Source organism: Aethalodelphis obliquidens, unplaced genomic scaffold (genome assembly GCF_003676395.1).
Source record: "Aethalodelphis obliquidens isolate GAN/ISIS:26980383/991018 unplaced genomic scaffold, ASM367639v1 scaffold11, whole genome shotgun sequence".
Taxonomy (NCBI): Eukaryota; Metazoa; Chordata; class Mammalia; order Artiodactyla; family Delphinidae; genus Aethalodelphis; species Aethalodelphis obliquidens.
Window position 1 is genome coordinate 18024340 of NW_020837955.1, and position 69939 is coordinate 18094278.

Sequence of the window (69939 nt, forward strand, 5' to 3'; positions counted from 1 at the left end):
ACATACACTTATTTGTGTGTGTGTATGTATATATGTATGTATGTGTATAGCTCGATGCAATTTTGCCACATGTATAGCTTTGCAAAACCATACCACAATCATAACCGCAAGACTGTCTGGTGTTATCACTTTATAGTGGTATCCATCCCCTATCCCTAACCCCTGGTAACCATTAATCTAGTCTTTAGCTCCATAATTACATATTTAACCACTGCTACATAAATGAAATCATGCAGTATGTATCCTTTTGAGATTGGCTTTGATCATTCAGTTTAATTTCCTTGAGGTTCATCCAAGTGTTTGTGTGTATCAACAGTTCATACCTTTTTGTTGCTGAGTAGCACTCCATGGTATGGATGTACCACAGTTTTTTTAACCAGTCACCCTTTGAAGGACATCTGGGTAGTTTCCAATTTTTGGTTATTCTGAATAAAGTTGCTATGAGCATCTGAATACAAGTTCCTGAGTAAAAATAAGTCTTCATTTCTCTGGGATAAATGCCCAACAGTGGAACTGCTAAGTAGTGTGGCAAGTCCATTTTTAGTTTTCAAAGGAACAGCCAAACTATTTTCCAGAGTCAGATTATTTATTCTTCGAATTTAATTATGACTCAATCCCTAGAAAGTTATTCCACTGTTTACCTCTTTCTGATTAGAGAACTATCCTTCTCAGAGTCCTGTGGAGTCAGATGGACCTGGATTCAGATCTTGCTTCAATCACTAATTAACTGGGTGAGCTTGAACAATATATTTAACTTTTTTCAGTCTCAGATTCCCTATTTGAAAACTAGGGATAACAATGCCCAAGATAGTAAGGATTTAACAACATCAACATGTAAAATACTGAGAGCAGAGTGTCTGGTAGACAGTAGCAAGTTAATGCTAGCTTTCTTCCCACTCTGGCAAAATAACGATCAAACATTACTCCCAACATTTTTGGTATTTGAAATTTTAAAAATCCAAGCAAAGCATAATACTAGCTCCTTTTGTACATGTTCTTTTTTTTTTTTTAAACTAAATTAAGTAGATTCCTCATGCAAAATTTTTCCTTGGAAAAACCATTTTCCCTTTCTTCCTCTCAGTTACAGACTTGCTCTATTGTGCTTCACAGATCTTGTATTTTTTACAAATTGAAGGTTTATGACAACCCTGGATTGAGCAAATCTATTGGTGCCGTTTTTCCAACTGCAGTTGCTCACTTAGTGTTTCTGTGTCACATTTTGGTAATTCTTGCAATATTTCAAACTTTTTCATTACTTTTATATTTGTCATGGTGATCTTTGATGTGGGAATTCCCTAGCGGTCCAGGGACTAGGACTCATTGCTTTCAATGCCATGGGCCTGGGTTCAATCCCTGGTCGGGGACCTAAGATCCTGCAAGCTGTGCAGCGTGGCCAAAAAAATAAAAATTGATGTTACTATTGTAATTATTTGGGGGCACCACAAACGATGCCCATATAAGATGGCAAACTTAATAAATGTGTGGGTTCTGACTGCTCCACCCACCAGCCATTCCCATCTCTCTCCCTCTCCTTGGGCCTCCCTATTCTCTGAGACACAACAATATTGGAATTAGGCCAATTAATAACTCCACCATGATCTCTAAGTGTTCAAATGAAAACAAGAGTCACTTACTTTCAATCAAAAGCAAGAAATTATTAAGCTTAGTGAGGAAAGCATGTCAAAAGCCAAGACAGGCCGGAAGCTAGCCCTCTTCCCCAAACAGTTAGCTGCATTGTGAATGCAAAGGAAAAGTTCTTGAAGGAAATTTAAAGTGCTACTCCAGCGAACACAAGAATGATAAGTGAAACAGTCTTATTGCTGATACGGAGAAAGTTTTAGTGGTCTGGATAGAAAATCAAACCAACCACAACGTTCCCTTAAGCCAAAGCCTAACCCAGAGCAAGGCCCTAACTCTCTGTAATTCTATGAAGCCTGAGAGAGGTGAGAAAGCTGCAGAAAAGTTTGAAGCTAGCAGAGGTTGGTTCATGAGGCTTAAGGAAAGAAGCCATCTCCATAACATAAAAATGCAAGGGGAAACAGCAAATGCTGATATAAAAGCTGCAGCAAGTTATCCAGATTCCAGATCTAGCCAAGATAATTAATGAAGGAGGCAAAACTAAACAACAGATTTTCAATGTAGATGAAACAGCCTTCTACTGGAAGAAGATGCCATCTTAGACTTTCATACCTAGAGAGGAGAAGTCAATGCCTGGCTTCAAAGCTTCAAAGGACAGGCTGACTCTCTTTTAGGGACTAAGTCAGCTAGTGACTTTAGATTGGAGCAAATGTTCATTTACCATTTTGAAAATCCTAGGGCCCTTAAGAATTATGCTAAATCTCCTCTGCCTGTGCTCTATAAATGGAATAACAAAGCCCGTATGACAGCACATCTGTTTACAACGTGGTTTACTGAATATTTTAAGCCCACTGTTGAGACCTACTGCTCAGGGAAAGAAAAAGATTCCTTTCAAAATATGACTGCTCATTGACAATGCACCTGGTTACCTGAGAGCTCTGATGGAGATGTTCAGTGAGATTAATGTTGTTTTCATGTCTGCTAACACAACATCCATTCTGCAGCCCATAAATCAAGGAGTAATTTTCACTTTCAAGTCTTATTATTTAAGAAATACATCTTATAAGGCTATAGTTGCCATAGATAGATTCCTCTGATGGATCTGTGCAAAGTTAATTGAGAACCTTCCGAAAAGGACTCACCATTCTAGATTATTAAGAACATTCATGATTCATGGGAAGAGGTCAAAAGATCAACATTAACAGTGGTTTGGAAGAACTTGATTCCAATCTTCATGGCTGACTTTGTAGAGTTCAAGACTTCAGCGGAGGAAGTAACTGCAGATGTGGTGGAAAGAGCAAGAGAACTAGCATTAGAAGTGGAGGCTGAAGATGTGACTGAATTGCTGCAATCTCATGATAAAACTTGAATGGATGAGAAGTTGCTTCTTATGGATGAGCAAAGAAAGTGGTTTCTTGAGATGAAATCTACCCATAGTAAAGAGGCTGTAAGTATTGTTGATATGACAACAAAGGACTTAGACTATTACATAAATTAGTTGATAAAGCAGTGGCACTGTTTGAGAGGATCGGCTCCAGTTTTGAAGGAAGTTCTACTGTGGGCAAAATGCTATCAAACAGCACTGCCTACTACAGAGGAATCATTCATGAAAGGAAGAGCCAATCAATTCAGCAAAATTTACTCTTAGTTTAAGAAATCGCCACAGCCACCCCAACCTTCAGCAACCACCTCCCTGGTCAGTCAGCAGCATAACATCGATGCAAAACCCTCTGTCAGCAAAGAGATTACGACTCGCTGAAGGCTCAGGTGCCGATTAACACTTTTAATAATAAAGTATTTTTTAATTAAGGCACTTACATTTTATTTTTTTAGACATGATGCTATTGCATACTTAACAGACTACAGTATAGTGTAAACATAACTTTTATATGCACTGGGAAACCAAAACATTCACGTGACTGGCTTCATTGTGATATTCCCTTTACTGCAGTGGTCTGAAACCAAACCAGTAATATCTCTGAGGTGTGCCTGCATATTTGCTGAAGTAATTCTCACAACTCTTGGCAGCAGCAATGAATTGGTGTATCTCTATTATGTTCTGTGGTTTTTCTCTCTTCCAGGTCAGTGAACAATTTCCTGATGACTGGTCCAAAGGTAAGAAAAAAAATTCCTTTGATTTATTTGGATTTCACTCATCTTCTTGACTGAAGACTACACATATCAATATCTTTTATTATATCTTTTATTATGCTGTATATATTATAGGCAGAAAAACTGTAGCACAGAAATGGTTACGGACACACCCCAAACCGCACAGCAAACTAGTGTCAGAGCCAGGACAAGAACTCAGGATTACTGACTCTGAATTTATGGCCAGAATTTCCAGAGCCAGAGTTGTTTTCTTTCGCAGTGTCAGGCTACAGTCACCCATCCTCCTCAGCGCAGGGTGGGAGGCTGTCTTCCATCTTTCAAGTGCTGGCATTGTACTACATGATCTCTAAGGACATTTCCAGCTTACAAAATGTTCTCTTCTAAGCTAGTAGTAGGATGAAAATGGCTGAATATTCATGAATTATGTAATTGAGGCTCATTTTGGAGTGACAGAATAGTATAATGAATAGAGGCAGTGAGGTCTAGAGTCTAATGAAACTGATTTTCATTCCTACTTCAGACATTTGCTAGTGGTGGGACCTTGGGCACACTGTTTTACATCACCTCTCTGAGGCTTAGGTTTCTACCTAAGTTTATTTGTGATGTTATTTGTGATGTTAAAAGCATATTTGAAGTGCTTACTCTGTCGTGATTTTGGAGGGATGGGAGTGCACAGGAAAAGAGGTGCTTGGCCACTTTAGGGCAAATGCCTCCCAAGTTCAGTTGCTGTGAGTCTGAAGTTTGACCCCTGTGTCCCTGCAGGCTTACTTGATCTACTCCAGCAGCGTGGCAGCTGGTGCCCAGAGTGGTATTGAAGAATGCAAATACCAGTTTGCCTGGGACCGCTGGAACTGCCCTGAGAGAGCCCTGCAGCTGTCCAGCCATGGCGGCCTTCGCAGTGGTAAGGAAAGCCTCGGCCACAGCTCCCTGGACCCCCTGGCCACAGGTTAGAGCCCCACTCTCCAGGGATGGCCCCCTGCCTCCTCTACACCCTTGTTCCTCAGCTGGTCTCTGCTCTCAGGTCATCTCCCTCTCCAGCATCTTCTCTGTTCCTTCTCCAGCTCCTCTTTCCTACCTATAGAGCTTTTTTCCTTCTTCCCCAATACCCTCACTGCTCAACAAATGGACCTTGCCTCACCCCCAATCCTATACCACCCTCAGTCTCCCGGCTGGCTAAAGGTTTCCTCAAAATATAAATAAGGTAGGTAGGGGTCGTAAATCTTCATGCCTCTTAGCCCCTTCCTTCAGCAGGCTTAGCAGAGAGGTACAGGGCAAGTGGGAACTGACTTGGAGCCCAGATTCCCATGGAGAAGATAAAAAGCGGCCATGCAAGAAAGTGAAAGAGCTGCCAATCAGTGGTTCTTTCCGGGACTAGCACCTGCCTCTCAGACTTCAATGTTCCAGGAGGAAGTAGGGATGGGTTCTTTACAACCTGACATTCAGATTCTCCCCCATTTCTTTCTTGGGCTCTTTCCCACCTAAATCTCACCCATATCAAATAATCTAGCCACTCAGTCATAAAATGTGTGACCTGAAAAGATGGGAAGGAAGAAGAGCAGGGCTGAGACCAGGGCTAGAGCAGACCCTGGAAGAGAGTAAGGTACATTATAAAGGTGGGGAAATAGAACGGAACAGGGAGAGGCGGGTATAACGATGGTATTAAAGGTATGTCTTTGGGCTGTAACTCCTCCCTCTAACTCACTCAATTTTTGGTTCCTGTCAGCTAATCGGGAGACAGCATTTGTACATGCTATCAGTTCTGCCGGGGTTATGTACACTCTGACTAGAAACTGCAGCCTTGGGGATTTTGACAACTGTGGCTGTGATGACTCCCGCAATGGGCAACTGGGTGAGTAGTGATCTTGAGGGTGGGTAGGGCAGCCCAATGAAGTTCACTTAAGTAGTGAAAAGCTTGGTGGGTACTTGGTGGGGTGAACAAGAGTTGTATTCTTCTAAATCTGAGGAAAATCAGGGCAAACCAGTTTGAGCCCAAACCCTACAGTGACAAACCAGGCTAAACGTAGCTAGGGACCCTTCTCTGACTGGGTGGTTTCCTTAATTTAAACACAATAATGATAAAGGAAGAACCCTGCCTTCAGAATCATTCCTATTACTGTCTCAAACATAGGGGGAATGCCCTTCCATGCTGCTTATCCCTGTCTCCTTTCCACTGTTTACCTCCACTATCCTTTCCAACCCTCTGCCCTGCAGCTCAACTGCCAACTGCTGTTCCGTATTATCTCAATTGCCCTTCTCTCTCCCCCTCGATGCTGTGCTTTCCTCACCTTTTTTGCACCATCATGTCCCTTCCAGACGTCAGTTGCTGGCGGAGGTCTGCATACTCTGCCCAAAGGCCAGAAGCATAGTAACGGGGTGAGCAGGCACCTGCCTCACTTGGCAGCTACTTACGTCCTGGGACACGGGATTGGCTGAAGCTGGAAGTAGGAGCACAAAGGTGGCAAAAACAAATCTAGGGTGAAACTAATTTGGAGACAGGGCACTCGCCCCACCTGAACCCTTCCCCACCTCAGATCCCCCAAACCCACCTAGAACCAGCAGCCCAGGAGGCTCCAGGCCGTCCTTTCTTCCCACTGCCTTTTTTCCAGGGGGCCAAGGCTGGCTGTGGGGAGGCTGCAGCGACAACGTGGGCTTCGGAGAGGCAATATCCAAGCAGTTCGTCGATGCCCTGGAGACAGGACAGGATGCTCGGGCAGCCATGAACCTGCACAACAACGAGGCTGGCCGCAAGGTGAGTCCTGCAGCTCCGGGGGTCAGGCAGCTGGCTCCATCCACTACCAGCCCTAGGTGCGGACGGCTCTTCAATTCATCCATCAGATTGGGAAAATGCGGCATCGAGGCGGCTGGCACGTAGACTAGCTAGAATCCTCGCAATCCGCCAGAGGGTGACACTCCCCAGGCGCTTAATCCCTGGCCCGCTCACTCCTAGCTCTCTTCCCAGGCGGTGAAGGGCACCATGAAACGCACGTGTAAGTGCCACGGCGTGTCTGGCAGCTGCACCACGCAGACCTGCTGGCTGCAGCTGCCTGAGTTCCGAGAGGTGGGCGCGCACCTGAAAGAGAAGTACCACGCAGCTCTCAAGGTGGACCTGCTGCAGGGTGCTGGCAACAGCGCGGCGGGCCGCGGCGCCATCGCAGACACCTTTCGCTCCATCTCCACGAGGGAGCTGGTGCACCTGGAGGACTCCCCAGACTACTGCCTGGAGAACAAAACGCTAGGACTGCTGGGCACCGAAGGCAGAGAGTGCCTGCGGCGCGGCCGGGCCCTGGGCCGCTGGGAGCGCCGAAGCTGCCGTCGGCTCTGCGGGGACTGTGGGCTAGCGGTGGAGGAGCGCCGCGCCGAGACCGTGTCCAGCTGCAACTGCAAGTTCCACTGGTGCTGCGCGGTCCGCTGCGAGCAGTGCCGCCGCCGGGTCACCAAGTACTTCTGCAGTCGCGCGGACCGGCCGCGGGGGGGCGCGGCACACAAACCCGGGAGAAAACCCTAAGGGTCCCCTTCCCCACTCTCCTTTCCCAATTTGTCCTTGGCTTCTTTTAGAGACCCCAGCAGTAGAGGAATCTAGGGAATAGGGACCCCACACTACCAAGGCCAGGGATCCCGAGAGGGAGAGAGACGCTGCAATCTCTCCTGTGCTTGCCACTTCCCAACCTGTTTCCACAATTCCTCTGCTCTCTCCTCGCGCTGTCTGCATCGTCTGCTCACCACTTAGGTCTGAGAAACCTCTGTTCTGAGATTCTGAGCTATTGATCTTCCTTGGAAGAGAATAGGCGTTCCTCCTCCCGGTCCCAGCTGCCCTAATGCCTGGCCTAGCCTGTGGAGAGCTTAGGAACTGGAAGAGCCCTTCCGAGATAGGCAGGGCCCAGGGAAAACACGGCTTTTTTCTTTCACCCGTCTTCCCCCCTCCCCCTATCCCCACCCCCTCCCCCTCAATTTTCTGCTGCCAGCTCTCTGCCATAGCCACATCTTCCTTCTGCAGAGGCCCTCCTGTGCTTCTGATTCCCTAACTGCTGGCATAGACTCCCCAGGAATCTCTGCTTTCTCTCCCCCCTTTCCTTCCTTCCTTCCCTGAAGGGATACTGAGGAAACTGACCCAGGAAAAAGCATGTCTTTGGAGGTTGGTTCCTAGCGGCAGGGGTTGAAGATGGAGGAAATGGGAACCCTAGAATGCTGACTTGCTGAAAACCAAGGGTGCCACTCATCCTTGTGATACCATGTCTCTAATGGACTTTGCCAGTGGGGCAATGACCTTCCTAGACAATCACCCAAGGTGCTCCAGACACATATCCACGACATCTAGGAATGATGTAAGGGCAGACTGCCAGTCATTTCCTACCCTTTAAAGTAACCTCCTCCCTGCTCCTAACCTATAGCCTTCTAGCAATCAACTTTACCTCTTCTCTTTCCCCAAAGGATCTTATTCCCCTGAGCCAAGACTGAGATAAATAAAGCTAATTTCCCATTCAGACCCTGGTTTGCACCTCTGAAGACAGGTCATGAGGAAGGAGAAGCTGGGACCCTTCCTTTTCACTAACCTAGTTCTCAAACAGGCAGGATTCAGGCATTGGATACTTTCCTTCAATACATAAACTTCCTGTAATGAAACTGTTAATAGGAAGTTCAGCACCTTGAACCTTAATTTATTGCAGTCACTGTGACATGTGCCTTTTTTTCAGGTATTGAACTTATTCTTGGGGATATGGGGAAGAGCGTGTATAAGATATAACCTCTAGGTCCTCTCCTCCCTCCCACCTTGCCAGGATACTATCCTCCTGTGAGCCTCACTTCCCTGATGGCCTAAGTAGTTACCCTGACCTGACAGAGGTTAATCTGCCAAGGATTAGTAAATCAGCCCCATAAATCTTCCACTAATACATTCCCTCAGTAGCTAAGACCTTGCTGCTGGTTGTGCTTGAGTCTTCTGGTTCTCTTCTCAGAAAGCAGTAGTATAAGAGGGACTTGGTGAAACAGGGCTCTGGGAAGGGAAGAACTAATCCCTGACAGACCCTCTGCAGCCCAAGGAGCTTGCCAGTCATCCCCTAGGCTGGTCCTGGGTCATAGGCACCAGGTAGCCCTGCAGCCCTTCCGGAGCAGAACTGGTCAAATGCTAGACAACTTCATCTCACCTCTTGTAGAGCAGGAGAAAGCACAGAGGAGGCGTGGCTCCAAGTGGGTAAAATGGGTGGAGGCTCTAAAGGCTGACCAGTGACAGTGGAAAGGCTCCCATATTCCAAATTGACACAATGGCCAGGTCAGACCTCAAATCCCTGGCCTCATCCCTACACATCTTCTGGTCCCACTAACACTTACTGAGGAGAGAGGTTCCCCTTCCCTCCTTACAGGGGACATGCTTCCCTTCAGGGTCTCCTAGTGCTTCATTTCCAGTTCCATCAGCAAAAGGCCTTTTGCTCCTTCCCTCAGCTTTGATCTGGGCCTCTTGAATCTCCCAACTCACCCTTCGTCCCTAATGAAGCAGCAGCATGTACTAACTTGGCTGTCTCACTTGGCAGAATTACTTGATAGTGTACAGTAAGAAAATCTGGCAAGGCAGCTAGAAAATATAAAAGTACAATGTTGTAAAGGAAAGCGACATTCTCCAGGAGGTCTCTCAGCATACAAGTAGAACTATTGTGCTCCACATTTGATAACTCCAGGTCAGTACTTGAAACATGTCATGCTGCCAGAAAGTTCCTTCATACGTTGTTTTGTATTCCCAAATGGATATGATTGATACCACATTCATTTGCATCTATAAAGAAAACAATACTGAGCTACCTTAGATCTGGATTGCTTTTTTCCCCCCTCTTGCGTTATCTATTCATTCATTTATTCATTCAATGAACACCAGAGTGGAAATACAGTGGTGAACAACACACTGACCTTCTGCATTCATGGAGTGTAGGTTCTCTCTTACAACCAATCACCAGTGCTGTGTTCCCCTTTATAAATGTGGACAACCAGACCGGTTGCTTGGGAAGACGCCTTCGAGGTCAGCTAGTGAAACCTTCTGTTCTACAGATTTAAACTGATGCTGAGAAAGATGTGTGGCTTGTTCCACCAACTAGTAAGGTACCGTGGGGTGAGTCCTGGAACCCAGGCCCCTTCCCTCCTCTTGTGTGCTCTTTAGGAGTCCATCTGTCTCAGCCAGGGGACAGAAGCAGAGGGAGGTCCTGAGAAGTGACAAGGACGCTGGGTGGAGGGGACAAAACACTGTCTCCTTCCTGTCCCTAGCCTGTGAGCCTACACACAGGCAGGGCTTTCTTTTCTTGAAAAGAATCGCAGCCTCAACTGGCCTTAGCAGCAGGTTAGGGCAAAGACAGAGACAGGGTCGTGCTCAGCGCTGGCGTTGCTGGTGGTGGTGGGAGGGAAGGGCAGGCCAGGGCACTCGCCTATTGTGGGTCTGGATTGGATGCTTCCACTCATTCATTTCCTTTTAATTAACCCGCATTCCTGGAGGAGAAATATTTATGTTGGCTCCCATAGAGGCAATCCGCAGACTGGAAAGAAGGGGGAAGAAAGCCTGCCTTAGCAAAACAATATCTCTAAAGAGCTCAAGAAGAGAAAATAAGAGAACAAAATGCCATTAAAATAGCCTTCTACCCCCACGGAGTCAATGAAAACTTCATTTCACATGCTAATCCCCCACTCCGCCCCCTTCTCTTCTCATAACACCTTTCCCGAAAAGTGTTTGGGAAAAGTCTTCGCAGTCAGTACACAGCTCCCCGCAGCTCAGACTTCTCCTTGTGTTAGTTCAGGGCCCCAAGTGAGGCTCTCGCTCCAGCAGCGGCTTTTTTCTCCCCACCTTTAATTTAAACAAAGACTTCAGAGTTCATCAACCTCCCACTGAAATTCACAGCTGCTGAACAAACTAATCCCCTCTCCCGGCCTTTCTTCCCTTCAATGGGCTCTTGGCTTCAAAGACACTTTGGGAAAGGACTTTGCTGGGGCTCACACTGCTTCATCAATAGAAGTTAGTGCAAGTATTATCTGAAGAGCAAGTGGCTTTACAAACAAATACTGCCTAACAATCCTTTCCTCCCAAACACACACATCTAGCCCGCAGACATGATGCGATCTACAACAGGATTAGAGATCGTACCCCTGGCTTCACACCCAGCCCCTTTTGTGTAGCTGAGCTCAGCCCTGAAGTGGTGTGGGGAAAACCCTGGAGCTGAATGTCAGGCACGGATGGAGACACACACACACACACACAGCAGAGTGACCATAAATGCTGCAAGGAGAGCCTAATTCAGTGCCACCTCCTTTCTTCAACTCTCCTGACTTCCTATCTGTCCCCAAGCCTCTCCCCTGCCTTATTAGGGTATAGGGAACAAGAACAAAAAGGACTGGGAAGACAGATAAGAGCAAAATAGGACCTAGAGGAGATAATAATTGGGAGATGACAGAGGAAACCAAACTAAAGCAGCTTTATTGCACATAAAGTACATCAGTGCTTCAAATGCAGAGTCCAACGATGAAAGCGCAGCCAGAGAAGGCAGCCCTGAGAAGTGTGGGGCTGGGGGAAGAGGGCCTCCAAGCCTTGAAGAACAGTGCTAGAAGACTCTTTCATTAATATGGCTTCTAATCACAGAATGAGTGGTCTAGGCCTTGGGCCAGGGATCAGGCAGGCTGAGTCAGGGGCCACTCCACACAGGTAGTGGTCCCTCTGCTCCTATCCCATAGCCTAAGACAGCTCTCAGCAAAAGGTATCCCATCCACCCTCCACCTCACCTAGCCCACCCTTAACAATGCTGGCAGTTGAGAGGTCCCTTCTTAAAAGGGTCTGAGTTCCTTCTCTTCGTTGTGCTCAGCACCCATCCCTCATGTGTATGACTTGTTCAAAGGGTGAACAGCAGTCAACTCTACCCCAGCCTCTGTGGCTCAGAGAAGTATGAACCTGGATATATGAAGTCAGAGGCAAGGAAAAGGTAAAGTCAGGCTCATAACCCACAGAAGGGGAAAGACAAAAGACCCACAGGATGGGTACAGTCGAGGTAGACTTGGAAGTAACGATCCTGCTCACCCTCTCAGAAGCCACTTAGAATATCCCCGGGGGAGAAGACACACTGCACCAGGCCCTGTTGGAGTACAGTTTTAGGGAAGGTGAAGAAGAACAGGCTGAGAGAGCCCTGAGCAGATCCCAGAGGGCCACGCATAAAGGGGTGGAGAGCAGGCACTCTGCCTGTTTGGAGCCAAGCCTACAGCATCATATACCTGGCAGCAAGGGAAGAGGGCTAGGAAAAACAAACGGAATCTGTTCCGAAATTCCCCTTTCCTGCAGGAAGGAGTTAAGTAAAGTAGAAGTGGCCTCCTGGCAAGAGGAGCTGCCTGGTCTAGATGTGTAGCTTATAAGCGATGGTGAGGACGGACTTCAGGACAGGCATGAAGCTGGAGACCTCGCTGAAGCTGCTGCAGCTCACCACCTGAGCATGCACAGCGAGGCCCCGCTCAAAGCGTCCTGCGTCCACACATTGGGCAACCTCGTGGAGCCCAGCCACGACAGGAGGCGAGAGCTGTGGAAGGATTAGCCCGCAGTCAGTAAGCCCAACCCCACCCCTACCCTGGAGGCATGGAAGGGAGAAGCGAGGACTTAAGTTCTAGAGCCCAGTCCAGGCAAGATGTCTATACTCTGTAAGGAACCCAGGGTCGGTGAGGCCCATAGGAAGGGACACTGGGCACCCTTTGGCCATGGGTGAAGGTGGAAGAGTGGGAGGCAGAGGAGCACCACTGCCTGTACTTACTGTCTCTTCACAGAGCTTCTCATATAGACATTCTAGACGTTGGGCTGCTTCATCCAGCTTCCGTTTTGTCTTCTGCAGGGAGGGAAATGGATTCTGATTCCAGCTACTATGCCTAACACTACACAGAACCATAAAGAATCACGGTACCTTAGAGCTAGAATGGCTTAATGCTCTTTCATTTCACGGAGGACAAAAAGGAGACCTGAAGAGGCCAAGTGACTCGCTCAAGCTGACGCAGCCAGGAATGAATGGCAGGTCTCCTCACTCCTGGTCTCACCCTCCTTGCAGTACTCCCTGCGGCCTTTCCAAGCGCTAAGTCTCAGTGCTGTTTAGTCTTGCTGCCAAGGAGATAACCTCCAGACCAGACAAGTCCTCCCCAACTCCACATGGACATCAAACAAGTATAAGATACAGGCAGCATGTCCAGGGACAGTAAGAAGAGTCACACAAGGAACTGGTCTACAGCTAAGGGGTCCTGGGACCAGCTAGGGTAGGAGGGGAGCATCATGGGGAAGGTTCAGACTCACTATGTCAGTGGCAGACAGGGAGCAGCGCTGCAGAAGCACCTCAAAGCTGATATTCAAGGACTGATGTTCAGGGGGCAGCTCCTTCCTGTCCATCTTCGTAGGTGGCCGCTGAAGTTGCTGAGGAGGGAGCAGGGACACAGGAGGGAGAGGCAAGCTGTCCTGCTCATGGCTCCCCTCAGGACTAGTCCTCAGTGACTTGGGGGTCACACTGCTCCCACTAGAGCAGAGCAGAGCTGAGGAGGGGCATCCTCCCTTGTCTGCAGTAGAGACACTTGGTATCTGCCCCCCACCCCATCTCCTTCAGCCCAGAGTCTGCCTCCAACTTGAGGAATGAAGCCATCTACCGTGCTCCCTGCTTTTCTATACCCAAGAAAAGAAGGTTTCCAAGAGGAGGGAAACACATCATTCCTGTCACCTACAGGCTAAGTTCTCCTGGGGCTCCAGGGGGAGCATGACTCACACTGGGGACAGCAGGCTGTGAGGAAAGGACCCCTCGTGGCTCAGGGGTGAGGCACATAACTGGAGCACTAATTGGTGCTGGGGGCATGAATGTCTCTGGCAACTAAAGAGAGAGAAAAGAAAGGCACATGAGTCTAAGCTGAAAGACTCCTTCGGCCCTACTTTGAGGGAGTGGCAGAAATTATGAATGAACGAGGACACAGAATAGTGCGTGGGGAACCTGGAAGTGAGAAGATGGTGAATGTGTATAAGAAGGAAAGAGGAGGGAGCTGAGGGGAGAAGAGTGAGTGGGGAAAGCAGAACAGGAAGGACCAGGCTGCTTTCTGTACGGAACTAGAGTGTGGGTCATTGGTGAATGTATAAGGGGTTGAGTGGGGGGGAGATGTGTTGACCTCTTTCCTCTGGAGGTTTCCCCTGGGCACTGGAGCATTTTCCAAGGAATCTTGAGGTCCCGAATAGTATAAATATAGAGGTATTTTAGGGGCATGATCAAAAACACTGTAATTTTTGGTCTGAAGACCAGGAAAATTATTTTAGTTGGAGTCTGCCACACCTCCCTCCACAGACCAGCCACACTCTAAGTTGACATTCTCCAACCCCAGTTCATTGGCTTGAGGAAAGAGACTCCCAAGGTGGTAGTGGGGAGGGGAGGAGAGGGAGGCCATGGGAGAAGACTCACCCGGCTGAGGAGTCAAGATGCCAGTGGTTGGGAAGGTATCGGCGCATGGAGCACCTGGCCCTCCTGGAGGGTGTGCTGCAGAGAAGGTGACAGGAGGGGCTGGCGGCTGGGAGCTCATAGGGTTGAAGCCTGGTGCTCTCACAGGAAGCAGAGGGAGCCGTCGAGGAGTCTCAGGCAGGGAGGCAGAACCAGCCTGCATAATGTCTGGGGGTGCTGTGGGTGCACCAGGAAGAGGCCATGTTCCAGGGAATCCCACGGGGTTAGGAGATTGCACCCTTTGCCCTCCTGACAGCCGCGGCTGAGATAAAGCTGAAATGGGATAGAAACAGGTCATTTGCCACCAAATTTCAATTTGGGAGAGACTCAGAGCACATCAGAGAGGAATAAAGCAGCAATTAAAAAACTATAATAATAATAAATAACTAATATATGTGTGTGGAGATCTACCATTTACAAAGTACTTTTAACTATATTCCTTATTTGACCCTCAGAACAATCCTGTGGGGTTGAAATGACCAACATAACAACCACTCTCAATTTTCAAAAGAAACAAAGTGGCTAGGTATATTGCCCACAGGTACAAAGCCAGTAACTGACAGTACTGAGAATTCAGACTTCAAACTCTAAGCTCCTCTCATTAGATAGACATACTGCCTCCCAAATCCATTCTGGCCGTGCCAGATGTTTTCCTCTGTGCTCTGCCTAGACAGGTCTCCAACAAATCAACAAAACTGATAAACCTTTATAAAGACTGACAAAGATAAAGAGAGAAGACACAATTCATCAAGATCAAGGATGAAGCAGGGAACATTACAACAGACCCTGCAGCCATTAAAGAGATAATAAGGAATACTACAAATAACTTTACATTCATAAACTTGACAACTTAGAAAAAACGGACAAATTCCTCAAGAACCAAAACTCAGCCAAAATTAAATAGAAAACCTGAATATTTCTATAACTAATAAAGGAATTAAATTTGTAATTAAAAAGCTCCCCCCCACCACCAAAAAAAGTCTCGAGGCCTAGATAGTTTCACTGGAGAATTTTACCAAACATTCAGAGAATTAACACAAAGTTTACATAATCTCTTCCAGAATATAGAAGAAGGAACATTTCCTAACTCACTTTATGAGGTCAGTACTACCCTGATACCAACACTACAAAATAAAACTACAGACCAATATTTCTCATAAACTTAAGACACAAAAATCCTCAGCAAAATTTTAGCAAATCAAATCCAACAATGTATATAAAAATAATATACCACAACCAAATGAGATTTACCCCAGGTCATGCAATGTATATCATGATATATTTAAAAATCAATCAACGTAATCCACTATATCAACAGATTAAAGAAGGAAAATCATTTGATCATATAAAATGATGCAGAAAAAAACATCTGACAAAGTTCAACACTGATTCATGATTCAGTACCCCAGGAACAGATGGAAAAACTTCCGTAGCCTCATAAAGAGCATCTACAAAAAACCTAGAGCTACCATCATATTTAGTGGTGAAAGACTGAATGTTTTCCCTCTAAGACTGGAAACAAGGTTAGGGTGTTCACACTCACCATTCTTATTTTAGTACTACAATAACGCAAGAGAAATTAAAGGCATACAATTTGGAAAAAAAGAAATAAAACTGTCTCTATTCACAGATGACATAACTATCTACATAGAAATTCCCAAGGAATCCACAAAACACTCCTAAAGCAAATAAATGAGTTCAGGAATCTCATTTATGAGCATTGAAAAGTCACGTGATACAAGATTAACACATAAAAACCAATTACTTTTCTATACACTGACAATAAACAAGTGGAAACCAAAATTAAAAATGCAATACCATTTGATTTCAAATTGCTCAAGAGAAAATTAAATACTTATGTTTGAAATGAACAAAACATGTCAGGAGCTGTATGATGAAAATTATAAAGTGCTGATGGAGACAGTATTGGAGAGACATACCATGTTCATGTACGGGAAGACTCAATATAGTAAAGATGTCAACTATCCCTACATTAATCTATAGTTTCAATGCAATTCCTGTCCATTTCTGCAAGTTTCTTTTTAGATATAGGCAAACTTACTCTAAAATTTATTTGAAAAGAACACGGTCTTAGAATATCCAAAGATATTTAAACAGAAAACAGATATTTAAACAGAAACAGATATTTAATTAATATTTAATATTTAAACAGATATTAAACAGATATTAAATATTTAATATTTAAACAGATATTAAACAGATATTTAAACAGAAAAATAAAGTAGGAGGAATTACTATTCCCCATGTCAAGACTTACTGATATAGAGGTAGTAATCAAGACAGAGTGGTACTGGCAGAAGGACAGACACACAGATCAGTGGAACAGAACACGGAACTGAGAAATAAGTCCATACGAATATGTCTGACTAATTTTTGACAAAGGAGCAAAATCAATTCAATGGAAGAGGAACAGCCTTTTCAATAAATGATTCTGGACATCCATTGGCAAAAAAAAAAGGAAACCTGACCCAAACTTCACACTTGCACAAAAATTAACTCAAAGTGGAACATGGACTTAAATGTAAAACATAAAACTATGAAACTTCTAGAAAAAACACAGTAGTAAATTTGGGGGACCTTGGACTAGGCTAAGAGCTCTTAGACTTGACATGAAAAGCATGATCCAAAGAAGGAAAACGTCATAAACTGGCCCTTATAAAATTAAATTTTTTTGCTCTGTGAAGGACTCTGTTAAAAAGATGAAAAGTAAAATTCATACATGGTTACCCACACCACACACACAAATGAACACATGTAAAACCAGTGAAATCTGAATCTGTGAATTATACTAATGTCAATATCTCAGCCTTGATATTGTATTGTGGTTGTGTGGGACACTGGCATGGGATGTGGTGGGCTTGGGATGTATGAGACTTCCCAATACATTTTATTGTATTTTCCTGTGAATCTGTAATTATAGAAAAGAGAGAGTGAGAGGAAAGGGAGAGGGAAGGGAGGGGGAGGGAGGGAGAGAGAGCCAGCAAGTAGGGAAGGAGGAGGAGGAGGAGGGAGGGGGAAGGTGAGGGAGGAAAAAAAATTAGGGTGGGAATTAAAGGTGGGACAGGATGAATCATCAGAACTTTTCTACCTGATACCTTTATCTACAATCTCCCTGGATTTTATTCCCCTCTAGTAGGCTCCTGGTCTCATAAATCAACAGCATCCTATCCATCTGGGCACTGTGGTCAGTCCCCCCATTTAGCACACTCCTCTTAACCATCACCAGTTTCTGTCAATTCTACCTACTAAATATCTCAAATCCAACCTCACTCTAGTTTCAGGTCTTTCATTCCCTCACTATCTCTTGCTATAGCTTCCTAACCACCTCTAGCCTTGCCGTTCCTAGACACATAGCTAGTCCTTCCCCTGCATAAGACCATTCAATAGCTCCTGCCTGCCTTCAGGGTCAAGTCTAAACTCTTTCTTTAATTAATTAATTAATTAATGGCTGTGTCAGGTCTTCGTTACTCCGCTGCCAGCTTTCTCTAGTTGCGGAGAGCCCGGGGGCTACTCTTCATTGCAGTCCATGGGCTTCTCACTGCAGTGGCTTCTCTTGTTGCGGAGCACGCGCTCTAGGTGCGTGGGCTTCAGCAGTTGTGGCACGTGGGCTCAGTAGTTGTGGCGCACGGGCTTAGTTGCTCTGTGGCATGTAGGATCTTCTCAGACCAGGGCTTGAACCCGTGTCACCTGCATTGGCAGGAGGATTCTTAACCACTGCGCCACCAGGGAAGTCCCTCAAGTCTAAACTCTTGAACACAGAATGCCAGGTCTCTCCTGATCTAACTACCACTTGTTACCCCAGCTTCATCTAACTCAGTCCACTGCCACAAACACCTGTTTTGTAGCCCCATTAAAATGTTAGTCATTCCTCAAATGGACTCTGCTTACTTTCCCTTCACTGCCTTTGTAGATGCCATTCCCTCTGCCTGAAATAGCCTTCCTTACCTCTTCCTTTGCCTAAATAACTTTTAACCTTCAAGACTCAGATCAAACATCATACTCGTTCTGAAACATTCCCTGAACTTCCCCCACCCCCAGTAAATTGCTTTCTTCTGTGTGATCTCATGGCTCTTTAATCTTTAATCATATTACAATCATGGTATTTATGAATTTTACTGTAGTAAATTTTTACCTATCTTTCCTAGACTAGACTATGAGCTAATTAAGGGCAAGGATCATGGTTTGTGTACCTTTCTGTTCTAAGTGCCTAGTAGTTGTTCAATAAATAGTTGTTAGAAAAATAACTGAATCTACACTTTATGAAGACAGGAATTTTCATCATTTTTTTCACTAATATATTATAAATATATTATATTATAAATATATTATAAAATCATGCCTGGCACTTGGTAGACACTTAACAGGTATTTTTGAATGAATGAACAAGCAAGATCTTACCTGGTGAGAAGACTGGAATCCCAGTCTGGGAGATGATGTCTCTTGAGAGTGGGGAGCAGCTCCCACAATAACCCGGGGAAAGGGGAAAGGGGGAGACTGCTGGCCCAAGACACCAGAACCCTGGGCATGAAAAAGCCAATCTCTCAGCTGCTGAATTGGTGGCTATAAAAGTTATAATCATGAAGAACTGTGTTAAGTAAAGTTAAAACAAGCAAACAACCCCTCTTACAAGCCTGGCCCCACACAGCATTCAAACTTCAGCCGACCCTCTACATTTCAGCCACCTTAGAGGACTCAAAAGGTCTCTAATTCCTGCCAAGCCTTCCTTCTCGCTGTTCTTTCTGCCTAGAATGCCTGACATCTTCTGGTAAGCTATTTCTCTTTGAAGGTCCAGCTCAAATGTTTTAACCACTGGGAAGCCTTCTTTGACTTCTCCAGACAAAGCCAGCCCCTTGCCTGTGAAGTCCCACAGTGCTTAGTATAAGCTTCTGTTATAGCAGGATAAATTATTGACATCTGATTTTCCCCCAAGAGACTGTGAACCTCCTGAGGGACTAGATCTTATTTATCCTGGGAGCTTCAGCATTTAGCATAGTGCCTGGAACATCGAAGTGCTCAGCGAGTGTTAGATGACTGATTGAAATGGTATGCTCTCTCCACATGCCCCCACTCACCTGAGCACTGTCACTGGGTAGGTAGCTCATGGCAGTGACCAGGCTGCCCTGGGCTGCCAGGAGGTTGGCATACTGAGCGATTCTGTAGGTTGTGGCAGGGCCTGGGCTCACCCCATCAGCACCCCACAGTAGCTTCAAGCTCCTGTTAGGGACCATCACCTTCTCCATCAGGTCCTATAGGGACAAGGATAAGGGCAGTCAGCCCTCTTCAAAGCACATCCTGCTCTCCAAGCCCAGGCAGCTCAACCAAGGACTTCCCTGCTATGGGTATGAGGGCACCTGGCCATAGGCAGGTGCAGGTAGCGGATGATGATATAAGATATATAAGAGATATGACAGTCAGAGAAGGGCCACTTGGCTTCACTTCCCAAGCCGTTTGAGTCTTACACTCTTATACATTTCCGCCTCTTCTTTTTGGATTTTTTATCTTTTATGCTAATACATCATCAACTTCAGATTCTGTTATACTCTTATTTCATGTGTGACTTTGTCTCCGCATGAGTCTGCGACCCCCACCTTCTCTGGGTACCCACAGAGTATCTGGTACAATTTAGATACAGGACTTTTCACAGAAGCTAATAGAAGGCCCAAGCTCACAATTACTCAAATATCATGTAAACTTATACACCCAAACCTGAAGTGGGAAAAAATTACGACGGTTAATATCTAAGCAGCTGCTGCTCAGTCTCCCTTGACTGAGAAAGAAGGAAGATGATAGCTTACCCATGGAAAAGGTCCCAGACTTTAGGGGCCCTAATCTCTTCCCTAATACCCTGATTCCAGCCTGGTTACTCAAAAGACTCACCTCTGATGTCCCTGCAATCTCCACTGCTAGCCCCTCCTAAAGGCCTGATGTGGGGGACCAGGGCCCTGCAGAGAAGGGGTACCTGTAGAGCCATGGGAGATGAAGCCCAGGGGCATTTTGCCCAGCACTCCACCAGCCGCTCCACACTTCCTGAGCACACGTAACAGAGCCTGGCTTCAGAAGTTAGTGCCCTGCCACCCTCCTGATCCATGTGAGTTCCCAGCATGTCTGTAGAGAGACAGAAACTTCTTAAACGGCACAGATTCCCTGTGCTCCTCCTCCTCCTGTTTGAAAAGAGGTGGGGGACCATGAGCTATGGAACAAGTAGCCTCAGTGGCTTTAAGACAACAGTGAGGTTAATCCTGCTCTGCAGTGAAGGGCAAAGCTCTTGCACTGAGATGTGACAAGAAAAAGTAAAAGAGGACCATAAATGCCCTCTACTAAACGTAGAGGGATGCACTCTAGTCCCTGACAACATGGCTTGACCTCCCAGAGTTCAGGCCGCTCCTCTGTCTCCTCCCTCAGTGTGGGAGTAGTCCCCGCTCGCTGCAACTAGAGAAAGCCCGTGCGCCGCAACAAAGACCCAACACAGCCACAAATAAATAAATAAAATAAATAAATTTATTTTAAGAAAAAGTCTACAAATAACAAATGCTGGAGAGGGTGTGGAGAAAGGGAACCCTCCTACACTGTTGGTGGGAATGTAAGCTGGTGCAGCCACTGTGGAAAACAGTATGGAGGTTCCTTAAAAAACTAAAAATAGAGTTGCCATATGATCCAGCAATTCCACTCCTGGGCATATATCCAGACAAAGCTATAATTCAAAAAGATGCATGCACCCCTACGTTCCCAGCAGCACTACTCACAATAGCCAAGACGTGGAAACAACCTAAATGTCCACCCACAGATGAATGGATAAAGAAGATGTGGTACAGATATACAGTGAAATACTACTCAACCATAAAAAATGAAATAATGCCATTTGCAGTAACATGGATGGACCTAGAAATGATCATACTAAGTGAAGTCAGAAAGAGAAAGACAAATACCATATGATATCACTTATATGTGGAATCTAAAATATGACACAAATGAACTTATCTATCAATACAAAACAGAAACAGAGTCACAGACATAGAGAACAGACTTGTGGTTGCCAAGAAGGAGGGGGTGGGGGAGGGATGGAGTGGGAGTTTGGGATTAGCTGATGCAAACTAGTACATATAGAATGGATAAACAACAAGGTCCGACTGTATAGCACGGGGAACTATATTCAGTATCCTGTAATAAACCATACTGGGGAAGAATATAAAAAAGAATGTATGTATATATGAATCACTTTGCTATACAGCAGAAATTAACACAACATTGTAAATCAACTATATTTCAATTAAAAAAATAAAAGAGTTGGCCCTCAATGGGTAAAGCTAAAAGAATAACCAGGTATGGTTTGGGAAGTGCTCTACTTCATGGTTAAAACACAACTCTACCCCTAGCCTAAAAGCTTAGGTCTCTGTGTCTCACTCTGGTTTTAAATGAATGAGGAGTTTGAAGACTTCCACAGAAGCTGAGCACTTACTGAGAGCAAAGCTTAGGGCTAGGAAGGGGAAGATACCCTAAAGGCAGATCTTCTATGCTACCCTAGGTTAGGCTGGCTGTGCTCCTACCGCACCTGGATGCAAAAGGCCTGTTGTCTGTTACTGTTGAGGTCAACTCCCTTGGGCTGAGGGCTCTCACCCAGCCCCAAATCACTCTTCAACCATGTGGCCACCTGGAGGGAGAGACTTATGAGTACCACTCTTCCCAGCATGAGGTCAAATAAGCATTATGCTTTCTTCCCACCTCCCTACCCCACCAACTGGACTCGCTAAGATCCTTGAGGTATTTTCCTGGGAAAGAGACTACCTTCAGAAGGTAAAATGCTCGTATGTGTATTAATGGAAGAGGTATTCTGAGACGGTTTCCACTGGCAGGATTCTCTTTTCTGCATCAAGCACGTTTCTGATGTGAAAGCAGCTTACCTTCTTCTGAAGTTCATCTTTATTGTATCCTAATAGTTTTAGGAATTTCATTCTAGAGTCCTTCTCTAAGGTCACCTAAGGAGCCACAGAACATAGAAGTCTCCATTAAATGAATGTGAAAGATGCTCTCCTGCACCAGCTGGACATCTGTGCCAGTGTACCCTCAAATGTAGTTCTTTGTACTACTGTACTACCAGTGCTCACTGAGGCCAACACCATCTCTCCCTATTTCTCCCCAGACTTGATTCCTGTTGGGGTGTGGGCAGATGTGTTAACAAACCCTTTCCCCCTTCTGCAATGAGAACTGGACCTTCAGTTGACTTCCTAGATCTATTGCCCTGGTAACCTGATAAGAGTAAAATGTCAGCTATGTTTCTAGGCAACACAGCTTGTGACTGGTAAATTGCATCTGGACCAGAACTATGTAAACTATAAATAATTGATGTGGACACCATGCTATGGGCTTCCCTGATAGCAAGGACTCCTGTGCTAAACAGATCCCTTGCAGGGACCCTAGAAGCTATGCTTTTGGAGTTTGTACAAGAGATATTAGCTCTTGTGGGCCTGGAGCTTCCAAGCCAGGGCAGCTAGCACAGCAGCCTGATGTATATCTCATCTTCTTGCACCTGGGGAGCTGAAGGAGAGAACTCTAAGCTGCCTCATGGACTGTAACAAGGACTCCCACAGAAGAGAACCACCTGATGCTCCCTGATGCTGCCCTGCTGACAAGCTGTGGTTCCTGTCCCCTATCCTTCTGAGGAGACTGATGCCAAGTGAGCCTTCAGTAGCCTTATGAGTCTAAACGGCTAGGTGAGAAGACTCCTAAGTGGAAGTTGCATGGATATAGTAAACGAAGTCAGCTTACCCACTCAGTGTTCCAGATACTAAGGGCCAAGGCTTCCTGAAGCCCTACCCTAATGGGTTAGCTGGCCTGGGCCCTTCATTTATCCCACACTGAACCATGAATTCTTACTATGATCTTTCTCATAGTCTCTCAGGGCCCCCTTCTTCTTCTATCTTCTCCTCCTGGAAATGTTCATCCATACTCAGCTTCAGGACCATCATCATGGAGAGCTCTTGCGTAGCTTTGAATCAGACTCTTCTGATTCTATCTTCTTCTCCTGGAAATGTTCATCCATACCCAGCTTCAGGACCATCATCATGAACAGCTCTTGCGTAGCTTTTAAATCAGACTCTCCCCTCTGTCCTATGGGCACCAATGCCTCCTTTGTTCAGCAGAGTAAAGGCTGAACTCCCAATTATTCCCTCTACTCTTTCCCACCCCACCATTCCTGGAGCTACTACCTGTATCCTGCTTATAACAATAGCATTATTTCTTACTATTTTCTTCCCACATCTCTTTCTAGCTTCATTCTACGGTTGATGATCTTCCTCAGATCCTTTTCTCCTCAGATTTCTGGTATCGACCTTCATAAAGTTCTAGTATAGGGCTTCCCTGGTGGCACAGTGGTTGAGAGTCCGCCTGCCGATGCAGGGGACGCGGGTTCGTGCCCCGGTCCGGGAAGATCCCACATGCCGCGGAGTGGCTGGGCCCGTGAGCCATGGCCACTGAGCCTGTGCATCCGGAACCTGTGCTCCGCAACGGGAGAGGCCACAACAGTGAGAGGCCCGCGTACCGCAAAAACAAAACAAAGCAAAAAGTTCTAGTATATCTGAAGCACAGACTCCAAGTTCTTCTCAGACCCCCCACGACAGGCCCTGTCCTTCTTTTTGCATTCTATTCTATAATCCCAAAGATATGACTAATCCTCTCACTGCCTGTCCAGTTATTTCTTTCTTTCTTCAGCTCTCTCCTCTCACATGCTCACTTCCTTTGACACATAAAGCACTCATCATGGTGTCACAAGCAACCTGAAATTAAACTGATGCTGCAACTGAAACCATGCCTCCAGAGTAGAGTGGGACTTGAGCCCTGAGTCCCACCACAATGACTTGCCTTGGGTTACCTGAAACAACTCAAAGCCTTCCAGCTGATCCTCTTCCCTTCCTTTCCCTTTCTTTCTTCTCCATTCCCATCACCTTAACTGCACTGTGGCATGGCACTGTGAAAGCCTTCATCTTGGCTCTGGTAAAGTAGCCAGGACATCAGCAACAGTAGGAAAAAGGCAAATGCTGCTTGTACTCCTCAGTTCCCCTATAGCCATGAATGGTCTCTGAGCCTCGGGTAAAGGGTGAAGACTTTGTGCCCGGGGTGGGTGCCATGTAGGAAAAATCCCAGCGAGGTTAGGGCCTCTGTAATCTGGGCCACGTGGTGGTTGTTGACAGAGGCTAGGGTGCCCGGCTTTGGAGAAACACTTCTGAGCAGCCAGCCTTCAGGCTTCCTACTTTCAGGAACTGCCAGAGCATCTTTTCGCTTTGCAGTGATGCTTGCTGGATCTTGTTCTGACAGTAATTCAGGAGATTTCCTGACCCCAGGCCCTTCTGCAGCTCAGCTGACCGCATGAGGAATTCAGGTTCTGTGGTGACCTGACTGATGAAGACTAGGCGGAGGCAAGGCTGTGGCACCTGATGGGCAGGGGTGCTGGGGAGGCCAAAGGTAACCAGCTTCCCCCCAAACTGTTGAGGAAAAACAAGAAGGGTTAAGGCAAAAATCAACACCAAGTCAGGATCATAGGGAAGGCTATCTGTTGGTCGACCCTAGGATAGGAAAGCAATAATAAGAGAACTCCTGTGGGTAGAATAGGATCAGGAATTCAGTAGTGAATGTACCCTCACCCCAAAACCACTCCTGCACTTTCAGCACCATCAACTTAAAACTTCAGTACATGGTACTCATCTTTTCCTCACCTGTCCTGGTACCACCTTTCTCCCAGTCACCTGGACTAAACTCCTTGGAATTATCACAGTCTTTTTACCCACAATAGCTGAGCAACAACAAAGTCTTCCTTCCCTCTTCTTGTTCAATGTCTCCCATGCCCAGTGCTAGCACTGGTCTTTTCCTCCTCCATTCCAAGCCTTAGACTACAACCCTATCCCTGCTGCCATTCAGGAGCCTGTACTGGTTTCACAAGGCCCCAGAGAGAGCTTAAGCTCCTCTGCCTAGAGTGCACAAAATCTTTCAAAATCAGGGCCAGACCTGCGTCTCTGGCACCTCTCTCTGTTCATTCATGTGATCACTCCGCATCTCCAAAGTGCCCAGTTCATTCCTGCTTCTGTGCCTTCAACCACCACAACAACCCCACCTGAGAATCCTTCTCACCAAATGAGGTACTTTATATAAAGCACCTGGAACAAAAGCAGAGCCCAGGAAAGTTCCTTTACTCCAGCAGTTCTTCACCTTGGCTGCACATTAAAACCACCTGGGAAGCTATCCAAAGTCACCAGGCTGTACCCCAGACAAAAAAATCAGAAGCTCTGGAGGTGGTACTGGGCATCAGTATTTTTTTTAAGTTCTTCAGGTTATTCCAACTGCAGCCATGCTTGACAACTACTGCTCTAGTCCCCAACCATTCACTACTACCCCCTCCTTAATGAATGTTCCCAGCCAGAATTCTTCACCACTCTTACAGCACAAAATCTACATTACAGATTGTGCTAAACAGAACCATCTTAACTTTTGATTTGTATAATACTCGACAGTTTTACAAAGTGCTTATATTTACAAAGTACTTAATATATTAACATATATTCTTATTTGAGTTTCATGTCAATTCACAAATAGAAGCTCAGCAGGTCCTACTATCCCTGTTTTACAGATAAGAACACTAAAGTCCTGAGTTAAGTGACTTGCCCAAGGTTACCCAGCTGGTAAGAGACAGAGCTATGATAAGAATTCAGGCCCCTTGACCTCAGAGTTCTTCACCTCTGATGGGGCTAAAGACGGGCACCATGGAGGAGGGTGGTATTTAAGCAAGTGACCTTGAAAGGCTGCAGTAGGATTCAATGTTCAGGAGAGAAGCTGAAGGGTAAGGTACAGGTGGAGGCAGCAGAGTTGAGTTATTCATAGAACAGAAAGTAGACATATATAACGGGAGTAGAGCGAACACATGAGAATAAGGTGGGAATAAAAACTGGAGCAGGACTTGGCCATTTTGGGGGAAGTGGAAGTTGGACAACATCGCCTGTTTTAGTGCCTTTTTTTTTTTTTTTTTAGTTCAGCAGAGAATTCTCCAGGGCAGGTAACTTTGCGCTGGATCGAGATGAGCTGGTGCAGGCCCAAACGCTCACATAAGACGTGGTGCTCTGCCTCGGCCTCAACAGGTGGGTGCATTTCAACTGGACAGACGACGGGCTGAAGTGCGTGTTTTGCCAGATCTACTGGCACCTACATCCTAGGGGCATCCTGGTCCTGGAGCCCCAGCCTTGGTCATCCTACAGCAAGAGAAAGACTCTCATGGAAACAATCTACAAGAACTATCATCAAATTCAGCTGAAGCCAGAGCAGTTCACTTCCTACCTGACATCCCCAGAGGTGGGGTCCTCCAGCTAGGAGCTTGTGGCCACACCCCACAACACCTTCAAAGACTTCCAGTGTCCTGTCCTGTAACTGTTCCACAAGGCCCATCCCCCCAGCCACTAAGTGGCCTCCTGAACAGACAGTGTGAAGAAGCTGCCCGCTGCTACAAAGGACCTGGGGGAAGAGGAAAGTATCCCAAGGTCTTTTCTTTCTGGCTCCAAAGATAGTTTCCTCTCTTGGATCTGCAGAGAAAGCCTTTCCTGTGTTGCTGCCCCAGCCTCTTCCCTACACCTCTGGCGCCTAAGCAGCAAGCCCGGCTGTGCTGGAGTCACCATCATCTTCCTCTCCCCCACTCCACTGGGCTGGATGGCATGGACGGTTTGCTGACCTCTGTTCTCCTGGGGCATGGGAGGTGGTGGGTATCAAGTTCTCTAGCCTCTTGCTCCTGTTGTCCCAAGGAGAGATTCCCATTTCTCCTCGGCCCTTGTCCTAGCTGTGTCTCAGTGGACCACAGATAGACGGACTGAGGGTTAAGAGGGGAATGTTGATGGGGAGGTCTGCAGGTACTGTGAAAATCCTTCCCTCTGCTGTTCCCCACTGGGAGAGGTGGGGTTTGGGTTTGGAATGTGAGAACGGCACAATAAACTTGATGTTTAGGGCAGTGCTCCCACCCCCCCCCAAAAAAACTGGAGGTAAATGGGGCTGTGTACATTTGGCCTTGAGTCTATAAGGCAATGGCGGCGGGGGGGGGGGGTCAAAGGTTTTGAGCAGAGGAGGGAGAGGATGAAATCTACATTTTTTTTTCTTTCCTGCTTTGTATTCATCCTGTTCTTTTTGTATTCTAACTATGCCTGGACTCACTACCAGTCCAGGTATGTAGATGTGGAGAAAAATCAGATGGAATCTCAGGCAGTTCTCCATAAATGAGAGTTCTAAAGCAATCAATTCCTTTTAGACAGGACTGGCACAGCAAGCAGGGTGAAGGGGTAGAGAGGGAAGCTACAGCAACTCTCTGCTTGAGCAGTAAAGTGGGACCTGATCTCAGACACAGGCAGTGAGAATAAACCTCTTACAGAACACAGCTCCATGCTGGGCACACAGTAGGCTTCACACACACACACTACACTTACAGCAAATGAGACACCTGCTGGCCTTCTCATCCATTTGGGGTTTTTTTTTCAGGGGAGATATCAATGATGCTTGGGCCACTTGCTCTGGCACCTGCAATGGTGGGAGATGCTGGACTTTGCTAAAGGAAGAAGAGATCTGAGGGCAAAAGGACACCTGCATCACCAGTGTGGAGTGGTGGCTTAGCCAGGAACTCTACCTACAAACTCCATTTTGGGAGGGATCCTTGAGACACCCAATTTGGCCCACAAAGGCAGGACTCTCATATTCCAGGGGACTGGTAGTGAGGATGGGACTCCCATGCAATAAGGCTCTTGGAAAGCCTACTGCATCCAATGTCTACAGTGGAGTGTGGCACAAAATGGATCTATAGGAGGCAGGGAGGAAAGACAGTTCATACTTCCAAAACAGTGAAGGGTCCTAGCATAGAGGTCCAATTTCCCCGAAATACCGCTGGGAACATCCAAGAGCAAGAGTCAAGGTAAAGGCCTCCTTTATATTGGGCAGGAACTGACATCCTTCCGGGAAGATGGGCACTGGAGCAAAGGTTCAGCCTTCCCAAACCCAGGGCTCTGGTCTCCCAAGTCTCCAATAGTCCCCACTTCTTCCCAGGCTTATGTCCTTCCCTCTCCCGCCAAACAGAGACAGTCCCTTCCCTCCAGCATTCTCCACCAAGCCCTTCAAACCTTGTCAGCCTGTCTCATCTGCTGGCCTTCCCAGCTCCTACCCATCAGAGTATAAACTGATCCAGCCGTCGAAGGAGGCAGCAGAGAACACTGGAGGGTCCCAAGGGCACCACTGCGCATCAAAGCACCAGCTGCTCAGTGTGGGTAGCTTATACACCACCTAATATGAGGGAACACAACCATTAAGGAAACCTTGACTTAGGTAAGGAAACCCAGAACACACAGGTGCAGCCGGGACTCCCCTACCATCCCAGCATGCCCACAGAAGGGCCAGCCTACCTCGCTGCTCTCCAGGTTCCAGCACAAGACCTGGTTGTCCTTGGCACTACTGAGCAGTAGCTCAGCGTCAGCCTGACTCCATGACACTGACAGGATCCCCCTAAAAAGGAAAGGAAAGAGGAACTAACGTTTGCTGAATGCCTACTGTGAGCAGGGTGCCTTATGTATCTTGGATAAATCTCATCCCCCCAAAATGAGCAGTCTGACTTCATTTTACAAATGAGGAAAATGAGGCTTTGGAGGAAATTAAGGAACTTTCAGCAGTCAAGCAGCCAGAACCCAAGTCAAATCCCAGAGCCTGTGCACTATGCACTATACCACTCTGCCTCCTGCAGGTCACTGAAGGATGGCCTGCTTCTCTTCCCTGATTGTAGGGTAGGAATTATGAATCAACATGAATCAGGCAAGCACCCATCCCTATGGGTGCTTTTAGCCCAGGAGGGTAGTGAGGACCTAATGCTCAAAAGTCCCCAAGGGGCATGGCCCTTGAGTTAGAAAGAACAGACTATGGGGCTGTTTTCTCTGCTGTAGGCCCAAGAGCTACAGCTTCAGAGGCAGGCCTGTTCACAGAAAAGACAGGAGCCAAGGTTCCCTTATTAAGAACTCTTGAAGGAGGCAACCTAATCACCTAAAGAAATGAGTACTGTCCTCAGATCAGAGCTTGGGGACTCTCCCAGGGGGACTAAACATTGGTTCCAGTATTTCTCATGACCCTATCCCCACTCCCATCTCTGGAAGTTAGATGGAAACTCAGGCTCTTTTCCATAACCTCTGGGTCTAAAGGAACTCCTCTTGATTGGACCTGGAACTAGAACTGGGTAACTATGTGTTCACTGGGATAGCTTTGAAGCCAGGGAGAATGTCTGGTAGCCAAAGTGAGGCATGCATTGCCTTCTACCCAGGTCATTTATGCCCCCGCCCTCCAACAAGGATGTGGATGGGGTTTGAGATGCTGCCTGCTGTGACTCTCCAGCACCTTCAGGGGTGAGGAGGCAAAGCACAAGTCCCACAGATGAATTACTGGAAGACGATCATCTTCTGAACATAGCACCAACTGGGTGGCCATGTCTGGGTGCCAGGCCAGGCCTGAGCAGTGCATCTGTGAACAAAGCAGACCCCAATGGGCCATGTAATCTGACTCTTCTGGTTATGAATCTTTTTTGTCCAGCTGAAATGGGACCTCTCTGAGGGTAGGCTTTGTGTCTCTCCTATGTGACTGGGAACACCACAGCCATCGGGGAATGAGTGATGACCATAGCAAGGAGCACCAGAAGCCTCCAGATCAGCTTAGTTTAGCTTCCCTAAGCTTTCACTCTCAAATGGAAATCTGCTGAGGCTGGATCCACAGGTGTAACAGCCGAAAGCAGAACCCTCGCCTGGGGGAGAGCAGCTCCAACACTAGGCCTGAGAGAGACAGCAGAGCCCGAGCCTATATTCTGCCTGTATTCAACTCACCCTGTTGCTGTGATCACTGACTTTGATGATATAGGTTCATTCTTCCTGAGATCCCACACGATTGCCTTGCCGCTGGGGTGAACAGAAGGCAGAATGTGTTGAACCTGACGGTTCCAAGAGAGTGCCTTGATGTCTTCTGGAGGCTGCTGAGGCAGGATGTGTGGGGGGCAGGTTGAGGACAACCTGTCACCCCTGGACCAAGAGACAGCTGCTCTTCCACTGCTCCCAACCACCCAGAGAAAGGCCAAGAGTAGACATGGGGCTATCCAAACCAAGCCAGTCTCGGGAAGCTGGGAGGGGAGTTTTCCAGAGAGGATGCTTTAGGAAACTGGTGTAGAAGCTGAGAGGACAGATGCACTTGGGTTTTACTCCTATCCCAAAGTGCTCCTGAGAGGATAGAGTCAAGATTTTAAAACAGCCCTCTCGTCTCTGACAAGAGAGAGAGGGAGAGGAAAAAGGTGAGGGAGGGAAATATAGACACCCAAGACCCCCAGAGAGAATGAGGCAGAGAGAAAAGCCATTGATACTTTTAGGACACAAGGTGCTATCAAATTCATACTGAACTTACCTCATGATACTGTAAGCATAAGAAACAAAAGCGAGGAAGAAAAAGATGGGCGCAGTTACAGACTGACAAGATAGGTACACTCAGAGACAGAGACACACGAGTCCCCCAGCCACATGGGGGAACCAGATACAAAGACAACGCTGATCCTCCCCCCAAAAGGACAAGGGTGTATCTGGGTGTCCTACTCTTGCCCCTGGTCAGCTAAGCTCAGGGCCCAAGCTTGCCTAAGCTATACTACGATAAACAGTACGTTCACGCCTTCTCTCAATGTCTTTTACTCCCCTCACCCTTCTTCATTTGCCTTCCAGAAACCCCTGGGTCAGTTAATGACCACAAGCCACCCCCAACCGGTCCCCACCCGACTCCAACTCTCTATTATCTGGCTGGTAGGCAGCACATTAGTCTGTGGAGCTTTAGTGCCCTCCAGTGGTGAAGATGGAAATCTCCTGTGGGCTGGCTGCCTCCATAATTCAACGCTCCCTGGGAAAATCAGGTGCACACTCTTAAGCAGCAGCACCAGAAGGCTCCTCACCTATGACTTGGATCCTGGGGTCATTGGCACACTCAGGTTATTCAAATCCCAAATGAAGATTTCTGAATCATTGGCCCCTGAGGCCAGGAGGTTGCCCTGTATGAAGGAACAGGCCTTTGGAGACACGCCTTCCCAGGAAGAGATGAGAGCAGAAAAGGGGGAAGGAGACCCACATGCGGGGCTTCCAAAGCCACCCCCACAACAACCTGGGAAGGGCTCAGAGTTAGAGACCACAGGTCACAAGCAAACACTTCCCTTCAGATCTGTCAGCCGTGTCTGATTAACTGAAATGTAGTACCTGGAACGGATTAAAGTCAAGGGCTCTGACAGCCCCCGTGTGCTTCTGTATCTGGGTAATCACAGGCTCCTTTCCCGAAGACAGGATGTGGGTCACATTGTATAGAGTAAGCATGCCATCATCCCTGCCGCCTGCAATAACCCCAGAGCCTTCCAGAAGCCCATTGCTAAAGCTCCCCCAGATCAGCTTGTGAAACCTACAAAGAGGAGGAACTGGCATCAGCACCAACTCAGGTCCACGTCAGTAAGTAGAGAATGGGCATCTTTGCCAACCTCTGACATTACGCAGGCATCCCCACCCTTGGTCAGGGCCTGCCTGTCTCCCTCATTTCCCAGACACAGAACAGAGGTCTCCTCTGCCTGGTCCTCCTGCCCTTTGGCTGAAAAAATGTTCCATCTATGTTACACTAGAAGCCAGGAGGCCACTGCCACGGAGCTGGGGGAGGGGTGCTTTTTATGTTTTTGTTAACATTATTGGGTTTAATATAAACCCAGTGATAAACACTTCAAATAAATTACTTCTTAATCCTCCCAACTCAAATAACAACTAACACTTATTCTGATAACTTCCTACGTACTAGGCACTAGTACGTTTTAAGTGCTTTACATGTTTTAGCTGATCAACAACCCCATGAGGTATTAACTCCATTTTCAATTGAGGAAACGAGGCACAGAGAAGTTGTGAAACTTCTGTATATACAGTTAGTAATTTTACTCCCATTTGACATCTAGGAAGTGACAGAGTCAAGGTTCAAAGTTAGGCCCATCTTATGCCAAAGCCTGAGCTCTTAACCTTCATAAAATATTGTCTTCTATTTAGAGCAAGATCCAAACTCTTCTATACCTGAATAGAAGCAGGTTCCTTAGGCCAACAGTTGCTGTCCCCTCTTCCCTCTTAAACTGGAAGTGAGAAAAGATCTAAGGACTTTCCCATCCCATGCCTCTCCCATGTGTCTAGTCCACTGGAACTACCATGTGGATTCAGTGGGCCAGCCCTAGAGACACAGAGGCACAAAGAATAAATGCACCGTTTGGGGGACACTTTTCTGGCTTTCTGAGCATCTTTCACACAAGAAAGAGATGGACCCTGGGCTCCCTGCACACAAGTATGGGTCCCCTGCAAAGCCCCTAGGGAAGGCATGTGAAATCCCCAAAGGCTCACAGGTGGTCTGTCCTCCATTTCACTTGGTTATCCTACTAGACGAGGATATTTCTGCAGCCTTCCGAGAAGCCAGATTTCACATTGAATGATGTCGTAAGATCTCTAACTGAAATTAAATGTTCCCACACCCTGGGAACAATCAGCAAAGAAATTGAATGGGGTGACCAGGCAGGAACCTGTTTGGCCAGTCATTAGAGCAGAGCCAACCTGTCAAAAGTGAAGAGCTGAGCACTAGTTCAGACCAGGTCAGCATCTGAACAAAAACAGCAGAGCTGAACAAACGGTGGGTCTAAAGCTACTGTCAGAAAGGCTATATTTTCTAAGGTTGCGCTGACCTTAAAAGGACAGAAGAATGTGTTCCATGCTGGCTCCAGAGGCTGCCATGTCATCCAGGGGCTAGAGCTCAGCATGGGCAGAGGGCAAGTCAATAGGTTAGCCAGAGAAGCCTCTAATAGGTCACACAGGAAGCAGAGGTAGGTATGGCCATGGAAACTCACATGGGAATGCAGTGACCGTGGTATGGTCAGAGCACATGACATATAAAATCAGAGTAAAAGGTAACTGAGACCACATGGGAGTCACCAAAGGGTCGGAGAAGAGGGCCCAGTTACTTTAGAGTGGCTGAAATGCAGAATACAGGGTGTGACAAAATGATTTTTCTTTGTGTAAGCATGCAGAAAGTACATTCCTATTGTTAACACTTCACTAGTAAGGGTGAAACTGGAGCCCGAATAGCTGTGATAGGCAACACCTGGGAGAGGGGGAACACCTGGGACGAGTCAGGCAAGGAAGGAGACTTGATCAATCATCTCTGCCCTGCAAATGGACAGTCGTGTGTGTGTGTGTGTGTGTGTGTGTGTGTGTGTGTGTGTGTGTGTGTGTGTGTGTGTGTGTGTGTGTGTGTGTGTGTGTGTGCGCATGTGTGTAAACAAAGAGAGAGCACACAAGCATGTGAGCAAATGTGACAAAACATTAACAACTGATGAGTCTAAATGAAGGTATATGATTGTTCATTGTACTATTGTGCAACTTTTCTGTGTTTGAATATTTTAAAAATAAAAAGTTATAGGGCTTCCCTGGTGGCGCAGTTGTTGAGAGTCCGCCTGCCGATGCAGGGGACACGGGTTCGTGCCCCGGTCCAGGAAGATCCCACATGCCGCAGAGCGACTGGGCCCGGGAGCCATAGCCGCTGAGCCTGCGCATCCGGAGCCTGTGCTCCGCAACGGGAGAAGCCACAACAGTGAGAGGCCCGCGTACCGCAAAAATAAAAAAAAAAAAAAAAAAAAAAAGTTATAAAACAAAAAAGATGGCCTTTGGCCTGCAAATAGGAACTAAGAGATTTAAGTAGAAGGTATAGGGAGACAAGTTTGTATAGTAAGGTGGGAACTTTGAAAACATGAGAATACACATGGAATTCTCTGCTAAACAGCTTCTCAGGATAATGATGGCAATGATGGAGACCACATGGCATCACAGAATGAGGGATGGCACCTAAAGAAAATACAGGTTCCCGATTCCCACCCAGACCTTGTGAAGCAGAATTTCCAGAGACAGGCCCTCAGAATCTACATTTCTAATAAGAGCCCCCCAGGTGATTCTAACAAGCTGCCAAGGTTAGGAACCTCTGTACTAGATACATCAGACTGCACACCAGGATAGAACAATGGGAAGAAGCTGAATGCATAAAGATGGAACCAGCCCCAACAATCAACTCATGGCTATGCTCCTGGCAAAAAGAGAAAAACAAGGCTGGAGAGAATAAACTGAGACCTGTGAGATCAGAACGTCGCACCAGCTAAGCTCATCTGAGGCCAAGCTTCAGCTACCTTATGATTAGGAATATGTGCTGTATAAATTCTTGCTCCCATGATTTCTGTACTTCTTTGTTTGGGATTTTGATTTTATTTGCTTAGTGAAGTTCCTTATGAAAAATCCCAACCTCATGTTAGTGGATTAAAGTGAATATGAGTTTGTCCACATCCTGGCCAAAATAACTGAGGAAATCCAAGTTTCCTTAAAAGTCAGAGAGATGAGGGCAGTGCTCCAAGCTGGAGAATAAAGACACTGGGGTGGAGCGATGGCTGTCTGAGAGGAGAACTACTTTTCTGAATGCCTAGTATGTACCAGGCTACTATATGCCAACTATGTTACTCAAATTTACAGTAGAGAAAACAGGGTCAGAGAACTTAAATAATGTGTCTGATAGGACAGTAGATGGCAAAGCTGGGATTTGAACCAAAGTCTGTCCAACAACAAAGCCCATGCTCTCTCCTCTGTGATCTTAATGTCTCTAGAGAGAAGGCAAGTCTTAGAAACAAGAAAATTAGGAGTAGTACCAAAACGATCTTTTACTGCTTAGTGTTGTCCCTCACAAAGGCACCTAAAGAGGGGTCACAGTGCTCCCCAAGTAGCTAGAACTGAGATAAAGGTATTGGAAGATAGATCACCTACTTTCTCCATGTTACTAGAGGATGGGTCAGACATAGGTTACAGTGGCCACTTAGAGATCTAGAACCTCAGTGTAGACAGAGGTAGAGTGCAGCAAATCACCCACTGACCCCTGAACTCACTCAGCCACAGCAGCTACGTCCTCAACTCAAAAGTCAATACATAAACAATGTATTATTCTCCCAGATAGCTTTCTTCTTGAGTGAGATTCATCTAACAAACCAAACATCACTTGCTTCAGTGCACATGCTAATCCATATTGATTCTGATTGCATCCAGGGGCATTAATTCGCACACTCTCTTCACTCTATTTATAGCTTAAGGCTGTCCCTTATCCACACCCATACCAGTGTTTCAGAACATTTCTCTTTCAGTCAGGTATTTCTAAATAGATAATATTTCTCTGATACATCACAGGTTGAGGATAAGGGCATCTTCAGGATTCAAATGTGGTTGAGGCATGGGTCTGGTAAAAAGGGCAGGCAATGGAAGGGGGAAGACTTTGAAGAGTATGTTTAGTTAATAATAAAGAGATACAGAGAGGCATTTGTTTAAAAAAAAAAGGAAAAAAGGAAGGAGACTAAACTAGAAAAAGGGAAGGAGAGATTGAAGATAAGACTTAAATTTGGAGTTCAGTAGATTCTTAGAAGTCATCTTGTACAACCTCTTCTTTACATATAAGTGAGGAAACCTAAGATCACTGATGGAATTCAATTTGCCCAAAGTCACATAGTTTTAGCCAAGGTAGCAACCCAACACAACTGTGCTTTGCATTAAGCCAAGCAGAAGATGATACAGAAAAGAGGAAAGCATAAAGCAAAGGATGGGTTGCCCTTCGTCTACCCTGATCATCTTGGTCAACTGTCTGTGATGCTGACTTTTGAGTAAGTGACCTAACCCAGGCTGGAACGGAAAGAAGTGGGTGTCTTAAACCCTGGAGGGTCTAAGATGATTTCTTCAGAAAGGCCCCAACCGAACTGTGTCAAAAGTAATCCCTTAGGTCTTTGAGAATAAGACTCAATCTTTAGACACAATTATAGAGGTGGAAAAAGGAAGCTAACTTCCTTTTTCCAAATAGGAACAAATAGGAAGCTATTTGTTTTGGTTATAGTCCCCAAATTCCTGCAGGGTAGAGCAGGGTGTGAGGTGATGCTTCATGATTCCTGAATACAGTACCAACATTTCAAAAAGTGTCCCTGCAACCAAGTTGGCTGCCAAACAAACAGATTGTTACCCTTGAAAAGCTCTTAAGGCACTAAGACTAACTGAAGACTAACTATAACTAACTGAACTGGTGGACATGAATGCTCCGTTTGGTAATCCAGAAGGTTCTAATATCACTCATTTATTCCACAGATATTTTTTAACCACCTAATGACAGGCACTGTTCTAGAAGCTAAAGATACAGCAGTGAATAAAACAGACAAAAATCTCTGCATACATGGATCTCAGGATTCAGTTTCAAGGTTTCTTAAGCAATGACATTGCCTCTTTCTTAGGAACTCCTAGCCCTAAGGAGCCACTACTATGCTGAAGCTGCTGCTTGGCTGGTCAAAGAAAAGAGTCCTTGCGCTCACTGCCCCTTTTCTTATCTTCAGGAGTATAAACATTATTAAATTAGCTCACCCCTTTCAGCAGCCCTTTCTGAAATGCTTGCTTAGAGGCTAAGAATATCTCATCATTACTGGTAAACCCGCCAAGGCCTGCTCTTCAAAAGGTAAAGGTACTGGAAATACAAAGAAATGTTAAAAACTGCAAAATAAGGGATACTGTAACAAAGTGATATAGGAGCTCAAGAAAAGGAGAACAAAAACTAACTTTCATTATTAGGTTAAACCATGAAAAGAAAGAAGAGGGTACTTCTGTCTAAATATCTTAATCTAATCACTCAGATGGACCAAAAAATGCACAAGAAGATGGAGAGTTGCATTCTAGACCAGCAATCTCTAAAGTGGATGGGCAAGATAATCCTCTGGGCTGTAAGAAAAAGATTTATATTTTTAATATTAAAAAGTAGTACAGTAATATATGTATATTATTTATACTAAATATATACTTGAGTACAGTGAATATTCACATTTTTCCTGATTGTACAAAAGTTTAGAGATCATTGATTCAGACTGTAAGCCTCATCTTTACACAACCTGTAAAAGAACAGTTGAATAATAGAAAGAAGGTAGGTTTTGGAGTAAGACAGGCCTAGACTTAAATCCTAGCTTCTCAGAGTTTTGGTTCTCTCCTACATAAAATGGGAATAATGGTATTTTTTGGTTAGGCTCATTTTGAGGAATGAATAAGATATTATACAGAGCCCCTAGCATAGTGCCTGGAATGTATACATGTGCTTGGTGAATGCTAGTACCCAACCCTGTAAGCCTGCCAGAGCCATGAAATCCATGAGTGCCCAGTCGGTGCCTGACAGCAATGAGGAGAGGATCATTCTTTCGCCTCCCACTGGCAGACAAGGAAATACTGTGTAAGGCTGTTATGTTCACAAGAGCCAAGGGAGGAAGGAGCCAATTCCTCTGCGTTCAGAGACAGATCAGGTACTTGTGGGTCCAGGCTTCTGTGAGGCGTCTCTATCACATGATTCTGCATGACGCTGCTGCTGCTGACCACAAAGGTTGGAGTGGGTGTTTTCAAAATCCTCTTGCAAAATAAACCCAGAGTTAACTTCTCTCCTACTAAAAGACCATTCTCCCCTCACTTGTCTCCTCATGAGCCCTGAGAAGCACATACTACTCCCGGGATTCCCCATCAGGGTCTACATCAGGATCTGCCCTGCATACCCATCAAAAGTTCAGACATAGTACCTGCTGGAGGGAGAAAGGACTCCCTTGCATTTCAAGTCCAGAGAGGGGTCCCTGAAATCAACCTCAAAGATTTCCAATGTGTCATCTGTACTAAAGGAGGCATCTAGCTGCTGGGCAGATGTTCCTAGGCACAAGAAAAGTCAGGAAGAGGCAGCATATGAGCAACAATATATGCACGGATTTGGGGTATAAATGGTTAAGCAGTAGAGAAGAGGAGGAACAGGAGAGGACTGGATATACCCTTTTTCAAATGGTAGCTCCAAAGAAAACAAGAAAGCATGAGGTGCTTAGCCTTAAGCCAGAGTCCAAGGTTGCCCCCAGGTACCAGAAACTCCTAATATCCCTTTGCATATGCTGCTAGCCAACCCCAGATTTCCATGACTCTAAAACTTTCTCTGAAGCACAATAAAGAGCCCTGGATACTACGTTTCCCTTCAACCTATGTACTCAGTGGATCCTTATCCACAGTAGTGGCTAGCTGGGCTCCACACTTGGACAGCTGGCCGCTCAAGTTCCTTCAGCTTCATGGTCTGTCCTGTAGGTGGCAGAAAAGTGACCCTTTTCCTCAGCCTCCTGAAAATAGAAACCAGCAAGCTTAAGGGCCAGATCAAGGGGAACACCTGTGGACATGAGAGCTTGTTTCTCTCTCACCACCAAAGAATGGGGCATTTTGGGGCAACACAGGGTAACAAATACATGACCGTCTGCAGATCTGTAATGACAGTTCATTTTCCCAGTTACTGAAACCTAATGCTTTAAACCCTAAAAGATATTCAAATACACTAGTTGCCACAGGCCCGAGGGTGATGATAACCATCAAACCAAATAATCTCTCAGTGACCCTATCCAATCCCTTGGTTTTAAACATCATCCATATGTCGATGACTCCCAAATTTATATCGGCAATACAAATCTCTCCTCTGAGCTACAAGTTCTTACATACAACTGCTAATCAAACATTTCTACTTGGATATAGTAAAGATACCTAAAACTTAGTCTGTTTAAATTGGAATTCTCTATTCCACCATCTCGTCCACCCACCTGTTCTTCCTTCAGTTTTCTTCATCTCAGCAAATGGTACCACCACCCAGACAACTGCTTAACCCCCAAACCTGAAAATCACCGTAGATCCCTCCTTCGCCCTTATTCCCTTCTAATCCATCATTAAGTCTTCCAAATTTTGCCTCCAAGATATACCTTAATCTGTCTATTCTTCTCCATCTTCACCACTGCTCTATTTGAAGATACTATCATCTATCACCTAGATTACTGGTCTTCTCCCTGCTACTCATCCCTGTCACCCAATTCATTCTCTGCATAGCAGCAGGAGTAAACTTTTTAATCAAAAATTGGATTTTGGCATTCCACATTTAAAATTTTTCAGTGGCTTCTATCACACTCAGAATAAAATGCGAACCCCTTTGATCCCTGCTCAAAGGCTCTAGCCTACCACTTCAACTTCATCTCTTCCTACTCTCCCCCTTACTTATTGTGCTACAGCTGCATTAGCCTTGTTTCATTTCCTGGCGTTTCCCCACTTTAGAGCTTTGTAAATTCTGTTTGCTATACTTTGATGGCTTTTTGTTTCGTTCTCTGCATGACTGGTTCCTTATCACATCTTTCAGGGCTCAGCTTCTTACCTCAATGAGGTCATCCACCCAATCAAAAACAGACTCCTTTTTTTCTTCTTAGCAATCTATAATTATATATTTATTTACATCTACATTGTCCACTAATAAGTAAACTCCATGAGAGCTAGCACTGTGTCTGCTTTGTTCTCCATGTTATAACTAGCGTCAGAACAATGTCTGGCACACAGTAAGTGCTCGATAATACTTTATGAATGAATGCAGACATCTATTTTAACTTGGTAGTTTCCAAACCAATTCTAACACATACTCAAGGTGCCATCCCAACAGGCTAAAGCGGCAGGGAAGTTTAAAAAAAAAAAGTTAACACTGAACTTGATGGAGTAAACTTGGGACCCACTGTGACCTGCTTGAGCAAGCCACAGCCAGGTTAGTCTTGACCTACCAAAACAAAAGTTTTATTACTTAATAATATCAAATGCACTCTCCAGCTTGAAGAAAGTTTAAGGCTGCCAACTCAGCCGAGATTTCCCGGGGACCTCTAAACACTTGAGGAATATTCGGACAAGATTGTACATCATACTGCACGGTCACCAGTGCCACCTGCTGGTCAATACCATTTTCACGTTTCTGGAGAAAGGTCTCTTAAGCGGGAGCTGCAATTAGCCGTGTGCACTTGACATGCATATCTCATTTAATTCTCACAATGGTTCTGGGCGGTCAGTACCGATACTATCCGCATTTCACAGAGAAGAAAACTGGCTAGACCAAGCTGTGCACCCCAACAGCCTCCAGAGCCCAGTGCTTTTAACCATTATACCAGTCTAAACTAAACTCCATGAAGTGTTTAAACCCCAGCCTACAAATTGGGAAGATGGGCTTTTAATCCACTTTGTTCAAAGACATCTGTTCACAAAAAAGGTCCCCGCTGTGGTCAGAATGCCGGGGGCCGGGGGCGTTAAAAGTGGGAGAGCTATGACCACTCAACCAAGAGCTGGACACGCTCGTGCAGTGAAAGAGGACGCCAGCTACCCTTGGCTGTCCAGTCCCTCCGGAGGATGGTCGGCCTCCCCCGCGGCGCGCCGGCGTCAGCACTGACAGGCCTTCCCGCCCAGGCCAGACGCAGAGACCCGTTGCCGACACTGGGCCCAGGCCAGGTCAGGGCCCAGGGCTGATGGGGGAGGCGCCAGGGCAGCGCTGGAGAGAGGCCGTCTTCGGGCTGAGGCACCCAGGCGCGGCAGGGAGAACGAGCCGAGTGCGGCCGAGAGCAGGGCAGGCGTCGTAGGGTCCCCTGAGCAGCACACCGGCAGGAGCCCCGGGAGCGGGGCGGGCCGGAGTGCCAGCGGAGGGCGAGCGCGCCCCGGCACCCTCCCGAGAGAGGGGCGGCGCTCGGGGTCCCCGGCACGGCCTCCCCTCTCAGCGGCCCCGTACAGGCGGGGAAAACCAACCTGCGCGGAGAGCCCAGGCCAGGGGTCTGGCGCGGCGTAGCCGGAGCCGGAGCCGGAGCCGGTCTTCTCTCAGGGCTTCGGAGCTCAGCGGGGCGCTGTGGAAGGCGGCTGCGGAGGGCCAAAAGTAGTCCTGGCCCGCAGGCCCCACCTCCCACACGCGCCGCCAGGCGCGGGGCCCAGCACCCCGCTGACCCACGGAGAACGTTCCCTAATAGGATTATAGCTTTTAATCGGGCCTCCCTCACCTGTCCTGTGATTGCGCAGTGGGTCAGATCCCGCGACCAGTAAGTTCTGGTCTATTCAATTTGAGTCAGGCTCCGCGGGCAGCCTCTGAAAAGGGAAAATAACTCATTATTTACTTATTGAAGCGGAGAAGACCCGGACCTAGCTCCAGGGGCTCTCAGCGGAATCCACTTAGTTGAAAAGGTAAAAAGCAATCTAGGCCATAAAGAGCGGTGAGTGACTTTCTGCAGCCCAGCAACAACTGGTGCCCCCAACCGGTGGTTGAACTAATTAAAAGCTATAGATGGGCGGGGGGCAAGGTACCAGGGGCTTCCTGGAAGGTTTCAGGGACGAGACAGGTGTCATACGTTGGGGTTTCAAGAAGACAGGTGGACTCCCAGCGAGGAGGAAGGGGCCCAACCGGCTAACAGCGCCCTGGTGTTTCCCATACCATGAATGAAAGGGACTACAGCTGGGGGAGTGGGCTGGATTCAGATTGTGGAATACCAATTCAACTCTGCAGGTAATTGGGAGTTACTGAAAATTATGGGCAGATATGCAATAAGATTACATCAGACTAGCAATATGGATCACCATGCAGAGAGAACAGAGTTGGAGGCAGGGAATCAAATTAGACTAAGAGAACAATCCAGGTACCAGGTGATGAAAGCCTGGATTAACATAGTGGCAATGATTGTAAAAGAAAGCTGGACAGGCTCTTGTGACTGATAAAAAGTTGGAGGGGGGGTGATCATATATATTTTTTATATTGATTGAGGGAATTATGGCATTTCCAAATAAAATGTTCTGTAGGCAGCTGAAGATCTTAGACCTAAGTTATTTGATTTAAATTTTTAATTTAATGCATGAATTCTACCACCATATTCCAGCCTGATATACCCCCAAAGATGGTGAGCTGGTTATCTTATGACTTATGACGTGGCCCCAAGTCATTGTGACACAGCTCTAGATTTCCTTTTCACGTGGACATGGGAGTTTTGAACTCAGGACAGAAAAGAATTTAGGGCATTGGTGGTGCCTGCCCACTCTACGTACTAAGTATTTCTTGAACTTCTTAGCACAACAGTGGATGAGAAACAGGGTTGAAAACTGAACTTCAGGCAACACCTCGAAGTAGGGAATGAGGCCGAGGTGTCACTGGAGTGCTCTGAAAGAAATCTGAACCAAAGGCATAAGGTCACAGTTTCAAGTAGGACATGATTAAAACAAACAAAAAAAAAAGTAAAGTAAAAAAGTGCACCCTTCTCTCAACTCAGACACTTTGAAATTCTTTTCACCTCGTTTTACAAATGCCAGTCTTCTCTTCTAGGTAACTTTTTGAAGGCAATTATTTTCTTGTTCAACTTTATATCCCCAGGACCTATCAGTGTCTGATATATATTAGGCAGACAGACGTTTGTTAAATGATTATCAAATGCTCTAAAGGACAGAGAATGAAAACATAAAAAGCAGTGGAGGGGCTTCCCTGGTGGCGCAGTGGTTGGGAATCTGCCTGCCGATGCAGGGGACGCAGGTTCGTGCCCCGGTCCAGGGGGATCCCACGTGCCGCGGAGCAGCTGGGCCCGTGAGCCATGGCCGCTGGGCCTGCGCGTCTGGAGCCTGTGCTCCGCGACGGGAGAGGCCGCAGCAGTGAGAGGAACGCGTACCGCAAAAAAAAAAAAAAAAAATCAGTGGAGACCTTCAAAGAGAGGCATTTCAGTAGAAGTACCCACTCCCTGATATCATAAAGGTCTTTCACTGCCTGAATACCACTAAAGGACCCCTTATCTAGCATGAATGGACTTGCTTCTACAGATCACGTTGAATGTATGCTTTTTTATGAGACAGGTTTTCAGGCAATATCATTGTAATTTAAGAAAATGTCCCTAAAGGGAAGAAAAGAACATAAATTGGTTCTCTTTTAAACAGATGCATTGAAATAGACCCTCAGGGTCTGAAATAGACCCTCAGGGTGGCCCAGTGGTTAAGAATCAGCCTGCCAATGCAAGGGACACGGGTTTCAGCCCCAGTCCAGGAAGATCTCACATGCTGCAGAGCAACTAAGCCTGTGTGCCATAACTACTGAGCCTGCGCTCTAGAGCCCGCAAGCCACAACTACTGAGCCCACGTGCCACAACTACCGAAGCCTGCGTGCCTAGAGCCCATGCTCAGCAACAGAAGCCACCACAATGAGAAGCCCACGCACCGCAACAAAGAGTAGCCCCCACTCACCAGAACTGGAGAAAGCCCACACAGCAACAAAGACCCAACACAGCCAAAAATAAATTAATTTAAAAAAAAACACTTCATTTAAAAAAAAAAGAAACAGACCCTCAGAAACATGGTTTTTCTCTTTCTAAGGCTATTATAGGAGCTTGGATGAATCATTAAGGTAGTGAAAGCCATGTGTAGGTTCAGTAATAAGTCAATGACTATCCTCAAATTAATAAACATAAGTAATGTCAATTTATCAATTTATAAGAGTCTAGGATTCAGAAGTTGCTTTGGAATAAATACATAGTCTTTTTTTAAATTGAAGTATAGTTGATTTACAATGTTGTGTTTTTAATAAATACATACTTTTTAAAAAATTATTTATTTTTGGCTGCGCTGGGTCTTCGTTGCTGCACGCGGGCTTTCTCTAGTTGCGGCGAGCGGGGGCTACTCTTTGTTGTGGTGTGCAGGCTTCTCATCACGGTGGCTTCTCTTGTTGCAGAGCACAGACTCTAGGTGCATGGGCTTCCGTAGTTGTAACATACGGTCTCAGTAGTTGTGGCTCACGGGCTCTAGAGTGCAGGCTCAGTAGTTGTGGCGCACAGGCTTAGTTGCTCCGTGGTATGTGGGATCTTCCCGGACAAGGGCTCAAACCCGTGTCCCGTGCGTGCATTGGCAGGCAGATTCTTAACCACTGCGCCACCAAGGAAGTCCCAAATACATATTCTTATAAGAGATATAATATTAGAGGCAATCACAGCCCTAGGCCAGTCCCAAAACACCTATTTATCCTATAATGTACTTGAAACATGTTAGAGTATTGTTTTTTAGCTAACCACTTATTATTAAAAAGGTTTTTTATGGGAAATAAATCTTGTTCCAACTTGTGAAGTCAGGAACATATCTTCCTTCTCCCACAACCCTGTAGATGGGGAAAGGAGCTACCCTTACCACCTGCTGTACAACTGGAACCCTCAACTACTTTTCCCAGTGAAATTAGCAAATCAACATTTTCTTGTGCTTAAGCAATGGCTATTCCTGGGGAAATGAGGCACAGATACCACAGTACTAAGTTTTATTAGCGATTTCATTAAGGTAAAATCTCTAGGATTGAGGGAGTCAGTTAGGGGGCACAAAGCCCACGAAGCCTCCTCAGATCTCATAGTGAACCACCGGCTCAGGTTCTTTGTTGGGATCGCCACCTCGTTCCAGGTACAGATTATTGTAAGGATACTGCTTTGGTCCCTAAGAAAAAAACACAGGTCAGCAAGAACAACATATATCTATGTATCCAATACCTGGCTACACCCCACTCTGAGTGAAGAATCACACACAGTAAATGGGTACACGGTAGCCTTTGGTCAGACCCAGCTGGGCTAGAACAGCAGGGACAGCACTCCTCTTCCCCACTCAGCCCAAGGCAGAGAGAAAGCCTAGATTGTAAGAGAAGTGGTGCCTACACTGTTTGTGTGTGTGTGAGTGAGAGTGAGAGAGAGAGGGAGGGAGAGGGAGAAAGGAGAAAGAGAGGGAGAAAGGGAGAGTGTGAGGGAGAGCTTTCTAAATGAGACGACGCATCCATCCATCCCACTCTCTCTCGGGGTCGAGACAGACTCAATCTCCTTTAAGTCACTCAGCCTCTAATGGTTCCACCACTAAAGTGGCCTAGCAAATGAGGCGTGCAGGAGCAACAGTGGGGGAAAGCACAGAGGAGACACGGCTCGGACGTGCTTTAGGGGCTGCTGGCTTTACCAACAAACAGCTGTCAGAGAACACAGCTCAAGGGGAGGAGAAAAGGGTGATGTGCTTACAGAACTGAAAAATGGAAGAGCCACACTGTGTTTCTTGCTCTCCTGAAGTGAAGTTAGCGCTCACACCAGCCCTATGTGCACTCTCCAGCCTGGGGCCCCTGGGGGCTTGGTAGGAAGGCTTGTGTCAGTGCACACAGACACACACGCTACCGTTAGGACATTGATTATCTCAGCACAGGTAGCACTGTGCAGCCAACTGCAAACACGGCAGCCTCCTGCTTTCAGTTCCTTTCCTCACAATCTATCCTGTAGACTACTCCCAAATTAATCTTCCTAAAAACCTAGGCTTCTTTATGGCATTCTTCTGTTCAGAAACCCAACATGGCTCCCTGCTGCCTAGAGGCAGACCAAGTCATCCCTGTACCCCCAACCCTTAGCACCTTCTGTACCTGGTGCATGATAGGGGCTTCATAAATATTTACTGAATTAGTGCATTACTATACCATCAAGTCCAGATCCCTCAGCCATGCAACCTAACTGATCAAACTCACTTCACCATATTTTTTTTTAACACAGCTTCGACAACTGATTTCCCAGGACATCAAGATTACCTGGGACCTTGTTAAATATTGATTCTAGAACCCCATTCTGGAATTACTGAATTAGGCTCTCTAGGCAGTAGAGCTCAGGAATCTGAATTTTTAGTAGCTCTCCAGGTAACCAATGCAGCTGGTTATCTAGGAACTATTTATAAGCCTATTCCACTCCAGCTAACTCACTGTCCTCTTCCTTTATTCTATTTTCTCTTGCCCCAAATGTTCTCTTCAACTTCTCCCCACCATCTAAAATATATATATTTTAGCATCTAGCATAATCCTTCTCCTTAACAGCACCTGATACCCCCAGCATACACATTCACTACACACATATATACACAAAAACTGTGCCAAATTCCTATATATATGTTCCAATGTTGCTCATGTCATGTATCTAAATTTTCTTCTTATCCAAATTAAATGTCCTTAAAGCTAGACAGTATATTTTCTTTCTTTTTTAAATTTATTTACGTAGAGTTGATTTACATTGTTTGTTAATTTCTGCTGTACAGCAAAGTGATTCAGTTATACATATATATATTCTTTTTCATATTCTTTTTCATTATGGTTTATCACAGGATACTGAATATAGTTCCCTGTGCTGTACAGTAGGACTTTGTTGTTTATCCATTCTATTTACACTAGTTTGCATCTGCTAATCCCAAACTCCCAATCCATACCTCCCCTACCCCCCTTAGCAACCACAAGTCTGTTCTCTACAGACAGTATATTTTCTATGTCCTTTACATTCTCTAAAATCTAACTGTCCATGCTTGCAGTAAACATTTAATTGCTTCCAGTACCCTACAGGAAGTGCCCTTCACACCGACAAAGGATAAGCTTTCAACTCGAGATTCCTTGACTCTACCTTAGAAGATCACTTGCTGAAATATTATTGTTAAGTACAGTTCCCAAAATGGCAACTCTAAAGACTAGCTGGCTTCTCCATTCTCATTCCTCACCTAGTCCTACAGTTTCTTCTCACTCAGACTGATCCAAGATGCAGGCAGGAGCAATGCTCTGGTACTTGTACCAGGCCAGTGGGTAAGACCCTCTATAGGCCTTACCAGGAAGTCAAGCTTGGTATTGGCTGGATCCCTACTCCAGAGACTTCATTCCCTCAGGAAACAAGGCTAAGTAAGTATGGCTGAGGGAGCACTTCTCAGATACTCACCACAGGCTGGTAGGTGGGGTAAGTCTCCCCCACCCAAAACATGAACAGCATGAAGGCCACGAAGCCGAAGAGGTGCTTACACATGAGATTCCAAGAAACAGGAGTGGGGGACGTGTCCACACGGTTCCTGATATACATGTCTAGGTCCCAGTGCATCTGAGACAAAAAGGCAGATCACTGTCACATACTGCTCTTCCTGCAAAAGGCATGCAGTCCAGAGTGATTAGAGCCTCATAGAAGGCTTGAAAGGCATTCTACTGCAAAGGCATTCTACTGCCCTGGGCAATATTCTGAGAGCTACATCTGAGATACTGTGGCCCACAGGACTAGATGCTGGCTTATGTCTAGGCTCTGCTGACCAGAGACAGCTCAATCATAGAAGTTCACAACTCTTACAATACAGAGCTTTGACTCTTACAATACAGAGCTTTGATTACTCCCAGACATCCCATTCCACACATCACACAGGGAACATCAGATCTCAGATTGCTGGACCTCGCTTCCTTGGGCAGAAAAACTTTAGTGTTGCTTGGGCAGAAAAGTGCCATTTGAGCTACAGAAGACATAGGGAAAAGGAAGGAAGGTGAAACGGGATATGGTTCTCTCACCGGTTCACCCCAGTTCAATCGCAGCTCTGGGTGGTCCCAGTCATACCACGGATCCCTCTCCTGCTGTGAGCGGTCAGGGAGCTTTGGATAGTCACCATACCTGAGAGACAGCAAGAACTTCTGGACAGGGCTCTGAGCAGCCTCACTCAGACAATTCACAGTCTCCTCATCTCAGAGATGAAAAACCAAGTGACAGAGATACTGCCTCCCCTAAGGACAGGGGAACTGACCTTCAAATCAAGATCTCAATTTTTTTCCCTGAGGTGTACATATTGAGAAATGCTGAGTTAAAGGGCCACTGGTAAATATCCCAAATTTCCCCCCCAAAAGACTGTGCCAGTTTACATTCCTACAAATGGTATAAAAGAGATCCATTTTCCTGAATGCCTTCCAATACCAAATTTATCATTAATAAAATAAAATGTTATTTGATAAGTGAAAAAAAATCTCAATTTTTACTCACTAAGCACTGAATAACCGAGGAAGTCCACAAATTTTCATTAAAAATTTATGTCAAACTCTGAAACATTTTAACATATGTAAGCTTTTCTTATCTTCTTTCAACAGAAAGAAGAAAAGTCATGCAATGTTATAATGTTAGTGCTGGAAGGGAATTTAACAATCAATCGCTGTTTCCCCCATTAGACAGAAAAAGAAACTGAAGTTTAGAGTCTGAACCTAAGATCGCCCAGTTAATTGGAATGAAAACAAAAGGGTACAGATTAGAAAAGCACTTTTCATAGCAACTGTGTTTCTCAACCACAGAGTTGACATACAACTCCAAGTCTCAAACACCTCATGGGTCTTCATGATAAGCTGGATTTTTCCCCAACAAAACCAGGTTCAACTTATACAGACTGCTACCGAGGCTGCTCTTGTCCACAACACAATAAAAGACATAGGAAATGATGACAACTAGACATGTGTCACAGAAAGTGATTAAAAAACAACAAGACGAATAGGAGCTGCTGAAACCACGGCTGAAAGAGTGATGCTAGGACAGAAAATGAGGGTGATGGTAATCAACTCAGACAATTAACCACAGGGATGTTACGGGGGTGCGGGAGCAAAACCATCAACTGGAGTTAAGGGAGTTGGCTATTTAATCTGCTTTAAAGTTACTACGACTTCCACAGTGCTAACAGCAAAATATTTCTTAAAAGAGACATATACATGATATAGAGTACTCCATCTACAAATACGGTTCTCATGACAGGAATCCAGCTCCAGCCTGGTCACGTGCCTGGATGACAGCACCTGAGCCCAGCAGATGCTCAATCTAAATGAAACCTTGCGCTCTGGATGGAGCCAAAGAAGGTTCCTGCTATTCAGGGGTCCTCAAGGGAGCTATTAAAACCTCAGCTTCTTCATCTGAGGAAACAGCCTGAGCCAAGGAAAAAATTGAAGTCCTCTCGGCTGCAGCTGCTCACCCATCCCCTCCCACCTCCCTCCACGGAGAAAAGCGCCCACACCGTTGACTCTGAGGGGTCACGAAAAGGTTCGGGGAAAAGGGTCAGAGTTGAGCTACCCAACCCAGCCGAACTTCTCCCATCACTACCCAGGCGCAAGCAGACCCTATCTCACCCCATGCCATCATCTGGGTATGGCTCGTAGTCTTCCACCCGCATATTATACTTCTTGGCTGCGGCAGCCCGTTCTTCTGGGGTCCTGGGATAGGGTCCCGGGAGCATGTCCTTGGTAATATGGGAGGCTGAAGAGCAGATGAGGGCACGTCAGAAGCGACTCCATTCCTCCTTCCACTCTGAAAGCTTCAAGCTGCGGTGGCTGCAGACACCGGAGCCCGAGGCTTCGAGGGACGAACAGACCCTCCACCTGTTTTTCTGAATACACCAACTCCACCCGTGCCCTTGCCCGGACTCGCCCGCCGCGGTATCCACAATACCCACCCTCCGTCCGACATACCAAACCTCAGGCACCCCTCTCCCACACTGAGGCCTCGCCCGTTCTCGCGGACCTGTCCGTGCACCCATCGGCACCATGTTTCGGGATGCCCTCTGCAGCCATCGGACTCCCAGGACCCCCGCCCTGGCTGCCGCCATCTTCACCTTCTTCTCGTTTCACCCCGCACATGCGCAAAGACCTTGTCACGGCGGCCGAGCCGGGCCAAACGTGACAAGGGAGAAAAGTCTCAAAGGTTCAATAAGGGCGGGGCTTAAACGGTGCTAGGAAGCCAGAGGGAAGATGAGCGGTTGGATAGAGGCAGAGAGGGAAAGCGGGAAGGAGAGAAAAACAAGCAGGTCACTGCTTTGACATTTCAGATCGTTATGTCCCTTTTCTACCTCAGCTGACTTAGACGCATCCAGGGATAACGGGCACTCAGAACCTGAGCATCTCAGGTGGACAGCTGACCCACCTACCCCAGGACCGGTACAAGTAAAAGGAGCCTGTCAATCTCTTTTCTGACTGCTTGCCTTTTTCCTCTCCTTCACTGGCAGTTCCTCCTTCCATCCCCAAACGTGATCATTCTTCAAATTCAGCCCTTGGTCTTTCTTGTTTGTTCTTGTTTTGTTTTCCAAATTAGTTATCTCCTTCAGTTAGATGCACGGTGCAACACACAAATTGGCCCCGAACTGGTTCTTTTTTTGTTGTTTTATTTTGGCCGCGCGGCTTGCGGGATCCCAGTTCCTCGACCAGGGATTGAATCCGCGCCCTTGGCGGTGAAAGCGCTGAGTCTCAAACACTGGACCACCAGGGAATTCCCCCAAACTGGTTCTTCAGTTTCAGTCTCGTGTTTACATCCGAATGTCCCAGTCACCTCAACCCAACAAATGTAAAACCAATCCTATCATCTGAACCCACCTCAGATTTGCTAGAATTCGCTCAGATTTACTAGGACTTGGATAAATACATTTCAAGCCGAACCACAATTAGCGAACACTAGCCTAACAAAAGAATTGGGGGGGGCATTATTGTTCGCATATGAATATGTGTTCATTTTATCTACACAAGTATGATTTGAATAATTTACAGTACAAATATACACATATTTCCAGGAAGTTTTAGGGTGATCACTGTTTTGGAGTAGAATCCATTATTATAGACATTACCAAATATATATCAGAGCAATAAAAACTGATATATACTATTCAGTATATGAATTTGGGGAGAACTACCTTACAGCAACTTGCCCTCTTGTAAATGAAAATCGAATGGATGTTCAGAATGGTTGGACGACATCTGCATTCAATCAATAGCAAACACTGATCTAATTCGGTCAAGATAGACAAAAATGCCTTTAAGAAGGTAAGATGGTGACACAGGCAGAAAAATCAAATGGTGCCAAGCAAAAGAAAACCGTCTTTGATTTCGAAAGAATTCAAGTTGCCATATATCTTTTGCCGAGGCTTTCGGAGCAATCTTTACCCAACGTCTATCTATCGGACAGTTGCTTTTCCTTCTGACTTCCTTAGGTGGGTCAAGTTTGCGTCTCTCCCCATCCATCAGTGTAAAATTTAATGCCCCACTAAACTTACCTCCTTCTTTGCCTGTTGTGTAGGCCTGGGCACACTGAGGCAGCAATAATTTGTGAATTGGTTAACCCGATGATCACCCCTATTCAGTGGGACTAAAGTCTAGTCCCGGGTCTTCGGGGGCGGAGCGTAGGGTGTAGAGCTATAGGTTACCATTAGGAGGCGCTCGCCCAGGGCTCGGCCCCGCGTTCTTAGTGTCTGGAACGCTCTCTCTCGCAGCCTAGCTCTATGGTTTCCGTTGTGTTTTCCCCGGAATAGGCAGAGCTTCCGCTTCCGGTGGGGCCGTCCCTAGCGGCGGAGATGGCGGCGACTGCGGCTGAGGCTGCGGCCTCGGGCTCTGGAGAACCCCGGGAAGAGGCTGAAGCCCCCGGCCCCGCCTGGGATGAGTCCCAACTGCGCAGTTATACCTTCCCGACCCGGCCTATCCCGCGTCTGAGTCAGAGCGACCCCCGGGCGGAGGAGCTCATCGAGAATGAGGTAGGGGGCGGGGCCGCGTCGAAGAGGGGGTGGGGGTGGGGGATGGGGGAAGGGACCAGATTGGGAGGAGAGGTCAAAGGCGAGTGGTGATGGAAGGGAGGGGTTGTGGACTAGGCCGTGGTGTGGACTAGGGCCTAAGGGGAGATGGAGAGGGAAGCGAGGAAAAATGGGACTTGCGAGGTTCGTGCTGGTTAACAGGAGAAGTAATTTTGAAGTTGGGAAGTATTGGAATCTTGGGACAAGAACCCATTAGTTCCTTGGGACGACTTCATTTGTTTTTTCCACTTAGGAGCCTGTGGTGCTGACCGACACAAATCTTGTGTATCCTGCCCTAAAATGGGACCTTGAATACCTGCAAGAAAATATTGGCAACGGAGACTTCTCTGTGTATAGTGCCAGCACCCACAAGTTTTTGTACTATGATGAGAAGAAGATGGCTAATTTCCAGAACTTTAAGCCGAGGTCCAATAGGGAAGAAATGAAATTCCATGAATTTGTTGAGAAACTGCAGGATATACAGGAGCGAGGAGGTGAAGAGAGGTAAATTCCCAGGTCGTGGTTTTCCGTTGGATCTAGGGCATCTATTTTCCTTTCCTTATCTGAGGATGAGTTTTCTAGCTTGAGGGATGATGGAATGACTAGACTTGAACTGTGATTCTCAAGTTTGTTGTCTTCATAAAGTGAGAGTCACACTTGCCTAGCAGAGTCAGGTAGGTGAATGAAGTGAGTGAAGTTGTTTGGGTGAAAGCTGTGATGAAGCTGAAGGCATATGCCTTATTCAGAGTGCGAAGTCATTACTTGACTCTTGTTTCCATTTTGGAGTGCAGCCCCAGGGTTGCTAGATAGTCTGATTTTTTTCAAGAGAAACCAGAAATCAGCATTTTTATTTAAAATCTTTTTAAATGTGGGCAGCTAATTCATATTTTTTAAAATGCTGCAAGAGGCCAATTTAAAATATGTGTTAGTAGATTTCCTAAGATTATGGGTTTGCAGCCTTTGTCCTAAAATATTTGAATGGGGGCAGTGCAGGCTAAAAAGTTGTATAGGTGAGGCGGGGGAGAATATTGATGTGTTGCATTGAATTGATGATAGCAAACACAAGATATACACACACATGGGAGTGACTCTCTCTACCTTAGGTAGAGAGCCTCTTAGATAGGTTCCAGACAACATTCAGTCCCACAGAATAACGTTGCCTCTGGGGAATTGCTGTCATTGAGTACTTGATGGTGAATTGCTGTCATTGAGTACTTGATGGTGAATGACTATCTCCGTCTCACATTTGGTGCCCAACCCTGGGCTTTTCTTCACTCTCCAGCCTCAGTTCTCTTCTTGACTCTGTTAGTAGTATGTGGCAGAGTGAAAGGATTTGAAACATACTTTTAAATTTTTTTTTTGGCTTTTGACTCTTAGCTATTGTCCTAATGATGGAACTTTGACCGGAAGAGTTTCCAGAATCTGAACTATGGTTGATTTGTTCTTTATGTCTTATAGAGACTGGTTCAGTTGAATCATCTCATGCATGATGTCCTCAGATTTACCACAGTGCATGCGCGCGTGCGCACACACATACACCCAATGTTGAGAAGAGAGATTGATTTAAATGATGCTTGTGGAGTGTAAAGCTATTGATTGAACATATGCATGGAACGAGTGTGAGATAAGACACATGAGTCCTCTGGTTCCTCAGTCACTTTAAGTTTCTTGCTTCCTGTAGTGAGAGCATTTTGCCTAAGTCTGAACTATGGGTGTAGTCTGTACTTTATGGGTGATTTAAGGAAAATTTTTTACTATTTGCAAGATTTGCCCTATCAGCTGACTTTAGCACCAACCAACTCTATTGTATAATTGTACAGCTTGTTATGATTCTAGGGTGAAGGGTGTTAGGATCCTCTTTGAGCTCTTTTGAGGATTTACTGTTAAGGTTTCACAGGAATTGCTTAGATTCCTGTTTGGGGAGTGTTCCTGACTCTTTCAGAGTTACTTGAGAAATATTTGTATGAACATGTGTACATCATAATCTCTGGGGAACATTCCAAGGTTGCATTGGAGTCTTGAGGTTTCCATGTCCCCAAACAGGTAGCTGTTTCCAATTTATCAAGATTTTTAATTAATGTTGCCTTAAACATTGTGATTCCAGGCACTGGGATACCTTTGAGCTTTTGAAGTAATGCTCTCAGGACCATTACTTCTTTTTCTTCACGTTTGCCCCCTAAATAATGTTTCTTTCGGGACTTGATCGAGTGTGTTTGGCTTTTCATATCTATTAAGTAACTTCTTACCTTCCTCAGGCATGTTAGGGGCCCTCGGTCTGTGGAAAGCTTAGTGAGGTATTTTTCTTCAGCTATAGATGGCTGCTACAGATAGGTGTCTGAATCAGTTAAAATAAACTAGGCTTCAGTCCAGGGCTCAGCGACTTGAAGCAACAAAGGTTTATTTTTCACTCATGCTACATGTCCATCTCAGGTCACCTGGATACTCTACCTACATCATCTTTTGCACTTTGGGACACAGATTGCTCCATCAGTTGCCATTGGAAGCTTTGCAATTGCTGTGGCAGAGGGAAAGTGATGTGGTAGTGTGTACTGGTTCTTAAAATTACAGTTTGGAAGTAGTACCAGTCACTTCTGTGGACATCTCATTGGCCAAAACAAGTTATATAAGCAAGCCTTGCTTCAAGGAGGTGAGGAAGAATCTCTCTCACAGGGAGGGAACTAGTTCTTGGTGAACAATAATACGAGCTGCCGAAATGGCCATCAAGGGCCAAAGGGGATGTCTCGCGCCCCGAGAGTTTCTGGAACAAGGCTGAGTCATCATTCTAGGGTCTGTGGGTAGGCTTCGAGGAAATCTATGAAATTATATTAAAGTTCAATGTGTGCATTTTTATGGGGATCCTTTCCTGGATTCTTTTTTTTTCTTGGATTCTTAAAGGAGTCATACTGTGACCCAGAAAAAGTTAAGAATCACTTCTCTAAAATATAAAATTTGGTGTTGAACAGAGCTCAGAGAAGGATAGGTAAGGATTCAGTTCTGTGAGAGTCCCATGACTGCAGCTGTTCTTTGTGGGAGATGTTGGTATGGGCTTGGGTTTGGATTTCCAGGTATGAGAGGCCATGCCAGGGACAGTGTGTACATGCACTAATGGGATTTTCTTCTTGGGGAACATAGGTTGTATCTGCAGCAAACACTCAATGACACTGTGGGCAGGAAGATTGTCATGGACTTCTTGGGTTTTAACTGGAACTGGATTAATAAGCAACAGGGAAAGCGTGGCTGGGGGCAGCTGACCTCTAACCTGCTGCTTATTGGCATGGAAGGTAAGAAATCTTTCAGAAAGCAGCATGGCTTGGGGTCTTATGAAGTGATTTCTAAACCTTTCCCCACCACTTGTTCGCTCCATGACTTTCAACAAGTCACGTAACTTTCTTAAGTCTCAGTCTCCTCATTTGTAAAATGAACACAGTAATATCTTATAATTAACTATGAAGATTAAATGAGATAACGTACGTTATGTCAGGTACTCTAAAAAGAAAGTTCCCTATTCCCTTCCTCAGTTGCTGTGTGAGTATATATATTTAGATATTAGGGATCTCTAAAATTCTGCTGTTTTCTATTGGATCTGTCTATATTCAGAAGACTTTTATCCCAGTAGAAGAGGGAAACGTTTTTCCAATGTAAATTGAACCTTATCTTTTGAACAGATAATACATTAATGGGGTTAAATTCAAAAGGTGTAAATAGGTATGTAGTGATAAATCTCTCTTCCATTTCTATTTCTCAGCCTCTCAGTATCCTTCCCTCCCTGGAGGCACCATATGTTATTAGTTGCTTGTGTATCCTGCTAGTGGATTTTACATGTACATAAGCAAATACATTAATACTTTTTTTTTTTTAAATAAAAAGAGGAACCTTTAAACGCCAATCAGGAGAAAGAGAGCTACTTACCAGCCAGGGTCATTGTCTTATTCGGTTTTTTTTTTTTAATTTTTTTTCTTTTTTATTCTTATTTTTATTTCTGTCACTTGCTCAGTGCCAGGCCCATAGTAGGTACTTAGTAAATGATGAATAAATTGGGTTGAACAAGGAAGGAGAGTAATTACTCATTGTCATTCACCACTAGGCTCTGAAGTCTCTTCTTCCCCTTTGATTGTCCTTTCTTCAGATTTGGGTCCTTTGCTGCCAGTGTTAATAAAAGTTTCCAGCAGTGCAACTTATGAATTGACCCTTAACCTGACCCTTTGAAACCAACTCTTGGTTGACCTGCCAGGAGCAAGTTCTTGTTTACTTGACTGAATTTTTATGTTGCCTTCCTATCCTGTGGTGTAGAGAGCAGGGAAACAGATCCCTCAGGTAGAGATGAAAGAGCAAGTCTCCTCTGAGGGTGCATATGGATCTCTGCACTTAGGAAAGCAGCTGTCTTGGCTCACCCAGGCAGACCTGGGGAATGTTTTCTAAACTCCATTCCCTACAGAGGTCCCTTGATCTCTCAAGGATTGTGCAAAGGATAAACATCAGATGCAGCCCCACTTACAAAGAGTAGATGGAGCACACATACGCTAGGGCAGAACTAATTCAGGATGGCATTTTAAATAATTTGCCTTATTCAAAGTATACAACTCTCTTCAGGAATCTGATATGCTTCCCTCAATGAGAATCAGCAGCTCCAGTGTTGATCTGAAGAAGTTTTGCAATCCCACAGGTGTGATGAAGTGGGAGCAGAGGTTGAGAATCTTTGAGCTCCAAAAGAGCTACCCAAAGCAAGTACATATTCGTACAACTTAAAATGACTGATTAACTCCATCAAAGAAGATCATGCATGCATTGCTGATACCAGTCAGTTCAGTTGTTCTAACTCTCGTTTTTTTGCTGCCCTCGAATTCGTGCCATAGTCAAGAAGAGTACAAGTACAGGTTCCCCTCAGCTGTCTAAAAGCAGAGCATTCCTGTGAAACCTTGTATAAGCCGAGATGATGTAAAACAAAGAAGCAATTACTTTAGGACACATCTTGCTAATGGATGCACAAAGTAAATCGAGATAAAGCACAGATGCTCACAGACACAGTTCAGAGCTATGGTGGCTTGATACTGAGATGCTGGCTTGATGCTGAGATTCTGAGTGTAGTTTCCAGGGGAGGAGATTGGCAGTGCCACTCTCACTGCTTGTGCTTGCTGCCTCTGTGATGACTCGCTGCAAAACAAACACTGAATGATATTTTTGCTTTTTTTTTTTTTTCATAAAAATGAAAATCCTCTTTGGATTTCTTCCGGTTAGCAAAAACAGGTACAAATGTAGGTCTTTTGTAAAAGCAAAATGATGTAAAGCTAACTTTTGAAAAGTGGGGTGTACCTGTGCAGAGTATATTTTGCCGTACTTGTATCACTTTGATGTGCAGTTGCTTCCAATAAGGGCAGCAGTCATCATTTAAGAAAGTCTACTTTGTTAATTGATGGTGAACTCTTAGCCAGTGATGTTTGCTACTAGACTTATCACCCATTAAAAGTGTAGCACCTAATTGGCTGAGAGTTGTAATTACAGTCTCCCTGATCTTGCCTGAAATTTTGATTTGGAACCCTTTGCTGAGAGGGCAGGCTGGGTTTCTCTCCAGCACTGGGGCCTGTGTTCCATCCTGTGCAGTAGAGTTACTCCTCTGAATAAGAAAATGTCTGTCTTCCTACAGGAAATGTGACACCTGCTCACTATGATGAGCAACAGAACTTCTTTGCTCAGATAAAAGGCTACAAGCGATGCATTTTGTTCCCTCCGGATCAGTTTGAGTGCCTCTACCCATATCCTGTTCATCATCCATGTGACAGACAGAGCCAGGTGAGCTCATGTGGTCTGAGGAGGGTGTAGAACTCCTTTGAGATCCAAGGCTGCCATGTCTTTCCCCTTCTCTGTGGAGGTATGCCAGGTTTGGACAAACTCAGAGGACAATTTCACAATGTAGTTTATATATTCCAGGTCCCTGTGGTGGTCCCCAGATATTTAAGGCAGACCCCATCACTGATGCTGGTGGACTCTGGTTATTCTGTTTGAATTATAAGTTCATGGAACAAAATGTATATGTCTCCATTGGATTTAATAATTGTTTACTTTTGTCACGGATGCTACTTCTTTTTGATAAAAAAAAAAGGGTGAATAGAATTGAGATATGTCACTTAATGTCTCTTCTGGATCTCAGTGAGGTGTGTGGTTGACTTTGTGGCCAACCAGAGAGCGCCTCTCCTTTCTTGAGAAAACCGCTTAGCTACCTCGTGTAGAAATCTTTGTTGGTTAGAATATGTATTTGGGGAAAAATTTCTGAAGGTTTGGGTGAAGGATGAGTCCTAATTCCTCAGATCTGCAGGCCATGAGTAGGTTTTCTGACCTTTAAACTGTGATGATTGGCTTCTGACCTCAGGAGCACTGAGGCCTAGTATTCTTTATCATTTAACATTCAACAATGCCCATCTTCTTAGGTCATTCTCTGAGAGAGTTTGTGTATGTTTAATGTGTGTTGTGTCTTCTGCTGGATATAAATTCTAAAGACTTTTTTAAGGCATCTTTCTTGACTACCAAAGTTACCGATAAAAATTTGGTGATTGACTGATTTTTTTTTTTCTCTTGAACCTCTCAGGTGGACTTTGACAATCCTGACTACGAGAGGTTCCCCAATTTCCAGAACGTGGTTGGTTACGAAACAGTGGTTGGCCCTGGTGATGTTCTTTACATCCCAATGTACTGGTGAGGATGGGGCTAGGACTGGGGGCTTTTAGGGAGCGTTCTTTGCCATTCCCTGGAAAGCCTTATCCATGTCTCTTCTTTTGAGTTGTGGCAGGATTGGACTTACGTGATATACAGGAAGGTTGGCATATCCAGATGATGAGCATACTGAACATGGGGGAAATGGCAATACTGTTTCTAGACAAGATGACAGTTCCTCAAGTCCAAAGAGATCCCAGAGGCTTGAGGCTAGAGAAACTGTTCTTGACTCTTGGGTATTTGAAGGGTGAACACCACTGCCTCTAGCCTCAGGGTGTGTTTGATAGGATGAGTGTGAAGATACTGTCTTCATTATATCCCTTAGCAGGACTCTACGTAGTTTCAGAGGATCCCTCCTTCTGAGAAGTATTGGTGGCAAACAGGAGCCTGTTTATTTTCTTGCAGGTGGCATCACATAGAGTCATTACTAAATGGGGGGATTACCATCACTGTGAACTTCTGGTATAAGGTGAATATGGGTTTTTTTCCTAGATGGGAGTGGGGTGAGGTAGGTGTAATAAATTATTTAGGGGCAGGGTGGGGAGGTTGGCTATCTCTGGAAGTGATTCCTAGATCTTTGGGGGAGCTGGAGAGGGTGGGGTTGAACTGGGTTTCCTAAGGGAGGATGGTGCGAAGAACAGTGGGTGACACTGAAGCCTGCTAAAGACATTTCCTGAGCTGCTGCTTCCTTTGCAGGGGGCCCCCACCCCTAAGAGAATTGAATATCCTCTCAAAGCCCATCAGAAAGTGGCCATAATGAGAAACATTGAGAAGATGCTTGGAGAGGCCTTGGGGAACCCACAAGAGGTATGTGGCTGCCCCAAGGTGGCACTCCTGTGACTCAGTGGGCAGAGTGACCAGGGAAAGTCAGGATTGGTGTCACAGTCTCTGTAGCTCTTCTGTTTCAGTATCTGTTGTCCTGTTTCTTCATAGAGGTTATGGGTATGTTCAGAAAATCCTTGTTTTCTGATGAGAGCTGGGCTTGACTGGCGGATCAATTATAATCTGTTCCATGCTAGTAGTAATGTTCCGCATGGGGCTTGTGTGCCAGCTGGGGACCCCCGAGGGGATTCTTTTGGAATGGGAAGCGAGCGGTAAAGCATCTACTCACACGCTCCCAGCCGTGCCAAGACTGCTCTAGGTAATGTTGAGACCTGCTTCCCATGCAGGTGTGCCAGTGGCCCGTTGGGTAAATGGGGGAGGTTTGTATTTGCAATGTTCTTACCTCTGTCCTGTGGATAGCCTCAGCATTCAGAGCACCTGTGGGCTTGGGAGATCGCACCAGCCCCAATTACAAATGATCTTTTCAGGATATAGAATCACTTAAGATTCTTAAGTCACATTTACAAAACATGCACGTAAACACTCGGGGTGTCTGGGATTATTAGCTCCTCTGACCTTCTGTCTGTCAGTTTGGTTCTGCTTACAAATGTAGGGTATTGTGAGAGGGAAGGTAATACAAGATGGACCCAGAGGAGAGGGCCATGCTCCAGGATACTGGGTTGACCGCTAGGAAGAGAGTTGGTTAGAGGGTTTACAAGATTGAATGGAAGCCTTGTCCTTGCCCTTGGCTGGACATCGATGTCTCTAGACACACCTCATCTGGCTCCGGGGCTAGGGGACAGGCAGTTCTGACTGGCTCCTCATGTCTTTTCACAGGTGGGGCCCTTGTTGAACACAATGATCAAGGGCCGATACAACTAGCCTGCCAGGAGTCGAGGCCTCCTGCCAGGTGACTGCTAGCCCGTCCACACCGCTTCATTGATGAGGACAGGAGACTCCAAACGCTAGTATTGCACGCTGCACTTAATGGACTGGACTCTTGCCGTGGCCCTGGAGGCAGGTGTTTGGGGCAAGGCAGGGTGGTTGGCGCTCCACTCCCATTCGGAGGGACTTCTTACCCTTGCCTCTGTGCCCCAGCACCTTCCCTCTCTGCCCCCTAAAGTCCTGCATTCAGTGTGTGGAGTCCCCAGCTTCTGGTTGTCATCATGTCGTGTGTTAGTCTGTCAACCTTGGGATGTGTGTGCGTGTGTATGCCTGCACACGCGTGTATGTACTTGTTCCTTGCTCCCTCCTTCTGGGTCAGGATGCCATCTCTGGCTCTCCGCTCTGTCTCCTGCAATCTCAGTGCCTCAGCCTGAGAGAGAGGAGATGTTCTTGGACGCCCATTGCATCTGGGCAACAGGGCCACAGCTATCCTAACTGTGAGGTCAGTCTGCCCCCTCCCAGTTTTCACAGAGAGGCTCTAGGCTGTTGGGAATGGCTACTGAGACTCTAATGGGGAGAGGGAGAGTGGGGAGGGTTGCCTTTGAGAGCCTAAATAGCTTCCTAGGAGAGTAAATTAGACAGGGTTCCAACTTGAACCTTCAAGCTCAAGCCATACACAGAAAAGAGCCTTGGGACACAGGAACCAAGGATTGTGCATAACTTACAAATTACAGACACATACAGCTTCTTTCTTTCAGCACCAGCTCTTGTTCTCTGTCCTGGGTGCCAGAGGAGTCATCCTAGCAATGGCTTCTCTAGGTTCTAGGGATGCAAGCCTCTGTGTGGATGTGTGTGTGGATGTTTGTGCCTGTGTGCGTGCATGTGTGTCCACACCGGCCTGCCTCTCTGCTTACCAAGTTTCTACCGCTTAACCTTGTCCAGTGGGACATACAGCGGGAGCCCCAAGGCAGTGCTGCCTGACCTGGTCTAAAGCTTTTAAACTCATTTTTAGCCATTGGATGTTGGTCAGGCCTCGCAGCAACCTGCCTGAGGCCGACTGGCTAGAGCCTCCAGGTCCTATGACCGACCCTCCCTGCCCAGGCCCCGTCCTCTGTGTCTGCAGAGCTTCTTGGCTCAGGAGACAAAATGGGGTCAAGCCTAGGCAGCTAACTCACCACATGTCATCCACCTCATGGCAAGGGCAAAAACGTAGCCTTGCCTCTTAAAGCCAGCGCCTCTGCCAGACCCCCACTGTAATGTTCCACAAACACCCTCAGAAGTCAGGGCAACTGGTGGAGCATGGAGAGGAATTTCCTTTTCTGTTCATAGCTTTTCATGGGAACCCCTCTCAGGGCTGCAGCTTACAGCTGGGCAGCTGTGCACTGCACAACTCGAAGGGCCATCATTCACACCTGTATAATGGAAGTGGGGCCCCTGGGATTGGGCAGTGTGATGGCCCTGCGTCTGCTCACCTCCACTCCCATCTCCACGCCCCTTCTCTCTGGAAGGAAAAAGGAGTTGGAAGTCTCTGGGTTCATTTTTTCCTTTTTTTTTTTTTTTTTGCCAAAGGTTTACTTCCAGTGTCCGAGCTATGGCTCTCACCCCCAGAGCTCAGTTTACAGTTACAGTGCACTGATGGACTGAGAGGATGCATATGTGTGTGTGTGCATGAGCGCACTTGTGTGTATTTTGGGGAGGGGTGTTTATTTTTAGTACCCCATTCTGGGGTTCTCTGATGCAGTGTGGGTGTTCAAACATGGTACCTTCTCAAGTGTAGTTCTCTCAAATATAGCCAGTGCTGGAAAATGTGATTGCAGTGATCTCCATCCCTCCATCTCTTTTGGGAAAGAGGAACGCAGCAAAGAAAACAAGGCAGACAGAAGATAAATTGACCACAAAGACACTTTGAAATATAGCACATTATTTTCCTTCTCAGCAGCTCTGCTGCATCCCTGGCTCATTCCTTAAAGGTGTGGGTGATGTGCAGCAGGGAGGCGTGGTCTCTCAGCTGCTCCTCTCTGGGTGCTGTGCCGACCCAGGTCTGCACGAGGGGGAGGGACCTTCACAGGTTGGGTCCTGATCCTTGGGTAATGTCTCTGGGTTCATGTCCAATAGTGATCCCTGATTATTAGACACCTAATGTGTGCCTGGTGCTTTTAGTGCAAGGTAGGTATTCTCATTTTACAGTTCAAGAATAAGCAGTTAGTGGCAATCAGGATTCAAACCTAGTACTGTTTGGCTGCAAACCCTCTGCTGTTCTTTTCCACCAAACTACATTGATTCTCCTACTGTACCTCCTTTGGACTACAGGCAGCAGGCAGTGTCTGGTACAGACAGGCTTAGCCCAAAAGGATACGGAAGATACAGCTCAGGGTGAAAGCTCTTCTGGGCTCCAGCTAAAGACTTCTTGGGAAAACTGCCAGGAAGCCATATTATGAGTTAAGAGTTCTGGAAGAAGTTACAGGGAAACTGAGTTCTAGATCCCCTTGGTTACTTGTGTGTCCTTGAATAGGTCCCATAACTTTTCCCAGCATGCTTCTGCATCTGTAGAATTGAAGATCTAGATATTCACTAAGAACTTTGATTCATGTTCTGCTGCCTCCGTTTGCCCCAGTGAAGAGATTGAGGCTCTTCCCTTCACATACCTAGGTTAGGGCCGTTCAGGCTCAAATTCTACTCGTAGCAGAGTAGAACGTTTCTGCTCTGTTGCTTACTCCTATCCTGGCTGGCAGTGTGAAGGCAGATACATGAGGGGAAGATGGGGGTTTGGGCCTGTATGAGGGTCAGCCATGTTGCAAGATCCTATTTTTACACCAGCAGGTACAGAGGAAACTACTCTTTTGTAAAGTCAAATATTTGTTGGGGGGTTGAAGTTTGGGGGGTGGAGGAGGGGCTGTTCTGGGCATCAGTTGAGCAGATGCCCAGGATGCCTGGGGGAGACCAGCTTCCCCTACAAATCAGAGCTCTAAATTACAAGGTTTTTACCAATGCGAACAGTTGGGGGAAGTCGTCTGCTCTCATTTGCGTAATGGTTTCTGTCACTGGTGATTAGACACAGGATGAAGGAAAAGAAATTTGACAATTAGGAATGAGCGATCATTAATCTGAATCTGTTAGGAGACGGGAAGGATCCTTAGTGGGCCAACCCAAAATGAGGAGACCCTCCCTCTGCCCCCCCCGAGACTCTTGGGCCACATACCCTTTCATTGTTCCCACCATAAGCTGAGCTGTTATTTTCTTAGCAAAGTCTAGGGCCCAGTCCCCAGGCTGAGGTGGATACAGGAACAGACATCTAGAGGCATGAGCCAACAAAGGGTGTCAGATGCAAGTGATAGGGCAAAGAATAGCAAATAGAATGGTTTTGACATGTGTATGCTGTTTGTGGAAAATGTTTTTGTAATCGACACTCTAGATACCCCACCTGTGACATGCATTTGTTACATTACGGCACTGCAGGGTGTGGAGAAAACCTGCTCTTTTATCCTCCAGGAGCCTCTGCTTAGTTGGAGAGGAAACTGCATGAAACACCCAGAGGTTATGAAGCCATGTGTGGTACACCCTGTGAGGACAAGGTTAGAGACTGTTGAGAGAGGAGGAAGATCAGTAGAGAGCAAACCTCAACCTCCAGGCTCCTCCCAGCCCCTGGGCTCCCCAGGGAGGACTCTTCATCCTAGGCTCCCAGCAAGGTTGATTCTGTCCCTCCCCCCTCGCACGTCATTGCAGCTGTAGTTATGTGGAAGGCACTGAGATCCCTGCCCAGATGTGTGAGCAGGTGATGAGATGAACTAACAGGCTGAGTGTTAAGGTGTGGAGAGTCCCAACTTGGATCTTCTCAGGTCTCTGTGTCACCTCATCTCTCTCTTGTCTCTTTAAACACCACGGACAGGATTTGCACCAGTTATTTGTTTCTCAGTTTTGTGGCTTATGTGTTGGTGGGTTCCTTAGATCAGTGGCTTCATCAAGGATTGGAGGCAGGGGTGATGGTGGTGGTTGGTTGTCTTGTCAGAATGTGAACTTCCCATGGGTAGGGCTGTGTCTCTCTCCTTGGTAACTTTCCTACCTCTGGTTTGTCTACCCTTCAAACTCCAATGCAGGGTTTAGTAGGGCTGCAGAGAGTGGCCCTCAGGGACCAGTTTTACCCAAACAGGGTGGATACTGGGATGCTCCTAAGAACTCATGGGCTTCCAGAGGCCCTGGCCTTTCTGCCCATGTCATCTTCCCTTTTTCCGGAACCTCCAGTTCTTGCCCCCCCCCTGCCTACTTCTCTGGTATCCTCTCAAATTGCCTGCTCTAAAGAGCTGTTCCAGCTTCCTTTTCCATTGTCCCCCCAGTTTCTCCTACTTATACTCTCCCTGCCTAGGCTCTTCAGCAGCCCCTCACCAAGGTCCTTTTTCCTAAACAGTTGCTTTCTCAGAAGCTCCCTGGCTGCAGGTGTTTGGATTGACTTTCTCTAGGATCTTCCATTTCTGATCTGCAATAATTCTGTTCACACACGGTTAGTCCATTTGTTCTGTGTCTGCTCTGTTCTCTTGCCATTCCTTTGTCACTTCTGTACGTCCTGGTTTAGCTTTTCTCACTCTGGGAGCCCTTTCTGCTAGTCTTCAGCCAGTTCTGTTTAATCTTCATAGAACTTAGAATCTTCAGCGGAGCCCTGCTGAGCACTTTTGGTGCATTTCTGGGGGACAAAGCCTCGGACACTGGCAACCCTTAGGACCAGGGGTCTGTGGTTAGTGAGGCCTCTGGAGATGGGTGAGAGGAGGGAACCTAGAGAATCATGGACAGTGGAGAACCAGTGAGGGGAGATTGAGCAGGAGACTCCCCAGGAGTGGAGCCGGGCCTGGCAAGCCTGGAGGGAAGAACTGAAGTTTGTGTTTCCACATACATGCATCTCTGTGCCTTAGGGTCCAGCAGTTCAGGGATAGTGGGTGTTTTGGGAATGTCTGCTAATTTCTCTCAGGTGTCTTTGGTGATGCTCTTAGTCACCAAATTTGGCTGACTTCTTAGTTTCAGTGTTTGCTGGAAGGGAAACAGCATATTGAGTAGTCACGTGTCAGGAGTGGAGGTCTTCGATGAGAAACGCCCTGGAAGCTGGGGTAGCAGGAGACGGGGACCCAGTGGTCAGCTTATATACCCAGACTGTCACTTCACTTCTCCAGGTGTTTAGTACAATAGCTGATTAAAGAAGTTTAAAAACAACTGGGCCTTGCCTTCTTCCCCACCTGAAATCTAATCTTTAGGTGATATTTTGGGAAGGAGCATGTGTCCTTTAACTTCCAATGAGAAACAACCTAACAATCTAGTATAGTGTATAAAAACATGGGTTTGGGAGTTAGATGTATTTTGTTCAGATTTCTAGCTTTGCTACTTAAATCAGCTGGGCTTGACTTTGTTGATTGACTTGATCTCTCTGAGCCTCAAGTTTCCTCAACTATAATGGTATGTGTGTAGGGGAAGGTGGGTGTTGAAAATATCTACCTCAGGGCTGATGGACTGATCGAAACAATGTTTGTAAAGCTTTACCACAGTGCCTGGCAAGCACTTAATAAATGGCTGTGGTAGTGGTTGTTACATTTATTTTGTGACTTATTCAGAAACTTGATTTCAGTGATTCCTTCCCTCTCAAGAAGAGCATAAGGAAGAATAAGGAAATTATGCTGGAGAAACTCATATTGAGATGGGGACAGACAGAAGAGCCTTGGTATCTAAATCCACCCTAGAGGGAGCGAAACAGGGAAGAGCCTGATGCCTTCTACTTGGTCAGCCAGACTTTACCGCTCTCATCGGCCCAGGGCCGGCATGAGAAGCTGTCAGGTGTGCGGTCTCCTTACGCTGTGTGAGGGGTGAGGGCAGCTGGGTGAGTTCCCATTACACCTGGAGAAGCTGTTGCCAACCTCATACCATGAAACACCACAGCAGTCAGATCAGGCCCGCTTGTTTCAATTTTATTGCATGCTCTTCCATGTATTTAAGTTACATATGTGTTAAGGTTATTTTAGCACAGAGGGGCATTCCGAAGAGAATTCAGAAAAATATAAGACTGGAGTCTTAATAGCTACCATCTGTGGAGCCCCTGGAGCATTTGTTTCAGGCCCAGTTCTAGTCTCTCTACCCATGTGCTCTCAGTTCATCGGGGGGCGTCAAGCAGGCAGTTACAGGTCTGCAGAGGAGAAGCACCTGACAAGCTCCTTTGTTCACAGTAGGCTTCTTGCAAGAAGTCACATAGTCTAAGGTGATACCTGGAAGATAACCAGGGATTGGGGAGGAGTAAAAGGCATGTTTCTTCTCTGGCTTCTCCCAGTCCCAAAGCAAACACTCTGTTCCTCCATGTTTAAGGGTTTTAAGAATCACTTGTAGGAATGAGCCAGACAGTGGACCCCCAAAAGAAGAAAACCCTTTGGTTAGCTACAGAAACATTTGAAAATCATTTTGATTGTCAGCCCAGGTTTGTCCTGGAGTGCAGATGGATTGGACTTGCTCAGTTGTAACCCTTTCCCTGACTGCTTTGCAAAAGACTTCATTCTGGCCTCTGGAGTTTCACCCTGCCGCCCTACTTGGAAGCGACGCTGGATCCAGTTACTTAGACATCAGCCCAAGATGTACTCTGGCTGCCTGGAATTCTCAGCCTCTTCCACACTGATATCCGGCGGATCTCTTAGATTCTTCCCCCACTCTCAGCCACTCCCCTCCTCCCCACTATGAGCCACGCCTCTCTGCAGTGCCCCTCTAGCCACTCATATCCTCTTGGGTCTGACCCTGGTCTCCAGCCCCATGGATGTAGAAGATCTCTAGCTGGTGCCAAGCCGTCTCTGGGCTTCAGGCCATTCTGTAGTCACTTTACAGTCACCTCTCCACTTCTAGGTTTCTTTTGCTCTGGGCCTTGGAAGCCTTCCCTCTGGCCCCAGAAAATGTTGCTGTGTTTTATTCAGTTTGCTTAAGACTTGGTCATTGAGGTCAATCCTGCCCTTCAGGGCAGCTCTGCTTCTTATCTCCATATCCAGGCTCTTGAATGTATAGTGTATGGTGCAATATAGGGTAGTGGTTGAAAATGAGGACTTTGCATATTTGGCTTTGAATCCTAGATCTGTCATCCTGTGTGACCTTGGGCAAATGACAAACTACCTGAAATTCAACTTCATATGTATGAGGATAACATTATCTACCTTGTCAGGGTTATGTGGAATAAGGTATGTAAAGAAAGGCACAGCAGGGTGACTGTTCCATAGCAGAAGCTTGATTGTCATTGGCTTCTAATGGCCCCAGCCTTGTCTCTTTTAAAGCCTTTACTTCTCGTCCATGTAGCTTTCTGACAAAGGTCCTGTGTCTGCTCCCAGAGCAAGTCTAGTTGTCAGGTCATGAGCAGAGATACGAGCATAAATTTCTTGCTCATGTTACCATTCCCTACCCCTACCCCTTCTCGGTGACCTCCAGCTCACAAGGACTCTAATCTACTATGCTGCCATCGCTGAGGAATGATCTAAAATTTCTTTTTTATAATATTAAAAATACCTGAAACACTGTTAGTGAAAATAGAAGACATCAGACCTGCTGTCGCCACAGGAATAAGAAGCACTGGAAGTGTATGTGAGCTGGTGGCACAACAGGTGTGAAGGAGGCACAGCAGGCAGGGACACAGGAGACAAGGAGATGGGCACAGAGGCCACACAATAGTCTAGAGGCAGCAGGGCCCCAGGCTTGTGAAGTTTCCCTCCAAGTTTTTGAATAGTGAGCTTTTGACTGTGAACAAAGCCCCACCCATTTTACAGTCAGTATAGTCATTGTTCTTACAAGGGTTTATGTGATGTTTTGACAAGAATGGAGACATCGGATGTGACTCCTGGGTTTGAATCCCTGTTGGCCACTTCCTAACTATAACCTCTTAAGCTAAGTCTGTGCCTCCGCCACTTCAGCTGTGAGGGATGGAAAATAGCGCATGGCTTGCAATATTGTTAAGAGCGTTTGTGATGATGTTTTAAAAACACTCAATTCAGTATGGGCACTCAGGAAACGGTTTATTATGAAGACCCAGGGTCTAGTTAGTGCTTGAAGAGCTGGGCTTTTTTGATCCTACTCTGACTCAAGATAATGACACTTGAAGTGGAATCACAGAAGAGATGACTTGGGGTGGGGAAGCAAAATGGAAGAGATCACCAGGTTGTGGAAGAGACTGAAAGTCTGTGAAAGGCAGATATGGGGACAAAGGTGGTCTTGCTAGGATGGTGTCTTAAGGAGCAGAAGCAGAGACATAGGCTCTGGTTTACCATCAGATCCCCAGAATGAAGGAAATGGGGCAGGAGGGTGTCTGTGGGGGACATGGTGTGTCTAAGTGGAAAGGACACAAGGTTCAGGGGCCATGAACCCCTATGTGAATCTTAGATGTTCTTTTTTCAGGCTGGGTGACTTTGGGCACATTTGTCTCCATGCTTCAGTCCCCTCATCTTTAAAAGTGGTCAGTACTATCACCACCTCCCTTACAGGGCTGAAGGGACAACATACGTGAAAATGCTGTCTAAATTGAGCGCTATATAATACTTGTTGGGTGGTGGTTTAGGAGAGCTTTCCTGGAGTGGGTGGGTCATAGAATTGCAGGAGTTCACAGATAAGAGCCTCCCACATTTCCAGCAGGAAACAGTAAAGCAGCATTTCTCACCAAACGCTGTCTTTCACTGTGCCAATATTTGGTCAGGTTTTTGTTTTGGTTTAAGAAGGAAAAGCAGTGTGCTGAGAAAGGGCATAAGTTTTGGAGTCCCATGGATTAGGTTTGAATCTTGTTTTCACCATTGCCAACGTTGAGATGGTCAGATTACTTATCGTCTCTGAACTTTGCTTTCTTAACAGGCCCCTTCGAGTGGCTATTGGGAATGAATGAGACAGCTCAAGTGAAACATCTCAGTGCCTAGTGCCTCCCTAGTAAGTGCCCAATAAATATTAGTCCCCTTTCTTTCATTTCTTTTCCCTTTAGGAAGCAGCTAGTTTACTCAGTTTAAAAGGGACTCAGTTGTCCATGCCTTAGTGTGAACAAGTAATATCAGAATTCCCTTCTTGTCTAGGGTGAGATTGGTTGTCCTAAGGAGTGTGAATGTGAGTGAGGAAGAATCATGGGAGAAGGCGGCAGGACTCTACTATGTTGGAGCTGGAGTAGGGGTCCTTTGGTCATCTAGTTGGTGTGGGGGTGAGTGAAGAACACGTGATGTTGAGAGGTGAGTTTGAAGAAAGAAGGTGGGTGCCGAGTGCTAGAGGGAAAAGCCAGTCTAGGGGTTGTGTGGAGTGGAGGACAGGACAATGAGCTATGGATGAGATCAGAGTTCCGCCAGGGGAACCTTAGGAATTGTGACTACAAATCAAAGTTGTGAGAGAAGTCCTGCATTCAGCCAGCTGTCATCTTAACACCTCTGAGAGTTGTGGTCCTCCCAGAAAGAAAGAATATAAAAAGAAAGCAGAAATCTTCAAGATGGAAAGACTTTTTAAGTGTTTTCAGAGCCAAGGAAATGCACAACCTAACCAAGGTATCTGACAGCCTAGGGGGGATTCAAGGTGTCTGAGAAAATGCAGTTGGGTATTGAAGCGCATCAAACTCAGGGATATGAGCTGGGTGACCACCTTCTTAGGTCTTAGGTAATGGAGGCCCTATGATAGGGCTTTCAGAGACAACAAATAGGAATTTATGGGTCCCTTATAGAATCCAGTCAGTAGCCCAATCAATGTTTCTGGTTGTTTTACCATCTCAACCATCTGAGAAGGCAACCTCCAAAATATATGTGCAGCATCAATTGTTTCCTTGATAGGTAAGCATCTTTTAACTCTGGAGAACTTAGAATGAAGGATAGGCATGTTTAAGAACATGGAACCTGCAGCACTACTATATTTGCTATAAGGAATCTATGCAGTTTGTTTTTAAATCCTTAACATACGGAGGAGAATTTGCCTTTTAGTTTGATAGGTTTACCTTGTAATACCAAGTAAAGAGTGTTGAATAATTTATTTAGACTTGAATTTTAAGTCAAAATCTCGCCAAGTCTCTATATTGTTTTGGAACATTTAAAATGATTTGAGATTTGCTGTATTTATGAACATAA

The 69939-nt window shown here is 46.1% G+C and overlaps 4 protein-coding genes across 6 annotated transcripts; 2 read left to right on the top strand and 2 right to left on the bottom strand.

Moving 5' to 3' along the window:
* Positions 1-2812: 2812 nt before the first annotated feature.
* WNT8B (Wnt family member 8B) lies at positions 2813-7593 on the top strand. Its single transcript, XM_027113075.1, has 6 exons — positions 2813-2925; positions 3660-3693; positions 4453-4591; positions 5414-5539; positions 6297-6439; positions 6650-7593. Exons 1-6 carry the CDS (start codon positions 2813-2815, stop codon positions 7193-7195), a joined length of 1101 nt encoding a protein of 366 aa, XP_026968876.1. The 3' UTR covers positions 7196-7593.
* Positions 7594-7638: 45 nt separating this feature from the next.
* Positions 7639-40598, bottom strand: SEC31B (SEC31 homolog B, COPII component). The gene is given in 25 exon segments (XM_027113076.1): positions 7639-9256; positions 9586-12218; positions 12447-12518; positions 12974-13090; positions 13389-13535; positions 13825-13886; positions 14115-14473; positions 18493-18728; positions 19241-19414; positions 20128-20329; positions 21713-21816; positions 22067-22141; positions 24413-24643; positions 27614-27652; positions 27654-27749; positions 28298-28343; positions 28345-28457; positions 28577-28676; positions 29533-29675; positions 30032-30061; positions 30064-30174; positions 31132-31227; positions 31430-31625; positions 37852-37991; positions 38316-40598. Coding segments are annotated over 24 exon segments (3132 nt in total). The 5' UTR covers positions 38379-40598; the 3' UTR covers positions 7639-9256; positions 9586-12038.
* A 3342-nt stretch (positions 40599-43940) lies between these two features.
* On the bottom strand, positions 43941-51069 carry NDUFB8 (NADH:ubiquinone oxidoreductase subunit B8). Of its 3 annotated transcripts, XM_027112321.1 has the most exons (6): positions 50945-51061; positions 49426-49633; positions 49035-49161; positions 47451-47550; positions 46923-47038; positions 43941-44569 (listed from the first exon to the last, which is right to left on the bottom strand). In XM_027112321.1, exons 2-6 carry the CDS (start codon positions 49508-49510, stop codon positions 44329-44331), a joined length of 669 nt encoding a protein of 222 aa, XP_026968122.1. In that variant the 5' UTR covers positions 49511-49633; positions 50945-51061; the 3' UTR covers positions 43941-44328. The 3 variants fall into 3 exon arrangements, with proteins under 3 accessions (XP_026968122.1, XP_026968123.1, XP_026968124.1); XM_027112322.1 differs by lacking the exon at positions 49426-49633 and having other exon boundaries at positions 50945-51069; XM_027112323.1 differs by lacking the exon at positions 50945-51061 and having other exon boundaries at positions 44385-44569; positions 46843-46998; positions 49426-49614.
* Positions 51070-51204: 135 nt separating this feature from the next.
* HIF1AN (hypoxia inducible factor 1 subunit alpha inhibitor) lies at positions 51205-60131 on the top strand. The gene is made up of 8 exons (XM_027112320.1): positions 51205-51418; positions 51708-51958; positions 54587-54735; positions 57096-57241; positions 58035-58141; positions 58565-58628; positions 58856-58966; positions 59819-60131. Exons 1-8 carry the CDS (start codon positions 51242-51244, stop codon positions 59861-59863), a joined length of 1050 nt encoding a protein of 349 aa, XP_026968121.1. The 5' UTR covers positions 51205-51241; the 3' UTR covers positions 59864-60131.
* The last annotated feature ends 9808 nt before the right edge of the window (positions 60132-69939 follow it).

Bases quoted from the DNA above. Each gene is read 5' to 3' on its own strand.
- NDUFB8 (XM_027112321.1), bottom strand. From the start codon at position 49,510: ATGGCGGCAGCCAGGGCGGGGGTCCTGGGAGTCCGATGGCTGCAGAGG. The intron at 49,162-49,425 runs GTCCGCGAGAAC...TCTGCTCTTCAG, and splicing joins GCCGATGGGTGCACGGACAG to CCTCCCATATTACCAAGGAC. The intron at 47,039-47,450 runs GTGAGAGAACCA...TGCCTTTTGCAG, and splicing joins GATTGAACTGGGGTGAACCG to GAAGAGCAGTATGTGACAGT.
- HIF1AN (XM_027112320.1), top strand. From the start codon at position 51,242: ATGGCGGCGACTGCGGCTGAGGCTGCGGCCTCGGGCTCTGGAGAACCC. The intron at 51,419-51,707 runs GTAGGGGGCGGG...TTTTCCACTTAG, and splicing joins AGGAGCTCATCGAGAATGAG to GAGCCTGTGGTGCTGACCGA. The intron at 51,959-54,586 runs GTAAATTCCCAG...TGGGGAACATAG, and splicing joins GAGCGAGGAGGTGAAGAGAG to GTTGTATCTGCAGCAAACAC.
- WNT8B (XM_027113075.1), top strand. From the start codon at position 2,813: ATGGCTGACTTTGTAGAGTTCAAGACTTCAGCGGAGGAAGTAACTGCA. The intron at 4,592-5,413 runs GTAAGGAAAGCC...GGTTCCTGTCAG, and splicing joins CCATGGCGGCCTTCGCAGTG to CTAATCGGGAGACAGCATTT. The intron at 5,540-6,296 runs GTGAGTAGTGAT...CCTTTTTTCCAG, and splicing joins CTCCCGCAATGGGCAACTGG to GGGGCCAAGGCTGGCTGTGG.